This window comes from Empidonax traillii, unplaced genomic scaffold, assembly GCF_003031625.1.
Source record: "Empidonax traillii isolate 1590-97213 ecotype Southwest subspecies unplaced genomic scaffold, ASM303162v1 scaffold949:size228964, whole genome shotgun sequence".
Classification (NCBI taxonomy): domain Eukaryota; kingdom Metazoa; phylum Chordata; class Aves; order Passeriformes; family Tyrannidae; genus Empidonax; species Empidonax traillii.
The window spans coordinates 165,171-228,938 of record NW_020956142.1 but is presented as its reverse complement, the minus strand read 5'-3'; the positions used below and the strand labels follow the sequence as shown (position 1 = coordinate 228,938).

The following is a 63,768-nucleotide window of genomic DNA, read 5'->3' as shown; positions in this document are numbered from 1 at the left end:
GTATGTTATAAAAGACTAAGCCCTTTATAAAGACATGCATTTACCCCCTGCATAACTGTCACTCAGTATAATCTAGTGTAGTTGTGGGGGAAACTCATTTACCCCTTTTAAAGATTTTTATTTATTCTACTGAGTTGTTTCATTTACTGATCCATGTAAAATACAGAAATGTTCTCAGAAAGAGCTATTACTCCCTTCTTCCCATTGAAGTTTCTATTTTCTCTCCCCTCACAAGCCACTGAAGAACAGCAGGAAAAGTAGAAAAAAAGAATCTATATCTCCCCTCCTCTCCAAAGCCTCAGAAACTGAATCTCTTAATACAACCAAGAAAAAAACCCAAATTAGTACGTTATCTGGGGAAATTTAAGTTGGCATAAAATTACCATTTCATGTGCTTGAAAATTTTTTTTGTTCTAGAGGCATTTCCTATTATGACAGTAAAGACTGTGTCTGTCATACCTAGAACTGGAGGACTTCTCTAAGTCCACCTTTCTAAATCTAAGTGGAAAGACTGATCTATGTTTTTCTTCTGTCTTTTCCACTGAAATTTATAGAAAGTGCTGCTACCATGTAATTACTAAAATACCAGGCTAAGTTCTTCAACTGGTAGAATGTATCTTTGGTAGCATAGTAATGTCACTAGCACTGTGCTGAGAAACTGTGCTGATAATTCCTCAAAATAGGTCACAGTTACTTATTTCACTGTCTTCCACTGAATCTTTTTTTCTATTTTATTACTGTTTAATATTTGTGGCTTATTTAGATTTATACGGTCAGACAGTATGGTAAATGGGCCATGAGGAGATTGGCTTCTGTTGAGAGTCAGGTCTGTGAAATAACATGATTTCAGCTGAATGTTTATCTGGCTGAGATGGTAAGATACAGGGTGCCTTATTCCATTCAGAAAAAATATGAGTGGAAAGAATGTTTTTTATGATTTCCTTTCCATGTCTACATAAATGAAGTCTTCACTTTCTCACATGGCATTTCTCAAAATATGGGGTTATAGTACATACCAGGCTGACTCAGGTAGAACATCACCGCCATCCACAAATGACATTGCTTTTCCAGTAGGCCAGAGAAATATTTCTTGAGTAAAGGACAGCAAAAGAAGTCTCTGTGTAGCACTTATTTTATTAATGTTTGGATTTTTTTCCACTTCTAGGGGCTTACTTTTCTCTCCTCTCTGCCTTTTTCTCTCCATCTCCTCAACCTTTCTTTTTCTGCCTTTTTTTTTTTTTTTTTTTTTTTTTTTTTTTTTTTTTTTTTTTTTTTTTTTTTTTTTTTTTTTTTTTTTTTTTTTTTTTTTTTTTTTTTTTTTTTTTTTTTTTTTTTTTTTTTTTTTTTTTTTTTTTTTTTTTTTTTTTTTTTTTTTTTTTTTTTTTTTTTTTTTGTTTCTACTGTAGATCATCACTTCAAGGAAACATCACATGCTCTTTGTGTTGAATTCAATCTGAACAGATGATCTCATGGCTTTTGTACTGCAAGTATTACAATTATATAAAGAGAGAAGTTTCTGTAACTCACCTTCCCTTTTGGTCACCATCATCATTACTGAGGACTGCAAGTCCTAATCTTTCTGTCTGATTGGGAAGGAAACTGCTAGGTCACAACCAGCTGCATCCCAGAACTGCAGCAACCAGAACAGCTTCTTCGGGAAATCAGCAGGGAAATTTCTGTTCCCAGTGAAAAATGACCTAGTACCTTTCTCACATTTACAGTCTCCTCATAACCTGGATCCTTCCTTCTCTCCTGCATATTCGTCTCCCTCTGCAAGCTTCTGAAAACTGATACAATTCTCAGAATGTTTCTTTAACTACTCCTGAAATAACAGCCCCAGCCCATAATATTTTCCTTTGTTATGTTTGGAGAAAACAGGATTTAGGTGTAAATCATGTGAAGGGCAATGTGGTAACTACAGATAGAAGAACTAAGAGCAAATGAAGGAAGGAAAATGGAGAAAAGTATTGCTACGGTCTTTTCACTGCTGCATAGTCAGGGAAGGTACTTAAAGAGATGCTACTTTCTTAATGTACTTTCCACAGCTCTGTATAGCCTTTAAAAAATTCTATGCACAAAACTTGGATAAACAGATGGAAATACAGAGGTAACTGTATCCAGTATCACAGAAAGGACTACAGTTACCCTAGGCCCTTCACCTACAGCATGCTGGTTCCTGTTCATGTCCCAGAGGGGTCTCAATATTCACTATGAAGTGCATGCCAGCATCATGGATTCGATCTCATTTCAGTGTCCGACCCAAAAAGAAGGGAAATTAGTTTTGTACACATCTAAATCCTCAGTCTTTCGAAAGCCAGGAAACCTTTTTTTAAGTGACCAAAGTACCCCTGAATCTGGGCGTGGAATGGAGAAAATCTGCTCTCTAAAGACCATGCTTGGGGGCTAACTCTCGAAATGCACTCAGACGGATGTGTTGAATAAATATTTAGATCATCCCAAGTGGAATAGGGAGATACAATGGTGTCTTAATTCAAAGAATGTAGTGCTTTGTAAGAAAGAAATCTGAACTTTTTCTGTAATGCACATCAGGGTCATTCCTCAGTTGCAGTAAACCAACACAGCCCTGACACAGTCACCAGAGAAAAGCCAAATAAAGATGTGCTGAATGTTTTAAATGGGAAGATTCACCTTCTCCTATCTGTTTGCAAATTCAGTAAATAGAACAAAAACTGCCTGCATGCATTAAGCAAAATATAGCACTTGAATCTGCATATGACCCATTTGACGTGTAAGTTAGCGTAGACAGTCTTAGCTGAGCTCATCCAGAGAACTAATTGTGTTTTTTCGCTACAGCCTTCAGGTCATCTAGTAGATGGCAGTCACATATCTTGCATTGGCTGTATTAAGGACAGCATTTTTGTTTGCTAGATTCAGACAATACTGGTATTTGTTTGTTTTTTTTTTTTTTTCCTAATGAACTATTTTGTTTTGTTCTTGGAAAGGGTATCCAGGGTTTAAATATAATCAGCCCTCCTCAATTGACTTCAAATGTTGAGATTCAACATAACAGGAATTGAACCACTGAACTATACTTCACCCACTACAGATTTTCTTTGTAGTCCTATATTTTGTTATCCCCTAAGGCTATGGGATACAGAGATGATGCGATCCTGCACTTCTGGCACGGTAGTGTGCGCTGAAGTGAAACACGTTTTGTGGGTCATGTAAAGCGGAAGTTCTTATTTCCTCTGGAGACAGTGACATCTGGAAACCCTGCCCCTTATGTTACTGTGAGAAGGATCTCATCTGGGAAGAGCTAAAAAGCTGCAAGTGTCATTTCTGCATATTGTCATCTTCCCATCAGGGAATTCCTCTCAGCATCAAGCAATTCACTTTTCAGACTCTGAGGTGTTTAATGAGAAGTAAAATAAATGCTGCATTCCAGCTATGCAGGTCCAAAAGCATTATTTTACCTCATGGCAGGCAGATCCCTCTCAAAAATTTAATTACATCTACCACCATGACAGAGAAGAAAAGAGAATCAGGAAGAGAGAAGAAAAGGAATTAGGAGCAATAAAAAAAAATAGAACAAGTAAGAGAAGAAGTCAAGGAAATAACACACAGCCTATGAGGACTCTGTGTTGTTCTGGAAACCACAGAACCAACCTCAGATGATTTCTTTTGCTAAGTTTGAGTGCTAGAGAGAAGATTTTCTTATGACAAATCAGGTGCAAGGCAACTTGGCAACTGCAAGGAGCAATTGAAGGAGGGAACAAAAGAACAGAGAGAGTCATTACAGTCATCGCTCATGCCGAGAGAGAAGAGAAAGTGAAGGGAGTTTTATTGTTGTCATGTACAGCATCAATCACTGCATGTCAGTGAAGACTTCTTTGTGCCAAATCCAAAAAGCTAGTCAATGAAAAAAATTTGCTTGTACTATGCACTTTCTGCTTTGTTGGCCAAAGAACTCCTTATATACTGTTATATACTATGGGGAATGCTTCGCATCTTTAATTCTTTTCCCAGTCAATTTTTTTCAGATAGGTTTTTTTTTTTTTCTGTAAAGTTGTCAAGATTTTGTCCAAGATACCTGACACAAGCCAGCGAACATTTGACTAGATGAGTCTACTCCCTGGTCAACTTTTTCTCCACCACTTTCTTGGACTGGGGAAATAGTCCTAATGGAATATGTAAAAAAGTAGTTTCATATTTCTTGTCTAAAATATTCCAGAAGGCCTTTTGCAAACCATGACAGAGAAGGGAAATAGCTGATGGAGATATTTTTCAGAGTTGGCTAACCACAATATATAAACATACAGTTATGATAAATATAAATATCATTTTTTTCTCAATTAAAATATGCATTGCATAACCAGGGGAATGATGTATTCACACTATTTGCAGACTTTTAACTTTTCATGGTTCATAATTTTAAAATTACAGGGACTTGAAAGAACTATGAGAGTTCTTCAGTGACTCTCTGGCTGGTTAGAACTCAGAAACAAATGATACATTTTCTTGAAATGTCTTAGAATATCAGATTTCCTTCAAGACACTTCTAAAAAAGCTTGGAACGGGTAACGTGTTAAAATTTTATGGCCTTAACTATATTTTAATGATAATTCTCTGAACTTTGCTATGACAGAGCTTAAGACACAAAAGCTACTACTCAATGTAATACGAACTTTATGCTCTGAAAACAAGGAAATACAATTAATGTACCTACTCTCTTTCTCTTCCTCTCTTGCACGGTACATCTAAAAAAAAAAGTCTAAGAATAAAATACCTAAGAAGCATCTGGAAGAGTTATGAAGAGCTTATTCTACAGGACTTGTATGATTGATCCCTTGCCCATACTACCTAGTGACTTGTTGTGCCTTGTTTATTTGTCAGGAAGCATGCCAGTATAATCCTAGCTAGGACATCAGCATTAATTTTCTTGGAAAGCATTCCTAAAATAAATCTGGAATTTGTATATAGATCTTTAAACACTTTGAAAAAGGCTTTTGCGTCCAAACCCATTGATTTTTTATGTATTGGGTTATAGCTACACTATGACATCTTTGTATGCTCCAAGCTTTCAGCTCTGCATGCACATACCAACTGTATGAGTTTTTACAAGGAAAAATGATGGATTCTGCACCTGGGATGGGGCAACCCTGGATGTACATACAGGCTGGGGAACGAGATGCTGGAAAGCAGTGCCATGGAAAGGGACCAGGGGATCTTGGTTGATAGCAAGTTGAATATGAGTCAGCAGTGCCCTGGCAGCCAGGAGGGACAACCGTGTCCTGGGGGGCATCAGGCAAAACATCTCCAACTGGTCGAGGGAGGGGATTGTCCTGCTCTGCTCTGCTCTGAGGCAGCCTCACCTGTAATACTGTGTGCAGTTTTGGGCACAGCAATGTAAGAAAGTGATTAAATTGTTAGAGACCATCCAAAGGAGGATAACAAAGATGGTGAAGGGCCTGGAGGGGAAGCTGCATGAGGAGTAGCTGAGGTCACTTGTTCTGTTAGCCTGGAGGAGACTGAGGAGAGACCTCATTGCAGCCTACAACTTCCTCATGAAGGAAAGACAAGGGGCAGGGACTGATTTCTTCTCTGCAGTGACCAGTGACAGAACATGAGGGAATGGCCTGAAGTTGTGTCAGGGGATAAGTTAGGATATTGGAGAAATCTTCTTCGCTCAGAGGGAGGTTGGGCACTGGAACTCTTCCTTAAGGAAGTGGTCAAAGCACCAAGCCTGACAGAGTTCTAGAAGTGTTTGGGCAAGGCTCTCAGGCACATGGTGTGACTCTTGGGGTTGTCCTGTGCAGGGCCAGGGGATGGACTTCAATGATCCTTGTAGGCCAGTTCCAACTCAAAATATTCTATGATTCTACATAATTCATGTCTCAGCATCAGGATGAAATCCATGCAAATTCTAGGCCCTTGCTTATCACCTCCTGTATTCTCTTTTTCTCATTTTCTTGGAAGAGAAATCCAGCTTGCAGGCAGAACGTAAACATAACACATTTCTGTTGTTGCCCACACTGCACAACCCATGGCTCACGACACAGAGGTACACACGTTCTGTACCATCGTACATGCCCATGTGAAACTTCCCAGAAGACACCTATTAGGCAAGTGTCAGGAAACCTGTAGGTTCTCCAGAGGTGCCAAATGTGAAATTTAGCTTCCCATTTCTGTGAGCAGCCTGTCTCTTTGATTCTCTCAGCCACTGAGACAGTGCATGTGTGGAGCAACTTTGCTTCTCACCAGAGACTAAGCCTCAATGTTCCTGTGTTGTTTCTTTCACCTCATTTTCCTGGCTGGCTTTGAGTTTCTAACTTAAACCTTGAGAAAGTTTTTATACCCCTTCCCACTATCTGTTTGCCTAAAGTCCCATGGCTGTTAGGTGCTTGAAACATACCCACAAAGTCTTGGTTCATTTTGAGAAAGGTTGAGCCAAGGTTTGAGCCTTAGTTGCATATAGAAAATGGAGGATTGAGTGACTCTTTGTACTGCTGCACAGGTACGGGAGAGGAGTACTTTGGAATCAATTGCTTAAATAACCGTGAACCTGGGACACTAACTCTACCTTGCAGCCCAAGGAGACCAATGATTTTCCAGAAAGTCAGGGTCCTATGTGAATTGTGGAGTACTTGGAATAGTCATCTTTGAAACAGCAAACCATTGTCAATCCCAACTATAACACAGTCTTTATTCTGGCACTGTTCCTGTTTCATTCTGTGACATTTTTTGAGTAAAAAATGATTAAAAACTGAGTAGAGACATCAGAATTTGTTCCATATACTATAATGCTGAGGCACTGCATACTGCTATGTCAACTCCAGAAACGCACGTTTTCCTGGCATAACTTCCCAGTCTGATGTATAGTTTAGTGACCTCTTCACACTCCCTGCCAAATGCAGCTGTAATGAGGAGTTACTTATGGCCATCCATTTAAGTTGAGAGGTTCTTTTCATGCCTGTCTCTAGTATGCAATTTAGTAGTTGCCATTTGAGATTTCCCAAGTCTCATGGGTGAAAAAATCAACAACAAAAAAATCTTATATGTTTGTGGTGCAAGAACCATCACACTTTTCCCCTATAGATTTTACTTTTAGCTGAATATTTTTATGCAAACTGAATACACAGAACTGGCATGAAAATATGTCAGGCATGCAAAATTTTCATGAAAAATATAAATACACATTTATGTAATGTAAATATACATTTTGTGAGCAGTTTTTTATGACTTTGTGAGAAGTATATGCCACTTTTTTTTTTTTTTGGGAGATCTAAGTTTTCTTGCAAGCATCTTTTCTACTTCCAGAGGTTAATACAATATGGATCACTTTTTATCTTCATGTTGCCTGCTTGAAACATGAACTGTGTATTTACTGAGGATTTTCTTTCATGCTTTAAGCTTTAGAAAACTGTATTGATGCCAGTTCAGTTTGTGTGTGTTCATAAATTAAGTTCTAACTAATTTTTTAATCAGTACAGTATTTTTTTTTAACCATACTTAACTTCAACCTTTTGGACTAGGCAGAGATTTAGAGATAAGTTCCTATTAGAATAATCACTCAACAGGTGATATCTGGCTAGAAAAAGTTCCTTGATCCTCCCTTCCTAGGAACATTCCTACATAGTGAGGGTCAACTTCTATTTCCTACTGACATAAACCTCTTCTGTTTGCTTAGTATTTGGTAGTGTAGATAATCTGATACTTGTGGATTATCCCAAGGCATCCAGTAACGACTGCCGTATATGTGACAGAAATGTCACAGACAGCGCAGATAACAACATTTCTGCAGTATGGGTACTCTTTTTTAATTAGCTTTTCAGTTTTTCCGTGCTAATACTCTCAACTAAAATTTTCTGGGTTTGAGGTTGTCTCAGAGAAAAGTTTTTTGGAATTTTCAGGAAAAAATATTTGGTAACATTGTTTCTAAGGTTGGAATGAACACATCTTACATCTGATATACTCAGCTCATGTAAAAAAAAAAAAAAAGTCATTTAGAAGCATCTTTGTGATTTCATTTTGGGAATAAAATTTCAAAATTCAATTAAAAGAGAAGTAACCTAACTTGAAAATGTCAAGAAAGTAGTTTGGGAGTTACTTTGACGAGCAGATGAGGTGAACCAGGAGTGAGGGGGAGTAGAGACAGGGGTCAGGAGACAGCAGAAGGACATTAAATTTGGGAAGTAGACAAGAAAGATAAAGGCTGGAAGGGCGTCATGTGACTGGTGTCACACAGGGGACAGATAATGGCACTCCCTTAAGAGAAACAATGGAGTATAGCAGCAAGAGAATAAGAAATTGATGTCCAAGAGACATTCTGACTTGGTAGAGAATTCTTGTAGTTTTAGTACCCTCACTGCAGAATTGAACTTAAAAATCCTGAGTTTATGGCTCCCAGAAGGAATGTGTGAAACCTGCAGGAAAGGGTAGAGCCATCCTTGTCCAAAGCCTGCATCATTACTCAGGCTCTGCTTTTCCCACTCTCTAGTATCTACAATTTTTGGCAGAAGTTCATACCGATGATCCAACCTGTGGGCAAATGTGGTTTGACATGAAGGAGTTCCTGGGTGTTTTCACTGGGTCTTGTATCACTTTTTGAACCTCTAAATAATGAGGTGTGACACAAGAGCTGGAACAATCTGTACTTTTTACCCTACCAGCATGAATGTCTCATGGGATTATCTTGCTCTTACAGAGTTTAGAAGGACAGTGGGAAAAGAACTCTCTTTCAGAATCTGAGTCCAGCATTGACTTAAACATTTAGATCTATACCTGAATTTAGCACATTTACCTTCCTTTTTCTGTGTGATGGGCTCAATGCCCTCATTCATTCATTCACTCTGGGACTTTCAGTACTCATTCTTCTTTGTCTTCACTGTTAATTTTCAGTACCTGCATTTTTCATATTTGTTTTTTTAGCTACATATTGAATTGTGAGGGCAGGTAACAACTTGCCAGTCAAAGAACAATTAACTCGCAGAGACTAAGCAGGAAAAACTCAAGGGACCTTCAGAAGTTTAAATAGATGGCAACATGTAAGGGAAAAAAATGTGTTCAGGCTTATCAGAACAATGTGTGAACTCTGACAACTAAGTCATTTACTGTCACTGTAACCTTTAAAGTCATGTTTTGTTCATTTTGGTCTTTGGTAAGCTTTTAAACTTTGGATCTTTTTCATTTTAGACTTACTTTTAAGAGGGGAGGGGTCATCCTCTGGAAATGCCTGTGTCTCTCTGTTGGCCACAGAAAGGCTAGCTAAGGGTTGTACAACCATACGAGAAAAAAAAAGTATTTTTTTTATAGTTAAGACAGTTCTCAACCCATCACAATTGGAATTTTCCAAAATCTCAATTTTCTACTTGACATTTTTAGTTTCTTAGCAAGCATAATCCCATTTGTTTTAAAATTCTCCTTCTGGACCTTCTATTTTTCCTCATGGAATTAAGAGAAAAAAGAAAAATAACATTATTATTATTAGTATTATTATAACTATTTACCTAGGTACAGATGCTCTTTGACATCCTTCTGAGTTGTCATGAAGCTGTAGAATAGATCTCAACGGGGAATATCCATGAGATGACACTGTTCCATGATCCTGTGCCATGACCTGCTTACCGTTTTTACAATGCGCAAATGTACACAAAATCTGCTTTCTATCATGAAGACAGATGACTAAATGCAGTTGTGAAATAGGTTGCCTATAAAGCAATCCAGTAAAGATCAAAGAAGATCTCAGTCTGGCCTTGTGTTATGAAAGTTCTAAACCACATTTCCTTTTGGCTGTGTGTTCAACCTAACACAGACTTCAATGATGCAGAAGTCTGATGACGTTTTAATTATATCTGGGACTGAATTTCTAAGAAAATCAACATTCTGACCAGGCCAAGTCTCAGAAAAGAGCTTCCATTGTCTTTTTTCCAACAATAATTTGAGAAACTTTTCTTTTGCGTTCTTCCGCAGATCTGATTTTTGGAGGCCATATGTGTTAGGCAGTTGGAAGCTAATGATTTTCCTGGCAGAACTAATCACTGCAGATTTATAGGATAAAGTCAGACTGTGTCCTACCAGGAGCAGAAGTCACTACTATATGTTTAAAAGATGATAGACACCTCCTTAACTGAGATAGTAGCAATGGTCCATGAGCAACTTGTGTACCTATATGGCTACACTGCTTACACGATTAGCCAGATGTCTCTCAAGCTTGTTTGAACTACAGCGTGGTAAGTTTAATTGTTAAAGCTGTCAATCTACTGATCATCTCACAGCAGTCTTTTAAGGGACAACAACAGAGGCACACACGTAAACTCAAATTTACGTCCTATTCATACTAGAGTGATGACTAGATTCTCTGAGGAGAAAGCAGGGTGGAAAGACAAGTTTACACTTCAGCATAAAAAAAGCGACTCTGTAAGAGCCAATTAGGGCATGTGATGCAAAAAACCTCATCCTCTGGTATGTGTCATCCATTGGCTCCTTCAGAAGGCGGTTTAAGACACTAGGAGCAGTATTTGGCTGAATACATCCTACTCCATGGTCCATATATTCCTACAAGGAACCCTACTCTGGCTAAAGAGATTGCAGCACTTCCATTTGAAAACACTAACCTTATTATTTTGAGAATGGCTCCTCCTTACATGTAAGAATGTGGTCTCAGCGGGACTCACATGCATAAAACTTAATGAAATTTGTAGCTACAGCTCTTAGTCAAAGAGGTTGATGCAGAGAATATGCCTTCCTGCATACTTCAAGTCTCAAGAGAAATTAATCACAGTTGTTCAGGAATGTTTTTTAAAGACCAAACCTGAACAGGACTACAGACTATCTATTAACATCCTCTTAACAAGTAGTAATATTATGCAAGCCATACAGAAAACTGAAATTTTAAACTACATTTAAAGGTCTTTAAGACCTTTCAAACAACCATGCTATTTTTCACCTAGTATCCAAAATTCAGTGGCAGGAATATCACTTTTTCTCCCATGTTCTATAAGAAATCGAAAACCAACCACACACAGAAGCCTACTTCTAATGAATTATAGGATTACATGTCCATACACTTATAGTATAGTAACTAGTCACTCTGAAGATGTGCCGAGTTGCTAAAAAAATGGAGGCTCAGTTATTAATTGCTTTTGAATGTGGGAGCCACTGGTATTTTAGTATGATTTTGGATGTCTGAAAGAATAAATAAAGATATATAGCCAGCTTCATGTAAAAAGTACTTCAATACTTCTGGGACACAGAAGGTGGTATTTGGGTACCCCCCTCTGCCATCTTCAAGTATATCAAATTGCCAAAGTAGTTCTGGGGCCCAAAGGAAGGAGAAAGCGCTTACATAATTTAACAAAATAACTGATCAAAGTCACGCTATTTACTCAGGAAGAAAAATATGGTTGAATTTTTCTATCTTAGTATTGGGAGCATTTAATAAGAAATTTAGAAGGCAAGCTAGTGCAAAAATGTTCTCTTATTTTCCATATAGGCATTTCTTATTCAAGCCCATAGGCGTACTTATACAGCAAGTTCCATTTCAGTCAGAGACAAGAATATCCGTATGTACACAGAGTCATCGGTATGTCCTCCTGATAAGTGCAACAGATGTAACAGTACATAATTAAAATTGCTCAGATTTTCAGGACATCTTCCACTTCAAAATATAAAAACACCCCAGGCATGACTAATCTATGAAATAAATAGTTCAGCGAGAGAAGAACTATCACGGACTGGGAAGATTTTTAGCAAAAAATGTGTGTTTTTTCCTGATTTTCTTTCAGATCCTAAAATTCATCAATGTTGTATGTTTTAGAACTTTGTCTTTAACTCAGGGACAGAAATTTAATTTTCCTTGTGAACGGGATCAAGAAAATAATGAAAGGCTTTTCTGAGCAAAATTTTTTTTCTTTTGCTGACATGTGAGGAGTTTGTCAGTTATTGTCCCTAGACTATTTTCAATATAGATCCATCATGGATAAAAAACAGTTGTAAATAGAGCATACTAGCTGTTTTAATTGTAGTAATAGTTGTAAGTGAAAGATCTTCACTGTGGGTGGCTGAAGAATTAGTAATACAGAGAATTCCTGTAAGGGGCTCTTCTCAATGCAACTATGTTCAATAGTTCTATGTAAATGAAACAAAATACCAGAACTGCTGAGGTCTTCAGATTACATAAAAATGGGAGTTGGTCTCCCTTAAGAACACATACTTTAATTCAGTGAAATATGAGAATACAGAAACAGTGATTCTAATCAAGATTTGTAAAGGGTCATGATGTGATAATTAATTGAACAATTCGTCCAGCACTATGATAGGATTATGAAAAAGCACATAAATCTTGGACTCATGTACATAGAAGAACACTGACTAGAACAGGGAAAATATTGTTATCACTTCTATGACTGCAAAGCGTCATCCATTTCTGGTGTTTATATGTCAAGAATTATACACTGATTTTGAATACAAGCAAAAATAAAAGAAAAAAGGGAGAGGAACAGAAAGGGTGAAAAAAGCAAAAATGAATAAAGGATATTGAAAAAGAATGTACCATCTGAGGTGGAAGAAAAGCCCAGACTCAGACATGCTCAAAATTTACATCACCAAATAATTTCTGTGCAAGGACTCTGAAGGAACTGGCACAGAAGGCTCCAAACCCAGAAGCAAGTAATTTGAGTGAATCTATCTCATCTGTGACAGTCTCACAGGAAAAGTGTAAAATTAATATATATTTCATAAAGGAGAAGAGAGTAAATCAGATCTCAGTAAAGCAATGAATGAACTTAAATACCGAAACAAAGAGTAAATTAAAAAAGGGAGAAAAACTGGATAAAAGTAAGATGTATTTACCAAAGGAAGCCCCTGGTAACTTTTGTGCTTAGACCTTGCAGAGAAGACAAATGCAAAATATCTATTTCTGTAATTGTTAGCAAAACATTAAGCCCCAGTGGCAAATGGAGAATTATTAGTTAAATTTCAGGAAACAAAGACTTCTACAAGAGCTGGACTTTTGAATGAAGAATCATCCAGGTTGGTAGATAAGTAGCTAGAAAACTGCCTTGGCCAGGACTTTTTCTAAAGGTTGTAATTGAGCTGGTTTCTAGTGGTTTTTAGATGGAGTTTTATAAATATGCGAGTGGTTAGACCTGAGTGGGGGCAGGAAAATGAAGCACAATCAGTAACCACAATTCAAATTAAGTGAATAATTGGCTTGTTAGCTATTTTATTTTTAAGAAAAATGTATTAAATTCAAATTAAAGACAAATTAAAGGCATTCTGCTGTATTTGAACAAAGGGTGTCTGATGACAGGATTAACACATAGAATGTATTTAACCAAAACAAAGAGATGTAAAGCTACATATTTTTACCCAAGTTGGGTCTGAGCTTCAGCATCGTCAATCTAGCATAACACAGGTATCTTACAGGGATAATGAAGTGAAGGACACATCTTTGAGCAGTCACATACTTACTTATGCTTTCACAAGTGCAGTAGCAGAACACCATGCAAACCTCACCAACATGTTGGATTCCACTACCAGCAACATGTATACAGGTTCATCCTCACCTCTGCAAAAACATTCATACAGTTGCAAAAATGCCACAATTATCAGCTCCTTCTCTTTTCCTTAATGTTGTGAACCACGTAAATTGCCATGCAAATTTAAGATGCAGTATGTGGTTAGCTGAGAGAAAAATTAGAAGCTTTATGCACAGCAGAGCTTTTCTTGAACTAGAACCAGCTTTGTTCTTCTGTGGTTTCATAGAATTCAACATTATAGGAGCATAAAATAACTAAATAAATGCAAGACAATAATGAATACTAATGTCTCTCTTCATTTGACTATCAGTCCATTCCCATGCCCCTGTTTCCAACACATCATTCAAGCATTCATGGAAAGGAAAGTGATGTAATGTTAAGAAAGTAGCATTGCAGGAGAAATACAGTTAATTCCTGTAAGGTAAGTAAACAAGTAAAAATACTAATATCAGTAAACCACGCATAGGTTGAATTATATCAGTCTTGTTTAGCTTATCATTTTTATTGCCAGAGAACAAGTATAGAAAGAGGAACAAATGTTTTGTAGGAAGGGGACTAAATTACAGTTTTCCTATAGTCTAGTCACTGATGTGAAACCAATTACATCTTGAATAGAGAAAAACATAAAACTAATTACAAATAAATACATAAATTAAAGGCAAGAAGTCTCAAGTGTATGTGTTGAGATACACGCTCTGGTGTATGCTGTAAGAAATATTTTTCCAGCATTTCATTATATGACTATACCAAATTGAGTAGTCTGTGGTTATCATCAGAGCAAATTTCTCCCTTTTCACTTTCCAAGAGTACCAGTGGAACACAGAATGTAAGAGCAAAACTGATTTTCTTCATCTTTCAACTACGTCAAAGCAGAGGTCGAAATTACTTAGTTCTATGTGAATGATGTCTTTCAGAGCAAAATGGATGCTTACAAGCACAGGTACCATAAAAGGCCCCCTTTAATACATTTGGCCAAGTATTTGTTTGGAAGTGATGGTGTGCTGACTGTGGGGCTGAAATGATGCCATCTGAGTCCTCTGACCACTCACAGCTAAGCAAGATGATTTGGATTTCAAATATTCATCAACAATGCAATAGCTATACATCCACACCCAAATAAATAATGTGGCAGGGGAAGCTGTGGTCTGAGTGTGGATGTTCTTAAGAGGGGAAAAAGAGGCAAAACGCATCTTAGGTTAAAAAAAAAAACCTGAGAATTATTTGTTCAGCTTTAATCTTCATTATCAGGCCACAGCTCAGTGACACTCTTTCTCCCAGTTGGAGACACACAGCCAGCTTAGTAGTTTCATGAATTGCCTTCTTTCATCTCTTCACTTCGTCCTGTGGGACTCATGACTCCATCTGTGGGAGTTCTGAACATATGGAGAGATATCAAAACCCCAGACTGTTCTCTGTGGCCTTTCAAATTTTTTGCAATCAATTTCAATTCTTTTGAGCTTTTTTTTTTTTTTCTTGGCCTGTTGGAACTTTCATTCATTCAGTTTCTCTTCCCAGTTGTGACTCCCGATCTCTTCAAACTCCACAAATACTGTGTTTCAGAGACACATTACCTGGTGAGTCCATACTTTGCTGTCAGCTAGCTACCCTGCTGTACCTGTAGAAAAATGGGGGTCAAGGGGAAGGGTTCAGATGCCCTTCAGAGACAGCAGAGGCAGCACTGTTGGGCATGTCCACCAAGGAAAGGGGCTCCAGTTCTGTGTTTTCACCTCAGTCCCCTCAGAATGGGCCCCCTCAGCAGTCAACACATGCAGCAGTGGGAATAACCCACATTTCACGTGGCAGTTGTTCAGGTAAGGCAAGGACACATCACGATATTGGTGAAACAAAAATGAGGGTCTCATTGCAATAAAAAAATTCGTTTTTAGACCCAGATCATTCAAACATTTGGTATAGCTTGTTAAGCTCTCAGTAAGCATGTGTTATTTTATTTTACCTGACTAAATAAAAGCAAACTAGGTCCAAGTCTTAAAACGTAGTTTGGCTCTACTTCCTTCTGAAATAAATGGCATCTGGTCCCTTGAACAACTTCTAGAATCCAGGTGGATCACTCAAGTTATAATTTTAGTTGAATTCACTTGCACGTCTGCTAAAACTACCATCCATTTCAGTATGTTTTACTTCTAAATAAGGATTGAATCCAATTAATCTAAAAGCTTTGAGATTTGGGTTGCCTTTGAACATATACAAATACAAAAGACCAAATCCCATTTGACAGACAAAAAGCACAGTACTGCAAATAAAATAAAAATTACAGTATTACAGCCTTGATAATAAGGATAGTCTTTGTTGTTTAAAAGTCACTGCTGTAGTGATGTATCCTTTTATAAGTAAAAATGTCAATACTTCTGTAATAGACTGTGAAACTATGTAAAAATGTTGTAATAAAAGCAGGTCTTTGGGTAATAAATCAGTTCTGAATCTGGTAAAAGGGGGTTTTTTTGGAATCCAGAGCAACAACGTGGGATTTACTGAGCATTTTCAGTGCTCATTTGCATTGCAATTGGTAGGGGAATGTTCCTTTTTGGAGGCTGAAAATACTTGGCAGTGCTAATACGTTCAGCAGCTCACATGTGGGGAAAGAATACAGAAATTCTGTAAAACGGTTAAGGACAAAGTTAACTGTTTGTAGATGGATATTTGCTTTGTCATATGTACTGTAAGAACAGGGAAAAAAGTTTCCAGATTAAAGTTTCCAGCCATGAGTTGGAAGCCTTGGGTTCCACTTATGGCTCTTTCATAAGTTACTGTGTGACACCAGTTAAATCATGTAGGAACCAATTTAGCAAAACACTTAAATGTAAACTTAGCTTTAAACTCAAAGTTGTGCTACCGAAATCACTGCACAAGCTTTTGTGTACAGCACTTTGTTGAGTAAAGATGAAGTTTGTAAATGGGTGTGTAGCAAGACTTCCCTCTTTGACAAGTTTGTTGTAAAAGTACACCAACTGGTGCTTGTGCAGCCTATGGCCATTTGTTCTGACAGAGTGTGTGGGCATTTTGGATGTATTTTATACGTGGAATCTGGATATGTTTTATATCTGGAAATTACTTTAGGAAGGTTTAAAAAAAGTCAACCAACCAAAGTACTTCCGTGGGTTTTGCTCCCCATCTTATGTTCCTTGTTTATGGACTTTCTGCCAAGCCAGCAGAGTTACAGTTTTCCCCTGGTTTGAACTACCGTGAGGTAGCAACCAATCAAATTGTTTGGCGGGCTCTAGCCCAAAGCCAATCCCCAGTTAACACACTGTTCAACCTCTTCATGATTATGTATACGCTGTTATCCTATTGTTGTAAGAGGATTTGCATGCTCCTCCCTTCCTTCGCCCAAGTTCTCGTCCCTTCTATCCCGAACCCTATTTAAACCCTCCATTTTTGCAATAAAGTTAGATCGGCCCTGGCTGTTACCTGCGCTGTGCCTGCGTCTTATGTCTTTCTTACGTAGTGTGCTTACCGCACAGCCAGTTGCACTCTCTATTTAAGATCACAGGAGAGCAACCGACCCCGAGCTGGTCGGAACCCTTCCCCGACTAAAAACTGCGACATACTTCTCCCTCTGAATAAAAGAGCAGAAAACTAAATATCTGATTATGATGTCCATTTTTAACTGGCACCAGAAGTTAAACTAAAGCATTCATAAAGCTTTGTCAAAAGAACTGTCTCCTTTATCATAGATGAATTCACACTCTCTTGTGTATTCTATTTCCAGAACTTAAAATCTGCATTTAGCTGGAGTACTTAAAATATGTTGTCTGAGGAAACGCCTCGGTGTCTCTCCCTGTCCCTACAAGTTCATTCAAAAAACGGAATGACTGAGTCACATGCTCATCTCAGATCATCATTTTCAGGTTTGGATCCTCACTATAGTGAATTATGAGAATCCAATTTCACTACAGGAAGAAGAAAATGAAAAAGTCTTCAGGATTGTGAGACAGCATTTCAGAAAGAGTGTTTATCAGCATCAGGTGAACATCCAGGACTGAAGGATAAAACCTGAAGGACTCCTCATCATGTTCATGCAATTAGATCCATTTCAATTAGTGGGGATGCTTTTGTGGGAAAAGGAAAAAAAATTGTTAAGAATTTCAATCAGCAAAAGTCATTGAATTTGTCTTTTGGATTGTGCCAAAAGCATGAAGCTTCATTTTTATCAGAAAAGCAGTAAAACAAAATTTTCAGCATGTATAGCGTATTCCACTTTGTTGGGATTTCTTCTAATGTAGCAGAGATCAAGCCTTGCCTTAAGTCAAGCTAAGTCAGAATGTCAGTGATAAGTCCTAGGCAAAACCACGGAATATTTGGTGGAGGTCCATCAAATCACAGTTCTTTCTGAGACAGTGCCATACCAGAGTCAAGACACTCCCCATACTGATTTTTGGTATTGCACGTCACCTTGCATAATGCTTACATGATCCAACGTGGAAAGCCCCTAGGGCTGGTGCAAAAGGAAAACAGTAGAATGAAAGAGGCTAAGGGAGGTGCATAAAGAAATGAGAAGTTAAGGATCTCTGCTCATGCCTGATGTGCCAGTCTGAAGCAAAATACAGTGGAAGGTAAAACACTACAGAAAAACATTACTATGAAATCTACTGTTACCTCAGTTGAGTTTCTAGATGTTAGTAAATTTGACTTTATAAAGATCTCTCTAATTATCGTTGTTCACCTTCATCTTGCACTGAAAAATCAGGTAGTTTGAGAAATGTGAATGTAATTCCAATGTTTGCATGTGTACATTGGCTAGTTGAGGAAAGTAAAGTGCATATTTGTTTCCTTGAGACTTTCCATCAGGAATCTTGGAAAGAAGATTATTACCTCTCCTGAGATGGCCAGAAGAAAGTGAGCAGTGAGCATTTTCTCAGTCATGGAAAGAATACAACCAAATCTGTCATCTCAAAGGTCATTGTTCTATACATAAACAAATAAGCTTGAAACAATATGCTATCGCAATCCTTCATTCCAGTTACACCCACAGAGATGGAAACAAGAGTTTTGTTATGATGTAGCTGGTTAAAAGCAGTCACAATAAAGTGTGTCTTTATCATCATTTTACAGACTTAAATATGGAAAAAGGTTTCACATATGAATGTGCAAATAATACACCACACTATCTCAAAGATACCTTTTTGGTCTCTTAAACACTTTGCTGCACACTCTTCACCAACTATAATCCCAAAGCAGCTTCCTGATGAGAGTTGTGCCAGTGCTGTTCAAAGTCTTGTGGAAAACACACCATACAGCTACATATATAGATATAAAGACTAAGTCTTAATATAGCAGGGGCAATGAGTAAACTCAGTAGAATTTGAGGTTTTGTGAACATCATTAGCTATTTTTTAAAATTCTTGAGGTTTTACAAAACTGAAAACCAAATGTCTTGGGAAGACAAAATGCCCTCTCCCTCCTAGCTTGGCTCAGTCTCCTGGACCCTGTGAGAAAGGGGAAGGCTCCTTGGCTCCTGCTACCCTGCAGAGCCAAGGCCAGCCAAGTTGGAAGGAGCTTCCATAGCAAAAGGAAAGGGAGCAGTGCTTGCGTTGGCATTTTGTGTTCTAGTGACAGATTGAAACTTTTGAAGTCTTCTGAGTTCTGAAACATCAACAACTTTTTCTACTGGAATTTCAAATTGTGATGAACAAAGTTGGTGACTTCCTATGCTCTTTCTTCTTTCCTTTTTTTTTTTTTTTTTTGTATGTGTGTGTTAACATTGGTGAAGTTTGTTCACCTATACATTTGGCAGGGCTCCATTTCTTGGATTCTGAGGGCAAATGAGCCAAATTCATTCCTCTTTAAATTAACTGAAAAATCCTTCCATAGATATTCTGCAATCCCAGTTCAGGACTCAGCAGATGGGATCCTGGTCTTCTTGTTTGACTTCTGAAATATTTCCACATGTCAGGGCAGGTTCTGTGGACCCACCACAGGGACCCATTCTCCTGTTCCATGCAGAGCGTAGTGCTGGCAGCTGCTCCGGCCACCCCGCAGTATGGTGACCATTTAATTCAAGAGTTGTTACTGGAGTCCTTGCTTTTGGAGATACTCCCCAGTCCTCCCAGTGTGAGTGGAATCAGCCTAATAGTGAGGTTTCTTGTGTGTCACTTGCATCACCTGGAAGCAAGGCTCCCCCCAAGAGGAGCATGCTTCAGTAAACCAGAACACCTTCCTTGGGATCAAAGGCGATGGTGCTTCTTGCAGAGAACAGCAGGACCAAGGTGCTGGGCTCACTTGAGGAGCTGCTGACTGACCTCCACTGAGCACTTTATCAATGGATTGGGGGAGGTGACTGGGGCAAGTCTCACCTTTCACAGAATCATAGAATCAGCTGGGTTGGAACAGACCTCTGATATCATCTATTCCAACCCTTGATCCAACACCACCGCGGTTATTAGACCATGGCACTAAGTGCCACATCAGTCTCTTCTGAAAAACCTCCAGGGACAGAGAATCCACCACTTCCCTGGGCAGCCAGTTCCAATGCCTGATTACCCTCTCTGTAAATAATTTCTTCCTAATATTTAACCTAAACCTCCCCTGGCAATGCTTAAGACCCTGCCCTCTTGTCTTACTGGGGGAGAAGAGACAGTTTGGGAGAAGAGACCAACCCACACATAACTACAACCCCCTCTCAGGTAGCTGTAGAGAGTGATGAGGTCTCCCCTGAGCCTCCTCTTCTCCAGGCTAAAGAACCCCAGCTCCTTCAGCCTCTCCTCATAGGACTTGTGTCAAAGTTCCTTCATCAGCCTGGTTGCTCTTCTCTGGACCTGCTCCTGCACCTCAACATCTTTCCTGAACTGAGGGGCCCAGAACTGGACACAGCACTCCAGGTGTGGCCTCATCAGCACTGAGTACAGGGGAAGAATCACTTCCCTGCTCCTGCTGGCCACACTGTTCTGATATAGGCCAGGATGCCATTGGCCTTCTTGGCCACCTGGCCACACTGCTGGCTCATGTTCAGCTTCCTGTCAGTCCAGACTCCCAGGTCCTTTTCTGCCTGGCTACTCTCCAACCACTCTGTGTTCAGCCTGTAGCGCTGCAGGGGGTGGTGTTTATTTCGGCAGCTGTGCAATTTACAAATAAAAAGGATAAAAGTGAAAGCGAATTGAGCCCTCGGGAAGGACGCGTTTTGCCGCGGTGGCGGCAGGAGCACCGAGCTCTCAGCCGACCGGGTGCCGCTAAGCCCCCGGGGGAGCCAGGTCAGGTCGGAGGGAGCCCGCGGGAACCGGGCTCGGGACGCCCCGACGGCGGGTCCCGGCCGCGCTCACATCCCCGTTGCCGGGGTCCGGCGCCGCCTCCCGGGGCTGCTCCGCGCCGGGGGAGCCCGGCTCGGGCCCCCGTCACACCGACGGACGTTCGACCGCCTCTCCCGCCCCTCCGCGCCGCTCCGCTGCCCGGGGGTAGGCCACGGCAGCACTGCCGGCCTCCCGCACCGCCCCTGCACCGCCCGCCGAGGGCGGGCCCGGGCCTGCGATGGCCCCGCAGGTAGGCGAGGTGGGGAGGGGGCGGTGGGGGGTTATGTCACCGCCGCGGAGGAGCGAGCCTGGGGCGCGCCCCGGCGCCGCTGATTGACAGCGGGGCCCGGCCCGCAGCCCATAAAGGCGGCGGCGCGGGGCGCGGGGCCGCGGCGGGACTTGCGACGGCGGCAGCATCGCATCGCATCGCATCGCATCGCATCGCATCGCATCGCATCGCATCGCATCGCATCGCGCTCCACTCCCCAGCGGCCTCGCCCCGGCAGAACTGCAGCGCACCGTCGGCTCCCCCGTGCCAGGTCAGGCGCAAGGCGGGGAGGTGCCGTTCCCCGCAGCGAAGCTCCATGGGGGGCGGCTGCCGCCCAGCGGGGCCGGGGAAGGCAGCGGGGGCCGCTCCGCCGGCCGCCCGGTCGGAGTTCGACGGGGCCGCCCGCGCTGCCACCCCCGCGGGTGTGCGGGGGGCGCGGGATGAAGGGAGCGACCGCGGGGCAGGGGGCCGGGGGCAATGTGCGGCACCGCTGCCCGCAGCAGCCCTGGCCACCTCCGTGCCCCCCGTCCGGGCAGGGACCCGCGGGGAACCGCTGAGTGCGAGAGGGGAGGGAGGCGTCCTGGCGCCTGACGGTAGTTTGGTGTAGCGGTGGTACCCTGGGGGTGACAGGTAATAAGGGTTCCCCATAGGACAAAGAGTGCAGACAGTAAGAGGTGGCGGTATTCCTCGGTCCGGACAAAAATGTGAGGAGCTGGCAGTGCTGAAGTGATTTGGCTGTACCCGGAGGACTGAATGCCTGCGCGTTCCAGGGAATGCTTCTGCTCCATTCATTGTGAGTGCAGACGCATATGGAAATGCAATTATGTGGCTTATAACTGCATAGTGCAAGACGGCAAAAACGGCATCACGTTAAAAGTCACTTTATCCGGCTGTGGATGGGTATGGAGAACTGCATGAATGAATAAATTATATATACATATGTGTGTATATATATATATACACACACAGACACAAGAAAGAGAAGTTTTTATGCTGGTACTGAAAAGTACCCCTATTACTCAGAACCAACATCTAGTGAGATCCCACTATTCTACAAAAATTTTTAGCTGAATATTGTGCTTCAAAGTAAAGGTACAGCTAGGAATATGCTGTGTCTCCTGTAGTATCATCTGGTCTTTCCATTTTTTTTAGTTAAAGGCATTTAGATAAAATGGAGCTTTATCATCCATAATCCCTCTTCCCTTCACTTGATGTCATGTTTTATTTCTAGCACCAAGAATAGCCCAAAAATTACTATTACAAGAATCAGACAAGATTTTATATGTATAGTTGCTGCTTATGGCATTTCATGAGGTAAATTAAAATATTTGAAGTTGATAAATATTATTTCTCTAATTCTTACTACGTTTTGGTTTATTCATAGGAGTGATGCTGCAGAGGAGAAGGCTGTTGTGGCTTGCTGTCTTGATAACCCTGTGGGTTTCCTCAAATGCTCAGGGTAAGTTCTGAGACTTCTTAACTAGATACAGAGTAATTTTAGAAGTTAAAAGTTGGTGTAAAATGTTGGCTTACCTGAGCTACAATGGGCAAAGTAATCATAAAGAATTTTTTTAGAAGTGCCTGGATTATTTTTGGTAGATGTATCTTACAAATGCTAAATGCAGATTCCTGAATGAATATCCAAAAATTGCTGTCTTTAAAAATTATTGATCAAAATGTATATAATCTCAGAAATAATTGCTATTATACCTTTCTGTGCACTGGAAATGTATGGTGAAAGCAACATAAACAGAAGTAATGAGTAGGATAAACATTTTAAAAAGACAGAGGCAGAGAAATAGACATCTAGAGACCAAATATAAGTAGAATGCAAATTGGCACAGTGCCAGACCCTCATTTACATCTGACTTTTTGGTTGGAATCTTTAAAAAGCAAATCCCTTGCTTCCTGTTGTCATGTGGCCACATGGATTCCCATAATTTGATTTTTATTAGCTGATAGTCAAAATATAGAAATTGCCCCAGCTTTCTTCTCCATTCATATATATTAAAAATATTTAATGAATAAATTGCTGCATGCATCCATGTGTAGGCATATACATGGTATGCAGTGTATATATATATCTACAAGTAAGTACTATATAGTGCTATAAAAAAGCCACATTTGATTATATAATCAAAAGTATTTTTATCTGTGCTTAAAGAAGGAGAGAACTGTCACGTAGATGAAAATGACAGGTAGAAAATACGATTCACTTGCATGCTAGTAGAAAAAGTTCTGTTTGTGGAATTAGGAAAGTACTGGATTTACTCTGCTGGTCCTTTCATCTGTCATATGATTGTAGTTACTGTGTCTAATGTGCAGAGTTGTTTCTTGTAAAACTTTTTGTAGACACATTGTCACACACTGTTAACTTTTTTCAGATGGTGACAAGGAAGAGGAGACTACCTTTGATTTACTTCAAGTCAGTAACATAAACCGAAAGACAATTGGAGCAAAAGTGTTTCGGGGTCCAGACCCCACTGTCCCAGCGTATCGTTTCATTCGGTTTGACCATATACCTCCATGTAAACCAGAGAAATTAAAAAAGATTGTCAGACTAATACGACAGAATGAGGGCTTTATCCTTTCAGCCACCCTGAGGCAGGACAGGCAATCCAGAGGCACTATCCTTGCTTTAGAGGGTCCTGGCATCGGTGAGAGGCAGTTTGAGATAATTTCCAATGGCCGGGCCAACACCCTGGACCTTATCTATTGGGTGGATGGCTTCCAGAATGTGATTTCCCTGGAAGACGTGGACCTTGCTGACTCACAGTGGAAGAACCTCACCATGCAAATAACAGGAGAGAACTACAACCTGTATGTTGGCTGTGACCTTATTGACAGCTTCATCCTGGAGGAGCCTTTCTATGAACAACTGAAAGCAGAGAACAGCAGACTGTACGTGGCAAAAGGATCCATTCGGGAGAATCATTTCAGGGTAGGTGACCTGCAGAAGCTGAGGTCTCTGGTGGGGTAAGAAGGTAACTGCAAGTTGTTTGAGAGGATGCAATAGGTGCAGGTTTTTTTCTAGCACCTCTTGGATTTGGTGGGGTCACAGGTGTTCTCAAGGAGACTTTCTCTAGAGTGTGTTTTTATTAATTGCTGGATCTGTGCTCTGTGAATTTGGGGTTTCTGAAAGCAAAGGACCGGTAAAGCAAAGTCAAAGTCCAGGAAAAGTGTGCAAAAACAATTTTTGGTCTTTCCTATGCAACCTTCCATTTTATTTTCCAGATGTAAGACTCCTAGACATATTGCATTTATTGCATTTGTTGCATGATTTGTAGAATTCCTTGGAAATTTTTTGAAGAACTGTTTTTCCATTGAAATTTATCCCAATCATAAGAGCACATCAATATTTTTATTTCTTATTTGAAAGAAGAAGAAAAAATGAATTTTTAATAGATCTGAAGTATGTAATGTTGGTCCATTCTCTAACAGAACATCCTGGTTTGCCATTTTGAAAATTTCATTTCAATTTAAATTAAAAAACAAAAATTAAAAAAAAAAAAAGGAACAAATTTTTTTTTATTGGTCCTATAAATGTTTGGGGGTTTTGATTTTTTTTTTTTTAATAGAAAGCATTTAAAATGAAGCAATTATAAACTTACTGTTTTTTCTGTTAAATGAAAGTTACCTTCTGCCTCATACAGTGATGTGATCGGGCCCAAGTGCTTTAAGGATGACATCTTTTCACTGACAGCTGAAATCAAACTGGAACTCATGGATTCAAAAATTTCAAAAATGCTTTCTTTCTCATCATGTTGTGCCATCTAGTTTTCAACCAGAGCATGACATACTGGAGTGGTTCCTTGGGGTGACCAGTTCTGGCAAGGACATCAGAAGTTGTTGCCCACAGCTTCATTGACTAAATTTCTCCATCAGTTGTGTTCAGGGTTGTTTCTGAAGCTGTACTGTTAAGCTGGTTGCTGAAAAAAATCTGGGTTTTAGTTATTTTTTTCTTTAGTTTTTTTTTAAGTGAAATGGATACAGTCTGGTTTTATAGTTTTGTCTCAGGGTAGTGTCAGCACAACTGAGGAAGCAGTGAATGATGCCTGGGAAGAACTGGCTAAGAATGGAAGTGCAGTGGTGAAGGAAAGTTGGCTCTGACCTAATGATTAATATATTGTAGAACTACAGTCTAAAATTCACTATGAAAATGGAGATTTGAGCTCATAGCAGACTAATAACTTTTATTAGGACTTATTTACCTAGTTTTGTTGCTTATAGTACTGAAATTTTATGTAACAGAACCATAAACACTTTTTTCTCTGTGTGTCAGGTTTAAAGTCTTGTAGACTGTTTTTAATGTATTTACTTATGGCTGAATCCAGTCAGTAGCATGGGATTGAGACAGATCAGTTATTAGTTAGTCCCAAATTGATCGCACTGTTTTTAATTGTTTTTTAAATTATTATTACAGGGTCTTTTGCAAAATATTCAGTTAATCTTTGATACTTCAATAGAAGATGTTCTACGTAAAAAAGGATGCCAGAGAAGCCAGTCAAGTAAGGCTTTTTTAATCTTATTATACTGTTCAGTTGATTATGAAAATTAGAAATGTCAGTGGTGACATATTATCCTAAAACAGATCCCTTTGAAATGAAAAAGAGAATGAATTGCTTTGTGGTGGTAATAGAAGCATAATTTTAGCTATCTTGAGATACCATTTCTACTCTCTAGCCTACTATTTTGGTCCACATTGCTTAGTTTTACAACTCTGAGTCTCTTGTTTTTGAGAGAAAAGCTGTCGAGCAAGAAATTATTAGAAATAGAAGGAAAAAAAAGCACATGTATAAAAATATCTACATTCTTCAATGAGTTTTCTGTGATTCTTTGAGCACAAGATAAGTAATGCTGCTTCTGAATTCTGCTTCTGACTGGCAGTGGGTGCATGAACTAGTCTACCAGTCTTAGTGACACTGAATTCCTTGGCAATAACTTCATTGTCTGAAAGAGGCTTTGGGTTTGAATCCCAAAGTACTGTTAATCAAAACAACCTCAGGAAAGTAAGAAATAAAAGGAAGAGATATGGAAAGTATGTATATGACAGGCTGACGTGTTCTTGTTAGTCCAGTTCATGCTGACCTCACCAGGAGGGAGCACTTTGTGTGTAGGAGTGTACTGGATTCCTCTTGAAAGAATGGAGATTAATTGTCAAGTATGCGCTAAGGTTTGTACTCGAGCTCATGGGAGGTTCTGTCTCTTCTACTTCCTGATATCTGTAGCTGACAAGAATCAGAGGTAACTGAATCTATCAGAGGAATGTGGTGGGTGCACAAGCCACCTGGGACTTCAGGGTTTTGTTTGAAACTCCTGCCGTCTGAAATGCCATGATTTCTGTCACTCTGTTGAAACATGTGACATAGAGCAAATCAGCTAAGCAGACTGAGCTCAATTTTTTTCCTTTTTTATGCAAAACACAGAAATTAATCCATAGCAGGTCCTGACTCCTTCAAAGGGGGATAGAGTATTGAGATTTTGTAATAAAAAGACTCTAGAAGGAAGATAAATGTTTATATGTAGGAGTGTGTGTGCCTAGAAAAATTAACTGAGCTCTCTAGTCGTCTTTTAAATGTTGATAAAGAGTCTTGCTTATTTCGTATGTTTCAGAGGTGGGTCCTGGTGCAGGATCTTAGTCACAAGTGTGATGGTGTGTTAGAAATGAGTCAAGTGGGTTAGAATGGAAGTGGCTTTGGATGGCACAGGCAAGAAGACATGCCCTCATATCGGTGGCTGTCATCTTTCCCAGACAAGCTGCTTTCTGTACTCGCAAATTACTCAGAACTACTGATTACTAGTTTTCAACTTCATTAGTGGAAGTAAATGCTTAAGAAGCAGAACTGCTGTGGGAAAATTTAGGTCTAATTGTAATCTGAAGGACAGGATGGTTTCACGAAGGATACAGTTAAGATATCCTTTGACAGTTATCAGTGGAAACAAAAGTCCTTGAAGTCAAGGTAGAACTTTGAGGACACATTGAGCAGTCAGAGGCAGAACAGTCTCAGTCAAGTGGATGGGATCTCTAGGTGTAGGTGGATTCCAACAGGAAAGCCAATGAAAGTTCATGCCTACAAATCTTTTATATTATTATTGGTTGATTACCACAAAGGGAAATAGTGTGACCAAATGTTTTGAAATACTATTAAGTAGAAATGGGATGTTACTATACTTCTCCTAGGAAGATGGGGCCTATGGGAGCCTAAAAGAATAATTGGAGTTCTGATACACACCTTAGGAGGAATTCTTATACCATTCAACTCTTGCAGCTATAACCAACAGATAATATTTTCTTAATGTATTTTTTATCACATCTGTCAACTACTGAATTTTCAGGTCCTATAAATGGTACAGATTTGGTTTTTTTGTTTTATCCTTCCTGGAAAGTATTTAGCAAATTGTTCAATTAACAGAATTTTTATTTTTACTTTGCCACACCAAGAGAACATTACAAGATGGAAATTTCTTGTGCAGCAACAAAAGAGAGCTAAGAGCACACTGGCTTGAGGCCATCAAAATTACTTGAAAGGATTGTTATGTGCATGTCTGATTTTCTGACATTTCCTATCCAGCTTAATTACAGAATCAAGAATGAGTAAAGTTGGAAGGTGCCACATAGGTCTTCTGGTCCAATGTCCTTGCTTCATCAGGGTCATCCTAAAGCACATGGAGTATCTCCAGTGAGGGAGGCACCACAACCTCTCTGGGCAATCTGTTCCAGTTCACAGTCACCTGCAAAATGAAGAAGTTCTTCCTCATATCCCGGTGGAACTTCCTGTGCATCTGTTTCTGCCTGCTGCCTCTTGTCCTATTGCTTGGCACTACCAAGAAGAGCCTGGCTCCATCCTCTTGACACCCACCTTTTAGATACTTATAGATTGATGAGGTCCCTCTCAGCCATGTCTTCACGATACAACAGGCTCAACTCCCTCAGCCTGTCCTTGTAAGGGAGATGCTTGAGTCCCTAAATTATCTTTGTAGCCCTCTGCTGGATCTGCTCTAGGAGCTCTATGTCTCTCTTGTACTGAGGGGCCCAGAACCAGACACAGCACTCCAGATGTGGCCTCACCAGAGCTGGGTAGATGGCAGGACAGTTCTTTTCTGTCCCTCTCTCCAAAGTGTTGATGTCCCTCTGAAGGGCTGCACTGTTCTCTGGGGTATCAGCCACCCCTCCCAGCTTTTGTGTCATCAGCAGATTTGGTGAGAAGGCATCTGCCTCTTCATCCAAGCTATTGATGAATGAGTTAAACGATACTGGGCCCAGTTTTGAACCTTGGGGGACACTGCTTGTGACAGTTACCACAGGTGAAAAACCACGAGTGCTCTGTTACTGACCACAAGGTACATATTTCCCCTTTTGATGGCCCACTCGTTGAGCTGAGGTACGGGCACAAAGATACCATGTTTGTGTGTGAATGTCCCATAACAGCAAGGCAGCGGTTACCAATGAGGTGCACTCAGCTTTGAGGACAAAAAATGGACAGGACTGTGTTTTTCCAATGTATCTTTAATCCTAATATGAGAATGTGAGGTATGGTGAAATGGTAGCTTGGGATTGCTGTTGGGTTGAGGGTAGGAAAGTATGTCTATAATGTGGTGGCTGCAAATCCTTTAGGCAGGATGTATATGCAGCGCTGGATAGGAGAGATGACAAAAACATGCCTAAAAACATCAATAAAATCCCTTCTTGGGCTGTATCGACAGAATGTCATTTGCATATGTGAAAGGATTCAAATTTTGCTCTTCTGGTTTCTCATTTTAAAGATAATCATGTGGTCCTTAGGAAATTAGCAGGAAGCCAGCAGCAGAGAACTGATTTCCCAGTGATCCTCAGGCATCTTATTTCAGTCACTGCCAAGTACCAGTAGGAAGTGTGGATTTAGTTCTTCTAACATAGTTTTGGTTTATGTTTCCTGCTGAGATTGCAGCTTTATTAATGTCCTCAGAATGTTCCGGTCAAGGCACACTCCATGTTGGCTTGAAAAATATGAAACTAATGACCTGAGAAGTGCTATGGGAGGATCTGAGAAATCTAGTGTTTCAGTGTGGTAGGAAAATTGCATTCTTTCCAGGGAATCAAAAAGCAGCTGAAGTAAACTGTTATGACACAGAATTCTGGTCTGCTATGTGGTTTTCTCTCATCCTGTAAATGAAGCTGGACAATTATTTCAACTTTGGAAAACTGTGAATAGTTTTTTGTAGACCTTGGCTAATGGTAGATGTTTCATAGCTAGTTTAAAAGCACATCAAGCCAATAATTTTAACTATGGTTGAGAAGTAATAATTTAATGTCATATTATGGGTTAGTCCTTTGTTCTTTTATTTCTAGCCTTCTAAATGAATGAAGAGTACTTTGCTCCCATTTGCATTCCTTCTGTATTTAAATCTACACTTTACATTGCATGGTAGAGCACCAAATCAAACCCTTAATATTTTTGAAGCATTACCTCCTTCTGTGACTTGTCAACACAGAATGGTATTAGGGTGTTTCGAATCATGTGTTTTATGGCACACATTCCTGGCCTGATTCTTTCTTTTTAAATTGCTGTATCCTTTGCTTGCCTTTTCTTTTTGGTAACCTTGAGCCATTCCAACATTACTAAATTGGGTAAATAAGTTTTTACTGAGAGACAGGGCAATGTGAATTTCTGTATAGCAAAAACCAAATTTGAGTGTACAACACAACACAACACAGACTGTTTTATTTAGTTATCTATGTGCTTTTGTTATTAATTAAAAATTATGCTTTTGTGATACTGTTTTTCAGATATTTGCTGTAGACAGGGATGTCTTTTAAAATAGTATTAGAACATGTCCAGTTCTCCCTATATAGTGCATGCAAAGTCCTACTTTAATTACAGTTTGCCTGCTGGAGGAGTGTTTGGAGTGACAAATCAAATATTCTGTCTGATCTTAGCTTGACCTCCATTTCACTTCAGAATTAAGCTGTTATTGTAAGAGCTCCTTTGAGCTTAACACCAGGTAGTGCAATATAGGGCAGCCCAAATTGCATAATGGCCCAAATTTGATCCAAGTCACCATGAAGTTTATGGATGGAACAAGGGCAATAACTTTCTGCAAGAAAACTCTTTCTCTTGCCTTTTTCTTTGCATCAAGAAAATGTGATAGGTCATGAAAAAATCCAGAACCTTTCGTGTCTCTTGAGTGGATAAAATGGGTTTGCTTTTTTGATACTGTGTTCTTTTGTTGGCCTTCTTCATAAATGAATGTGTTGCAGTGCCAACAGTTCTAAAGTGAGTGCCATGTGAGACACAGCTTGGCTCTTAATTTTGAAAAGAGAAAGCCTATAATTGGAACCAGCTGACATCTAACCCCTCTCTTTTATTCATGGGTATAATAAGCATGAAGCTGTGCCAAAATAGATGTGTTTAAATCCTACCCACGGGTGCCAATCTGTGATTTCAGCAGGGATCTATAATCTGTGGAAGAACTTTGTATATGTTGTTCTTCTCTTTCCTTCTCTTGCTACCAGCTGAAGTGAACACCATCAATGAGAGCACTGAAATCCTTCACTTGAGCCCTGCGGTCACAACCGAGTATGTGGGTGAGAAACCAGGAAAGGCAGAGTTCTGTGACCGCTCCTGTGAGGAGCTGGGATCAATGTTCACGGAGCTCACTGGCCTGCGCATTGTGGTGAACAACTTGGCTGATAACCTCCAAAAAGTGGTAGGTACCTGTAAGTCTGAAAAACTGAAAGAGGCCTGCTGTGCAGTGCTCTTTCCTTCTTGCTTTTACACCAGAGGCAGTTAATAGAGATCACTGTATTACCTTTGTGTATACCTGTTGGTATGCCTACATGATGTAGAGGAGTCCTGTTTCCATTGTGACTAGTATAGCACTTTAATGAAGGCTTGGTTTTCACAGACTGGATTTAAAAGAGCACACACACATGAACTCGTACACACGTGAAGTCAGTCCTCTTAGAGGTTACTGCAGGTTTGGAAATTGAGAGCTAGCAATCTCAACCTTGCCTGTGTACTCTTAAAGCATTGTTACCATGCTTATACCATTTATGATTACGTCAGTAAGTGGCTACACAATTTACTTACCTAAATTGTAAGTAAATGCATGGGATTTTCATAGTTGAAGTGTGATGGCAACATTTTACAGAAGTCCTCCCCTCTTTTTATTTTGAATCAGTTAATTATTTCTGAAAGAATTTTATTACCATGCCATATGTCTCAGGACTAAAATCTTCTCACCTAAAAATGAGATATACTAGAGGAAAGCAAAACTTCTAAGAAAAGATTTCCCTTAATATTGTGTGACTGTGTTTGTACCATTTATAGAAAAATTGCTGTGCAGTTTTGTGGTACTTGAGATCCTCTTCTTTATGTACCAGAAATATGTGAAAATATACATTTTTAATGGAAGAATTAAATCCAGTAGTGTCTCAATTTTGTTCACTTGTAACAATTTGCTTACAAAGTACACAATTTGTTTTCACTTACTTCATCTTCTAGTCTGAAGAGAACCAAATTATGTGGGAATTGATTGGGCCTAACAAAACACTGAAGAACCAGTCGGTTTGCTGGCAAGATGGTCGTGTCTTTGCAGATAATGAAAGCTGGATTGTAGATAGCTGCACCAAGTGCACCTGCCAGGTAAGGTTTTGGAAACAGTCTTCTTCTCTGTGGAAATGCATAGCAGATTTAATCCAGCTCAGCTCTGCAGGTCAGGTCATACTTACTCAGATCTTGTCCTGGACCTACTGATATTTATAAAAAGTAGTCTCCATGTCCATGATAGTTAGAACAAATCAAAGAATTTCCACACATGAAACTTTCCCAGATGCCCACTTTCATTTGCCTCTGTATGTGCGCATAGGTCAGTAAGCTGATTTTCTTTGCCTGTAGGATTCTAAAATTGTGTGCCATCAAATCACCTGCCCAGCAGTCTCCTGTGCTGATCCATCTTTTGTTGAAGGTGAATGCTGCCCAGTCTGCTCTCACTGTGAGTATTTCACCAAAGAGAAAAATAGTCTTTGGCAATACTTAAAATCATTAGTAGTGTTTTGGAAAAGGCAGAACAATTAAGAGGTCAAGACAGGTAAGATCAAATATAAAACATTTATGTAAACAAAGATCAGATGAAGAAACTTGGCTTCTTGAAGTTACCTTCTGGAAGAGTTGCTCTCTCTTCAGTGATTCTGTTGGTTGCTTAGAATTAAGCTGATATCTTGCTTAGCTGTGTTGGACACAAAATATTAAAAACATCCTTCTCCCCAGTCATGTTTTCCAAGGCTGGACATTCTGTTTTTTGTTGGTTTGTAATAGCACTGTCCCCTATTGCTTCTTTTCTGTACTACCAGTTAAAACAGACTAACGTAAGTTAGGATGTCTTCTTAACTCTTTATGGAGGATGTTTAAGTTTCAGACCAAAAGTTTTATGCAGTTTTATGCAATATTTATTAAGAGTGCAAATTATTTTTCCTCTCTACTGTCATTCTGTTACTCTGTTTTATTTCTTCTCTGTCATATGTTCTCTGTTTGGTGTATTGCTTTATGTATAAACCTGGACTTCCTGGACAGTGTGGTCCACATTTGTGACAGCATCATAGACCATGAACTGGTCTTTGGAGTGACAGTAGTTTTAAGAACTTCACTGATTATTTGACTTCAGTGTGGGATCACTGTGTTTCACTTTGTGCCAGACAGGTCTGTTACAGAAGAAAATGGTTGCTTAGACGTTCTAAATAAAAATGCATTGTAATAAACTTAGAAGGTTTTTTGCCCATTCAGAGCTTAGGGCATATTCTTACAATGTGCTCTTAACCATGTTCACTCTTATCTAGTGTTCAAAGATGGGGCCACATCTCATCATACTGACCTATCTTCTGAAGTCAAAGGCAGCTAGGACTCGAGTTTTTGGCTTAGTACATTCTAGAGATAAGATATTCTTCCTCTAGAGATCAGTGCTTTGTGCAAACACACTGCACACAAGTTCATAAAGATTCAGGATTCTTATCTGGACTAACCTCTCATTATATTAAATCATAATTCCCTAACTTCAGTGGCAGTGCAGGAAAGCAAAAGTAGAAAAGGAGAGATCTAAATGATAAAGTCCATATTCTACAGAAAAAGAGAAGTGAAAATCTTCTGGATAGGATAACAGAACAACTTTCGAAACTAAGCACTTTTTCTTACCTTTTACTCTGCAGCGGATGACAGTGAGGAAGGCTGGTCACCGTGGTCAGACTGGACAAAGTGCTCGGTTACCTGTGGCTCTGGGACTCAGATGCGAGGAAGGTCATGTGATGTCACCAGGAGCGCATGTACAGGTCCACACATCCAGACAAGGATGTGCAGCTTTAAGAAATGTGACCATCGCAGTAAGTAATAAAATTTCTCCCCTTTTAAAAACTTCTTTGGACAGGCAAAACCAAGCTTAGCCAGGACAATACGTACTTAAACACTCATATATGAACAGTTAAAGTAGCTGTGATTAGATTCTGTGTCATCTTCCCCCTTTCAAATAATCATCCTTTTTCCTGACAATTTAATAGATATATTCATTTTGGGCTCAGCTCTGTTGAACAGAAAGATAGTGAATGATCCTTTCTTCAACATTATGAACTGGAGTCTCTTGCTGGAATTCAGTTTGGAGACAACATCCATAATCATGACATACAGGGCCATGTTTAGATCTGCCATTCATTCATGGTTATTGGCCCATTCCATTAGCTGAGTTGTGTTTAGGAATGCAGTAATCATGGAAGACTTTTGCAAAATATCAAACTGGTTTTATATTTAAGGCACTTAGAGGGATCATATTCCAAAAGTGTAGTTAATGTTATTGCTGGTGCTTACTGTATTGAGGTTAATATAGCACCATGACATTATCTATCAGCTGAAGCTGCTAGACGTCCAAATGTGCATTTTAAACAAGTGGGGTTTTTTATTGGAATTTTTTATTGGAATTTTTTATTTTAAATACCTAAAATCAGTTTTAGTCATATGTTGGCCACTGAAATTCCTAAGAAAGCTTTACTTGAATGCGTGAGCTGGCATGCTGGGCTTTGTAAATGACAGTGACAGGAAAGGGACTGGACATACATCAAATGTAGTGAGAGGCTCATCAGAAGGTTAACTTCACAAGTGAGTTTCTATTAGTGCTGCAAGTGGGCTGTTTCCTTGACTTTTGCACTTTTCTCTGACAGTACGACAAGATGGTGGCTGGAGTCACTGGTCTCCCTGGTCTTCCTGTTCAGTTACCTGTGGAGTAGGAAATATCACCCGCATCCGCCTCTGCAACTCTCCTATTCCACAGATGGGTGGGAAAAACTGTGTAGGAAATGGGCGTGAAACAGAAAAGTGTGAGAAGGTTCCATGTCCAGGTATGTCTGTGGTCTTGAATCAAAAGTGACACAATAATATTCCAGTTGAATTTCTTCTTTATTTCGATCTATTTACAGTGATTTCTGTGATGGCAAATATAATTCTGGATTATGAGTTAAATAGTACAAAAAGGTGCTTTGAAAATGAAGACAACAATGCAGAGATTTTGTAAACATTCCAAGCTATAATTTGGTGTCAGTCTTCTAACCCAATAGTACTTAAATATCTAAAAACACTTCATCTATTTTTTGATCTATCTATGCATGTGAAGTTAGTGAAAGTTTATTTAGTTAAGGATGCATACCATTGTCTTTATCTTTGGCTTTTTTTTTTTCAGTACAAAGCACAGACAATTTGATTCAAAGGTGTTTGTATCTCAAGAAAATTCAGAATTAATGACAACAGGATGAGTAGAATTTTACCACTATTAAACATGCAGAAGCATCATTGAAATAAATTATTTGTACTGAATGAAGAAGTACTATTGAAGATACACTGATAAATGTATTACAAAACAAGAATAGCTGCAACCTTACTGAGCATAAACCTTACTGTTGTCATAAAAAAAAGACATTATCTCATATTTGGCTTGGCAGAAGTTTTATCCTGTGGTCCCACCTTGCTTTCTGTACAATGTGAAAACTTAGCAGGGAGCTTTGAAGGCATCATAATGGTTCTAATCAGCTTAAATAGAAATACACCATGGCAGTTGGCATGGCGTGCTGTCTTTATTTATTGGCCAAAAAATACCTATAAAGCAGTTGGGTATTTTTCATTTGTTTGTTTGTTTCTGAAATAATGTTATCTCGGTGCAAAGCTCTGCCAGCATCTTTCTATGTACATAGTGAGAAACTGTCTCCAGTCAGGGATCTGAAGAAAGGGCTGTTGTCATTGGCACCAAATGTTGTCCCCAGTATATTGCCTGTTATGCTCTTCTCTTCTGCATCTCTCAGTGAATGGCCAGTGGGGTCCTTGGTCTCCGTGGTCTGCCTGCACTGTTACCTGTGGAGGAGGAATTCGGGAGAGGTCTCGTCTCTGTAACAGTCCAGAGCCGCAGTATGGAGGAAAGCCATGTGTGGGAGATACCAAGCAGCATGATATGTGCAATAAGAAGGATTGCCCAATTGGTTGGTATATAGTCATTCGTTAGTCAGTCTGAATAGTTATTGATGCTGTTATTTCTTTAATGGGTAATTATGAATTGACACTACAGAAATCCACTAATTATACCTTTGTTTCAGTAAGGGACATTTAACTATTTTGGGTGCTGTTTAGTGGAATTTTATATATATTCTTGATACTGACGTTTCCTGAACAAGTATTCATTTGTGAAATAGGGATTCAGTATGCTGTAATGTGTTCAGCTGGATGTACCAATCTGTAGTCTTTCTATATTAAATCAATAGTATATTAAATGCACTTAATAACCCTAATTCTAAGTGTTTTTATACGAGTCTATTGCATCAGGTGTTATTTAAGCTAGTGAACAGAGAACACCTGTTTCTTAAATGAAATTTTAAATGCCTTTTACCCTCCTTACTTAATTTACACTTCTGTGTGTCTTTGCCAGATGGGTGTTTGTCAAATCCTTGCTTTCCTGGAGCAGAATGCAACAGTTACCCAGATGGGTCTTGGTCATGTGGGCCATGCCCAGCAGGATACCTTGGCAATGGCACTGTCTGTGAGGATCTTGATGAGGTATGGACTTGTTTCCATTAACATTAGGAAATCACCATGAAATTTTCATTATCTAGGAATTATGCAGCCATCTAATTGTTTTCGTCTTTCTTTCCGTACCTGCAGTGTATAGCTGTGTCAGATGTCTGCTTTAAAGTGAATCAAGTCCATCGCTGTGTTAACACAAATCCAGGTTTCCACTGCTTGCCTTGTCCTCCACGCTATAAAGGAAGTCAGCCCTATGGAGTAGGGCTGGAAGTTGCCAAGACAGAGAAGCAAGTAAGTGATGTTGAAGAGAATTTAATGGCTTTGAAACTGAGTAATTCTCAACTGAAAATATCTGTTAATGACAGCATATGATAAACTTGGGTACCAGACAAAAATAACTTGAAATAGATAACTGCTGTTCAGACTATTTTTGATTTGAGTAGCAAAACACTGAATTTGGGGTTGGACATTTTAAGGGTTTTATTTTCCCTAGACATCTGCTCAGTTGCACCAAATGAGTCTAAAATTCCAGGAGCAAACATTTCCCTGCTTTGCATTTCTTTCCCTGAGGTGTGTATATCTGTTCTGGAGGTTGGAAAGTAAAGCATTACGATTGTCTTCTTCAAAAGTGTACCAATTTAATGCCAGTGTCATCGGACATATATGTCTGATGTTCTCACTCCCTCAATTCCATGGGGCCAGAGCCTGTCAGTGGTGAAAGACGGCAGGAAGTGGAAGACTACAGTTAGATAGATGAAACAGAAACATTAAAATGGATATGATGGGATGCCTTCTCTTTTTTGCTATTGAATCAATCTGTGGTTTGCTCAACGTGTGAAGTCTACATGTGAAATTTCTGGGGATTAATTACATCTGGAAGAAGGCAGATAGAGTTCTGAAAGTGTTAATCGCTTTAATTGCTTTTTTAATAATGTCCAAATTTTCCTTTTTTTTTTTTTTTCATTGAACACATTTGCTGGAGTTGTAAACTGACAGAGCAGTGCGATTCACAATTAAAGCAAAATTCCTGTCTTCAGGCCTCCAAACAACTGGCCTGATTTTGACAAAGGTGAGGCCCACACAGCTGGCTGTGAATATCAAGCTTCAGTGAATATGCTCTATCTTTTACAGGTCTGTGAACCTGAGAATCCATGCAAGGACAAGACACACAGCTGCCACAAGTCTGCTGAGTGCATCTATCTGGGCCATTTCAGTGATCCAATGTACAAATGTGAATGCAGGACAGGTTATGCTGGCGATGGACGCATCTGTGGGGAGGATTCGGATTTGGATGGCTGGCCTAATAATAACTTGGTCTGTGCTGCTAATGCAACATACCACTGTGTGAAGGTAAGTGAAAAAGGTTGATAAAATGCCATGTGATAACAAAATTTTCTCTCTTTTTCTTAAACAGTTGTGAGTAATGTTTTTAATTCATGAAGCTGGTGGTTGCTTCATTGACTTTTGACTGTTACAGCATTCTCATTTTCTAAGAGATGCTGTGAAATATGTATTCACTCAATCCAGTAAGATCTAGTAAAGGATTCTCAAAATTAAATCCAGAGTCCTCTGCTTTGGATTTCTTCCTACTCAGAATACATGGAAGACTGGGATGCTTGTGAAGAGAGTTAGCACACTGAGCAGGAGCTGCCTAAAGCATGGGTGTGGAGCATACAGCTAGTGAAAACTAAACAGGAATCTGTGGCCCAGGTTGGTGTGAAATACCACGTGAAAAGCTTTTAACAAGACACAGCCATGTAAGGGCTACACTTCTAAATCCTTTCTTGAACTACCCCTTCCTTTTAAAAGAGTTAAACAGACCACACTCTGTGAAAACTGGATTCAGAGTGTGAGATAATTTTTGACAATAGGACCCTAAGAGAGGAATAAACATGAATAATTGGACAGAAGAGTTTTCTCCTTATTGCAAAAGCTTAGAGGGAGAGGATAGGAGATTCAGCCTCCTTCACCCTTCAGAGATGTGAAGTCCCAGCTCTGACCCTCCCTGAGGGAATGACCTGCCTGCCACCATTGGCTTCTAGATCTAGTGAGGGACTTGTCCAGTCTTGTTGTGCAGCTGTGCCATTGTAGAGAAAAATGAAATATTACTACACCAAGGAGAAAATAAGCATCAGGGAACCTAAAAGTGGTGGCATGTAGGTTTAGCAATGTGTGCCCACCGTGGTGTGTTCCCTGGGTCCTCCTCCTTCATGTTAAAGTGATCTACCTCTAAACCCTCATGAAGTTCTAGCACAATAACTTTTGCTTTAAAAATGAGGAAAGGAATGCAAAAATGACTGAGTCCTAAACCACTACAGTGATTAAAACAAATACAGATCAAGAGACTAGGAAAATTTGAAACTGGGCTGTTTGAGAGAATAAGTTACTTGTGTAATCCACTTGAAGCTCTGAATCTGGACTCTATCAGCCAAAGAGTTTCAGATATGGATGGAAATTTGAGCCCCAAATGTTGATCTTCCTCACTGTAGCTGATGTCTGTTCATTGTGGATTCGGCCAATTTGGCTATTGCAGTTCATATATCCTTTTTTTCAGTTCCTGTCATCATAATCTGCAACATGTTGACCCATGATGTAACACAAAGGATTAGTTTTTATTAAATCCAACATGCTGAACCCATTCAGAAAAAAAACTGTTTCCAAAGATTGATTCGTGTTTTCTATATTATATATGTTGATCTCATAGACACAAGTACTTAATTTAAGGGGACCCCTCCAACCTCCCCGAAAAAAAAAACCCCAAATACCACATATTTTCAGGTCCTTATATATCCTTCGATATTAAAAAAGCTTCTTTCTTTGAGCTGATAATGGTTGAAAATTAACTTAGTGTCTTGATTAATTTCTTTCATAATTTCAAATTTTTCATGTATCACTGGTAACCAGTGTTAAGCTGGACAATCAAGACTGTTCACAGGTATTTGGTAAAAATTTCTGTGTTTTGGTTTTTATCACAAATTTTCCAGTTCTGTTTTTCTTAAATTATCTATTCTGTTAGAACCACTGAGATTGAAAACCAACCTAGGAATCTTACTAAAATATTATCTTTTGAAGTATGTGTTACAAAGAAGATATTTCTGCAATTTATTGACAGATTCAATGTTGGGCTGAGGTAGATGTGAAATGTGAATAAAAATGAGAATAATGGTGTGTTTTTATAGATGTATTTATTCACAGCAAGTGGTAGAATTGCAATCTGTTTTAACTGATTTCATTATCTTAAAAAGAAATGCAATTTAAAAGTTGGGCAAGCTAGTTCTTAGTTTTTTCATTATATCCTAAGACTTGCTCATTTAAAATAGTCATTCTTTACAAAGCTGATACAAATAGATACATTTGCCTGTTAGTTTCAAAGCCATGGGAGTGCAAAGTTACTGTTTCGCAGAACGTATAAAGACACTTTTTTCAAGACCCTTTCTTACAGTGTTCCCCTTCATTGCTGTGTACCACTCCATTTCAGTAACTTTCCATATGAACAACTATTTCTGAAGACCTTCTTCTGGCTTGTATCTTTATTTTTCTGGCAACCAAACCTGCACATTTTTTATGTAAACTTCAAACATATTCCATGAATTATCTATAAAAAGTTGATGTAAGAGTGCACGTCTGTGTGTGTGGTATGTTTGCTCTCTGCTAGTTTCTTTTAAAATTAACTGGAAACATCATTTTAATAGGAGCTGAGAAATAGAATGATTTGCAGATGCATTTCAATTACTTTACAATATGAAAACAGCAAATGAACTACTATCTCTGGCAGCAAACAAACAGGCACTTTAAAAAGTGTTTGTGACTGATTGCTTTTGTTTTATAGTCTCTGGTGTACCATATCTACTCTTCTGCCCAGGCAAGTTTTTCTGACGTAATGTAAACATAATGTATTGTTTGTTTATTTTGGCCAGGATAACTGCCCTCTTCTGCCTAACTCTGGCCAAGAAGACTTTGATAAAGATGGCAGAGGAGATGCCTGTGATGAGGATGATGACAATGATGGTGTTGAAGATGACAAAGTAAGATATGTGTCTGTCTGCAATACATTTGACCTAAACATCTGGTTTTAAGGAAAACCATTACAATAGATGTGAACCTTATTGTTCAGAGCTTCAGCTGAGTTCTTCTGTACTGAAAGATATGTAGTGCAGAGTAAAGCTGTGTTCAATCAAAAGAGAGGAGCACTGTGCAGAGCAAAGCAGCCTGGGGAACCTGGGGATGAATTATGTTCTCTGTATAAGATATGAGTTCAGTTATGTACATGAAAAGAGTTTAATGGAAAATGATATTGGATTTTTTATGTTGTAATGGGAGAATGACAGGTCTATTGTATTTGAAAAGCTGGTAAATATTATATATGAGATCTGTTAGAAACATGTTATGATGAATAAAAATAAACACAGCCAGCATCAAGGGGAAATGATGGAAGGAAATACCTAGCCTGGTTCCTACTTTCCTTCATATTTTCCCAAAAGACTAAAATTAAATTACTTGCAAAACCTAAAAGATAGCCAGTTAATCTAAAACTGTTGTCCTTGTATATCCAGTAAAAAGACAGAAGCACTTGCAGAGTGGGCTTCCCTCTGACTTTTGAGTGAAAATGACTCATCCTCTGAGTAAGGATGAGCGAATTGGTTTTAGAATTTTACTGTTGCTCTTTGTTCCCTTCAGAGGGAGCCTAGATGCTCTAGAGTTTCAAATGGTTAAAACTGGTGTAGAGTTATGCTCATGGGTTCTCTATTTGGAATAATAATTAAAAAAAAAAATTCCAAAGAATAATTTGATAAAGTAATATGATTTAGTATGCGTATTTTTAAAATTGTAGCCAGAACTTGTTTTGTGAGCAGTATAAAATTTTGATTTGCCTCTATATCTTGATTGTATAAAATGTGTTCCCGGGGAATTCAAAATATTGTACTAAAAAAATTATTTCCTAGTAAATTTTTGTGTGTGTTAGCAGAGAAGAGGTCATTTAAAGACTTATTCTTTATGACCTTCCTCAGATTCAATGATGCTTATGTAGCCCTCATTCCCACAGCTTTAGTTTGATTTTGTTCTTTGCATTCCACACTGAGTACTTTCTCGGCCTGTGCAAAAGAGCATCTCTAATTAGGGGATATGTTAAACATAAGCATTCTTCTTCTGGTAGTCTTTGAAATTATAGACTAAACTGAAAGAAAATTTTCCAAAGTCCATTAAAAGGAATGGTCTCAGGAAAAAAAATATTTTTGGTAAATGGGAGTATTTAATTTTAATTTTTATAAAACTTTTTGTTATCATGTGCAGAAGAACACAACCAACAAAAAAAGTCAATCTTTGTTTGAATTGAAAAATCTAAATATGTGATATGAAATTGAAAATAATGACACTAGTTTGTTCCAAAAAAAGTCAGAGTAACAGTTCTAGTTGTCTTTTTTTGTTATCCAAAAATTATAAAATGCAGCTACCTTTGGCCTAATTTTGCAACATGTTCTGATTTTTTTTTTTTTAAAAATACATCTACCAGTGATGCGCCTTTATTTAAGTATCTGAATACAGATCCAGTTTAAAATCCCTGTTGCTCTTGTGATATATGGCGCACAATTCACGTGCTTTGTACAAAACCACAAAACCAGACAGTGAACCAGGCTGTCCAGATGCCTTTCTGTTACCACCAAGATCTTCAGTGTAGGTACAGCTTGTCCACTGAAAAAATAATGAATTAATGTTTTGATTTTTGACCTCTGTCCAAGATGAACAGGAGGAATTACCACTTCATAGTATGCTCTCATGAGTTGTGATTTATATTGTGGAATCTTCTTTCTTCTTACTAGGACAATTGCCCTCTTCTCTTCAACCCTCGTCAGTTTGATTATGACAAGGATGAAGTTGGTGACCGCTGTGATAATTGCCCCTATGTGCACAACCCTGCTCAGATTGACACAGATAATAATGGGGAGGGTGACTCATGTGCTGTGGATATTGACGGAGATGGTATGATTTCAGTTTTGAGAACTGAGTGCTGTTCCAAAAGTGCACTTTGCTTTATGTCCAGTAAGATGGGCTACCTGGTTTTATACATAGAATAAAATTGTGTCTAGCCACTCAAAAACACAGGGGAAAAAAGAGAAGACTGAGGTTCATCTGTCCTGTGTAGTATATTTTCCCGTATGGTCCCTAAATGACTATAAAGGATATTGTTGAAAAATACATCGTAGCAAGTCTTTTATCAGTGTAATCTTAAAAAAAAAAAAAAAAATCTTTCATTCATCTGTGTTCCAAAGTAATCAGGGTCTAATATAACACTTCTGTTGGCTTTTTTGATTTTCCTTTGAGGGAGGGAAAAGAACATCAGAACATTGGTGTGGTTAAGACAATATCCATAGGAAAGTAATCTGCTTTTCTATGAATGTATGCAAAAGCTCACAGTAATCCAAATACACATTTTGTATGTCTTAAAATATTATTAAAGGTGTTTATTTCATCTACCAGTACATACCTATAAGACTCCAATTTGATGTGAATTAAAAAGGGGGAAAACCACTTAAATATCTCTCAAAAATCATATCCCTGCAGCATTTAATGTGTATAAGAATCCAGAAATACTAAAAGTTGAAGAAATCTAGTTTTGAGTTTCCTTCAGTAATGTTTTAAATTTTTGGATGCTTATCTGACTTCAGCTTCTGAACATTTTCTTCTTCCGATCATTAGGTTCATAATGGCACTCATGGTAGTTCTGCATTTGAATAAAATGTAATCATATTGTTATTGGTTGAAAAGTTACACAAATATGCAGGGACGATATAAAATAGGAAAGGGTCCTTGTATCTTTTCCAGACAGATATACCCATGTGTGTTTGTTTCTTTTGATCTTATTATAATTCTGAAGGAGATTGTTGGTTTTATAATGAAGTTGCCTGAGGAAGAGCAGTTTCTTTTGAAATTTGGCATGCTATACAATAAATGATGAACACGTTCTGGTAAAATTAAATTATTTAATGCTGGGGCAGCTCAACATTAATACAGTTGTTTCTCTACAAAACTTTAGAAATTGAAACCTGATATAGCTGTTCATTCTATGCCATTTCTTAGGGTGTGGGAAGAAAATCCAGAACAAATTATTTAAAAAGAAAAATACTCCACCCCTTTATTTGTCATTATGTGAAAAAGGAGTGGATTCTTAAGATATAATGAGCCCTTACTCTGGCAAAATTCAGTAGAAAAATACTTATAAAAGACTTTATCATAGCAATAAAAGTGGAATTGATACCATAATTTTTCTTTCTAATATTAGTCCTAACTGTTTCTTGTTGTAGTAATGATGTTGTAGCAATCAGAAAGCCTATGATCCCTTAAAAGCCTTACTTCTTTACTGATGAGTCCTACAGTCTATGGCTGTCTGTGTTGGATGCTACATCATTCTAATATCTTCAATTTTTTGTTGTTTTTTTTTTCCCTCATAGACATTTTCAATGAACGAGATAATTGTCCTTATGTCTATAACACTGACCAGAGTGATACAGATGGTGATGGAGTTGGTGATCAGTGTGATAATTGCCCATTGATGCATAATCCAGACCAGGTAAATGATGAAAACAGTTTCCTTAATGCTAACTTTAGAAAAAGGGCAAAAAAAAAAAAAGAGCACAGAAATTGCTACCAGTCCCTGTTGACTGGACAGCTGAAGAGGTGGATCTATATTGCTCACTTTCACATCTCAGGTTGTGAGATCTCTTAGTATCAGATGAAAAGGAAGTAGAGTGATGATGCCTTCATTCCATCTGCAATGCTTTGGTGAACTATTTTCTTCCGCTATGGGAAGTGAGTAGAGCTTCAGGGCTGCATTTGTCATGCCTGAGTGTTTTGGTCCATGTGTAGATAAGTAACATGGCATACACAGAAGCAATCAGAAAATGTGCTGCCCATACTGACACTACCCTGTCATCTCTAGAATGACAGCAATGAAAACTCTCAAAGCCCTGCCCTGGAAGTATTTGAGGACCAGATCTCGTCCACTGATAGAAGAATTAAGTAGCCTTACTAGTTTGAAGTTATGTTCGTGCTTTAAGCACAGTTGTCATTGTGGAAATATTTGTCTCTACAGAAGTCCTTGAAGAGATGCATTGAGCAGTTAAGTACGAGGCTGTACTTTTGTGTTTAATAAAAATAATAAAATTACTCTTTACAATTTTTTTGGGGTAGACTGATGCAGACAATGACCTTGTTGGCGACCAGTGTGACAATAATGAGGACATAGATGAAGACGGTCACCAGAACAACCAGGATAACTGCCCTTACATTCCCAATGCTAACCAGGCTGACCATGATCAAGATGGTAAAGGTGATGCCTGTGATCCTGATGATGACAATGATGGTGTCCCAGATGACAGGGACAACTGTCGCCTCAGATACAACCCTGAGCAGGAGGACTCAGATGGTAAGAACAAGATCATGTGAATTTCATTTAATTCTTAGTGTCCAGTTTTGATCTTGGAATATCAATGTCTGGTGAAGATAAAGACTTCAGATCAAACTGAGCTGCTTTTGCTATTTTAGACACCACAGACTTCAATGGAACTGAACTGGCTGGCTTGGTCTGGGGTTAGGGCATTAGGAATCGTCTTAGACAGGAGATCAAATATGCACAAATTATAGAAGAACACCTATAACAAAGTAGTGTTAATTTTTATCTATTTTTGTAAAAAAGACTCCTGAGCAGCTTTTCTCAAATTTCCCTCATAGGTTGCTTTAAGTTGCTTGATGGATGGACATGTCTGAGTTAAAAAAATGGATACATAATTGTTCTTTTCTCCAGTTCTGTGGTAAAATGTTGGTTACTCTCAAACAGTCCTTCTCTATGCTTGGCATTATTTAAATAAGGAAACAGTTTCACTAACATGAATTTAATTTAGAAAACAGTTATTATCCTTTGAAAACTACAAAATATGTTTACAAGTAAGACCCTTGCAATAAATACAGGTGAGCAATTTCTGTTCCAAGTCATACAACTTGCTGGAGTCTTTCCATGGTTACACTGTTGTAAGTGAAAGCAGAATTTAGTATCTGCACAATACGGTTTTACATACATTTAGAAAGATAACATACTGAGCCCTGACTGATTTCCTGGTAAGACAACTGCTGGCAATAGGTATTTTCTCATTGGCAGTCAGTAATAGTTCTTAAATTATTTAACGTTTCTGTCTTGTAATACATATCCAGAATATCTTTGTACTTGCCATAAACTCAGAATAAGGGTTACCCCAAGCTGAGATAGTTTGGTATAGTCATCTGTCATCTGGATCTTGTAAGGAACACTACATTTGTCTATGGATTAATGATTCACAAAAAGTATATATTTAATTGGTTTAGCCAGCTCATTGCTGTCATTAGTGGCAGGTCCAACAAATCTTGGAAAAGGGGTAAATAAAGCCAAAAATTGCTCCCACACTCTTGAAGATGTGAACTGCAGCATATGACGATAGAGAGAGAGCTGTTGGATGTGGCTGGGTAAACAAACACTTTATTAACTTTCCTTGACAGGGAATCAATGTTGTCAGCAGCAGCTCACTACCAAATGAGCATCAGCTGGACTTTCAGTGAATAGATTCTACTGTGAATTATCTGTGTAATTTGGCAAAGGAAACAAAATAGGAAATTTGTTCCCTTTTCTCCAATAAGTGCTAAGACAAACAGGTGGAGGAGCACACAGCTGGTCAGGATTTGGAGTTCTCCATGGCAGATATCCAGGGTGGAAAGTGGGACCATTTTATCACGTACCGGAACTGCAGAAAGTCTTTGAGATATTAGATGCTTCAGCTGTCTCTAGCTGCTCTTTTCATGTTGGCTCTTGCTTAAAACTCATTCTGCTTTCTCTCTGAAAGCTCCATACTTGGGTAATGCTGTGTTTGTTAGTCACAGTAATGGAGCTTTCCATTTTTCTGTGAAACATCTAGTAGTAGGCCAATATGGAATGAGCTGGATCATCGCTGTTTCCCATTGTGTTAATGCCCATGTTCTTAGAGCAATAATAAATGCTCAGCTACATGAGGATAGAAACAAAATTAGCTGGCACTACCAGTTTTACCTTAATACTCAGTGCAATATTTAGTAGTTTCTGTTGTAAAAGTTGGAGTCATTTGTGAATTTGTTTCCATCCTTGTCTAGCCAAGTTTTTCTGCCTTTTTTTTCAAGTCTTTGTACTATTGTATGCCTTGAAATAACAGTGGCAGTGGCATTGAGATTTTTTTTATAGATGCCTCCTTTCACTGCCTGCTGTTTGAGGCAAGTCACATCTCCTGGTTTCCATCCCAATAGTATGGGTAAATTAAGAAAGGAAATAATTTGTAGGTTTTTATAAATATTGATTGTAGTAAAAGTGTTGAGCAGAAGCACAACTGTAGAATAGCTGTATGGATGTATTTTTTGGTTCTCTAAAAAACTTGTTGCAATTCATGGAACAAAACTTAATTTTTTCATTCCTTCAAAGTTATTCCTGCTGGATATAGTGCTGTGTTCTTTTCTCATACAATTTTCTGTAGCATTACATTTTTTATAAGTCAAATTGTTTTACCTTCGAGTGAAAGAGCAACTAAGCATGTATGCATATTTTATTGCAACATTCTCCCCACTTTCTTTTGAAATAAAGGTGACATTGGCAATCCAAAGCATCTTAGAAGGTTTGTTGCAGAAAGAATCTTGAGACAGTGATAAAGGATTCTGAAAAAAATTTAATATGATCAGCAATATATAAAGATGTAGTAATGTGTGGGAAGATAAAGATTTTAATGCTATTGTTTGAATTAATTTGCACAGCATGTATTAAAATGTGGTTTTGTAGCCACATCTGGGACAAATCAAACTGAAAATGTAATGCAAGCATTAGTGAACTACACTGACATAGCAAATTTCCAACTTTTCCCACCCTAATTCCAAAGTGGTGTACAGATAAGGGCTGGATAAACTGCTAAAACTTGTATTTCTTTATTCACATTGCTTACAGGTGATGGCAGAGGTGATATTTGCAAAGATGACTTTGACAATGACAATGTTCCAGATATTTATGATGTATGCCCTGAAAACAATGCCATCAGTGAAACTGATTTCAGAAAGTTCCAGATGGTCCCTCTGGACCCCAAGGGAACAGCTCAGATTGATCCCAACTGGGTTATTCGCCACCAAGGCAAAGAACTGGTGCAGACTGCCAACTCTGATCCTGGAATAGCTGTAGGTGAGTATCAGATGTCAGTCATCATCTTTGGAAAAGTAACCAGTGATCCTGTGAAAGGGAAAAAAAAAAAAGTAGATAAATGCAATTTTTTGGTGTTGCAAACTTTGGTCTAAGTGCAAGTACAGTGTATGTGCCCAAAGTAAAATCAGCTCAATGCTGTTTGCGTTTGTTCTTTCCTCTCATCACTGACTGTAACATTCATAAAATACACAGCTGAAAAAAGTTTTTCTCTCCAGAAGTCTCCCTATGATAGTAAGCAAGTGTAATTACCTTGTCTTCTATAGATAGGTAGGGAAACTGAGAAAGGCTGTTTACAACTCCTGCCAAAGTTCAGGATGTAGCTGGGACTCTTGGGTGTGGACAACTGGATCCAGCATTGTAACTTTGTGGTTTGTCTCTTTTCTACTCTCCCAGGCTATGATGAGTTCAGCTCTGTTGACTTCAGTGGGACATTCTATGTTAACACAGACCGTGATGATGACTATGCTGGCTTTGTGTTTGGTTACCAGTCCAGCAGTCGATTTTATGTTCTGATGTGGAAGCAGGTCACTCAGACCTACTGGGAGGACAAACCCACCAGGGCTTATGGCTATTCTGGTGTGTCACTCAAAGTAGTGAATTCAACAACTGGTACTGGTGAACACTTACGAAATGCTCTCTGGCACACAGGAAACACCCCTGGACAGGTGAGAGATTTAATACCTCAGGCCAACAGTGCATGACTAAAATTTTAAAAATAAGGGCGTTGTCTCCAAAAGAATTTCGTTTCACACCCCATTTTTGGAGATATTTATCAGCTTTTCTTCAATTCCCATATTAGTAGTGTCAGTAAAAACAAAGTATACTACATGTGCAAAAGGAAGATGAAGTGATCAAAAGGAAAGGAGTGAGAGGTCTCAGTTATCCACAAATCCTTTGTTACTTCTGTATTGGCCCTTGCTTCTTTGGTGTTCCAGCCTGTTTGAATTATATGTGGCTTAGAGTACAGTAACCAGTGACAGAAAAAGAGAAAAGGCAAAGAAAAAGAAAAAAACTGCTGCTGTTCCAAATAGCATCTAACCATGGAAGAAACTCATGTCGTTTGGAAATTAAATTAGTGGGGATTCACATATGGATAGGAAGTGATTGTGGACCATGACTGAGTGTGAGTCGCAGGCAGTAACATCTGTGCAAGCTGCAGTCCCTCTCCCTCACTAAAGACGCTTGTACAGATAGAAAAAATAGAATCAAGTCTGTCAGCATGGGTGTGTATTTGCAAACCTGAAGGACTTCATAAAGGGAAGTCATGTTCAATGATTTAGTGGTCTTCAGTGACTCTTAGCTGTGGAACTGCAGATGAGTAACTGACCAGCAGTTTAAGACAGAACTTTCCATTCCTCTCACTCTATAAAAGAAGTCTTCTGATCATACCATCAAATGTTAAACTCTATTTTCAATTTCACGCTCTGCAGAAAATAAGCTTTGGCTTCATGTATGGTTACTATAGTGGGTGTGTACAGTTACTGGAACACAGTCTGTTTCTAATAAGGCATTTTTATTCCTACTTTAGGTGCGTACTTTGTGGCATGATCCCAAGAACATTGGCTGGAAAGATTATACGGCTTACAGGTGGCATTTGATTCATAGGCCTAAAACAGGATTAATAAAGTAAGAAATATTTCTGCACCTCTTTATTTTCTAGTAGCAAAACTTTTGTCTCTGTTGATATAAAAGCTATGTTATCAGTTTCTTTGTTAGTTCTGATAATTATGATACTTGTGAGAGTTTGGGGGACATTTTGTTATCTTCAGAATAAGTTATTTTACTTTTCAGATATATTTAATTTAGTCTGGATTGTTCAATATTTACGTCAGATAAATACTCTTAAATTAAAAAGCTTTCTCAATAGCTTTTCTGTAAAGATACCAAAAATTCCCGAGCAAAACTCAAAGCAAGATTAGCACATGAGATTGCTCTCCAGCCTCTGGAATTTCAGTGAATGAAATTAATTAGAAACATCAGCATCGCCACAGGGAAGAAGGCCAACAGCCTGTCTACTTCAGCATCCTGTCTCCTGTAGTGTCTTATACAAGACACTGCAGAAGTGTCCATGAGCACATCTGTAATGCACACAGCAAGGAGCTATGGCATATGACTTTCCTTAGAGCCCATCTGTTTATCTGATGTTCCAAAGATTAAGCATTAACTGTTCATGTCAATTTTATCTTCTACTGACTACTGGAATTGTAAAGAACATTTTTCATGGGCCAGAGTCAGACCTTGCTTCTAAAGGTCCCTTCTGTGCTTATGAGCAGGGGATTTTCATTTGTCTGTGAAAGACAGATTTGGATAGACTGCTACCTGTTTACTGGAAAGAGTTTCTTTATGCATCAAATTATTGCAGTGCAAAGCATTGATTGATACAGGTCAAAAGGAAACTGGATTTTTCATTCATGTTACTGTTACCTGTATCTTCCCTTGCAGAATTTATGTAGTGTCAGACAAAGCATGATTCAGGTGGTATCTCATTAGATTAATCTAGCATGACAAATTCTGTGGTCCAGAGCATTAAATTCCTTTATTCTTCAGGGTGTTTTTATAGAAAATAAATGAATTATTTCCTAATGTGGTCATGAAACAATTTTATTTGTACAGAAATATCAATTTCATATGAACATGATTAGAGCTATGTAATTTTTTTGGTGGGATGAATATTAAACTCTTTCCATTAAACTCTTTGGGTTCTTGATATTTTGAGAAGTATATTAAATAGGCTTACATGAACGTGAAAAGCTGTCATTCATTTTACTGTTCTTTTTACTGTCCTTTAAATACTGATTTCAGGAAGCAGTTTCATACTTGTCTTTGTGCACCTTTCAGGAAATAAAATACTTCAAGACAGAGCAAGTGCTGGAAATACATTTCTGCCTAATCAGAAATCTGTCCCTAACCCCTGAGTTATAAGAAGCTGCTCAAGGGTTTTCATCCTCATGTGAAGGCATTTTGCTGTGTATAACTAATGTACTGTCAATTGAAGCAGGACCATAATCCTTCCCTCCAGAGACTGCTCTAATTAACAAACTACAGAGTAATTTCTCATTTGGCCCAAGAGGCTGAGAGCCTAAAAACCTTTACGGTTTCAAGGTCTCCCATGAGAAGTGGAGGATCCAAGTTCAAGGCAGTCTCTCTAATAGAGAAGGAAGTGAAGAGATGTCTTGAGAGGTCTTTTGTCTCTAGGGAGGATGCCTGAAATGCTAAAATAAAAAATTTTTAAAAAATAATAAAAAAAATCAAGTTCTCCTTCTCCAATTTATTATTAGTCTAGCTATTTGTGTCCAAATCCTTCCAGCTTTTATTAAGCTCTTAAAATGTCTGAAATTGAGATTCAGCATGTCTCCAATTAATGTTTTGTTTAACTCTGAAGGAATGGTTCTTCCAATTTCTGATGTTGGCCCTTGCACTAAAGATAAATAAATCACGCATTCACACAGCTGTAATGACAGCTTTGTTCAGTGATGTGACAAGGCCGTGTGCTAACGTCTGAGTTCACAGGGACAGGGGCTTATCAGTGAATTCTAGTACATGATATAGTTCATTCCAGGAGACGTGACTGTTCTAAATAAAGAACTGGGAAATATTTTGCAGATGGTGGGCATAAAATTACTTATTGAACAGCCCCAGTCTTCCTGATAAATGTGTTATGGCTGCCAGCCACGTGGGTGTGAGAGAGAGATAAGAAGTGATCTCTGCAATGAAGTTGGGTTTTCTGGTGCCTTGTTAAAATAAATTCTGTTTCAGTTCTTAGGAAGTGTTACCAGTTCTTACACTGGACGCTGCATTATCCTCCTTGTCTAATTTAAATTATGTTCTTCTTTACAGAGTTTTAGTGTATGAAGGGAAACAAGTCATGGTGGATTCTGGACCGATCTATGACACAACTTTTGCTGGTGGACGATTAGGTCTTTTTGTCTTCTCTCAAGAGATGGTCTATTTCTCTGACCTCAAGTATGAATGCAGAGGTTAGTTACAGAATATGTCTGGAAAATGCTGAAGCCTTTAATAACTTGAGGAGCAAATGCAAAGTGTGGGAATGAAAAGTATCCTCCAGTTACTGAAAGCAATCTGTAACATCACAGCAATGTGTAAACCTTGATTCATTGAAATGGCATGAATGCCCCTTGCCCTTATAGTAAACTCAATTTGAATAGTAATGGTAATGGTAATGGCCAGTCTCTTCGCGAACGAAGAACCGGGGAAGGTCTTTACACCTTCCAGCCTGCGCATTGGATTTTTTAGGTGAGACACAGTGTGCGCGGAACTGAGCCCACCCTTTAATCCTGAGGTTCATCTGCCGGGGCCAAGCACGCTTGGACGGTGGCAGCGAGGTCCTCAGGACGTAGATGGATTGCCTTACGGGCTAACGAGCTCCATCTGCCCGGGGAGGGGCCCCGACCGGGAATCGAACCCGGGTAACACACACACTGCATTTGAATAGTAAAATCCAGATGTTTAACAGTATCCACCTGGAAAAAATGAGGTAGAAATCTCTTGAGAGAGAAAGGTGCTTAGAATTCTCTCTGCATATCCACTCTCTTCTGTAGGCTATTTCAGTGTGTTCTGCAGGCAGAGAGCTTCTTCTGCATCACCCCTCTTTCAAGAGGCATAAAGGAGAAAGCAGATATCTTTAATGAGCGTGTCTGTCTCTAGTGCCTCATCTGAAATGTTCTGAAATTCAAAAAATGCTATCCCAGATTTTCTTATATATTATTTTTATATACATTTAGATATATAGCTGCACATACATGTATGTGTGTGTCTCTTTCTATATATATAGGCATGTATGCATTTTTAAATAAATATCCTCCCATTTGTAGGAAAATTCAGAACAGAAAGTGCTGTGCTGCATTTCTGTAGCTTACTATGGTGGAGCTCTGTTCTTGTGTGATTGACTTCCAAACCAAAAAAAAACCCAACCCCAAATAATATCTTTTTTTTTCCCCATTTCTTTCAGATGCTTGAGCAATGGTTGCTGCATTACCAGCAAAGTACTGTAGATGCTATGCAACCTAGACACCTCAGTACATCCTCGTACTCCCAGTTTCTATTTTGTGTACCTTCTGCCCTCTGTCCTCATGCTCCACTCACCAGGTACCTCCCTGCTGCCAGGAAAGCTTCAGCCATCCCTCCACCCAAGTGCCTTCTCACAGCCAGGACTAATGAAACCTAAACGTGAACGTCCAACCCACCACTGAAGCAAAAGCAGATTGATACATTAGAACACTTTTGTAGAGTGAAAACTTAGCAAAACTTGTTTGTTTGTTTATGTGTCTTTTTTAAAGAATGACGTTTACATATAAAAATGTAATTACTTAATGTATTTATGTATATGGAGAATAAGAAGGGGGGAGTGATGATTATCAGTCATTGTATTTAAGTGAGGAAAAATGTGTTCAAATTTTTTGGGTGTATGGTTGAAACTTCCTTGCTCTGGTCTGGACTGGACTTCAGTAACACAAAGCCTCTGGGTCTAATTTTAGCAAAGTAATGGAGGGCCCCACCAACAGTGAAAATTGCTTTGGATACTAAAGTAAAGATCCATTTTAAACATTTCTTGATTCAAAAAAGGGTTTAGCTGATGAGGATGCTCTTAGTAACATCCATTAAAATTGCAGTTGGTAGAATTGTCAAATTTGTAACTCAGAGCATTCTTTAGCAGAGGCTTAATTCAGGCCAAATGGTATTGAACTAGGAACTCTCATGTGAAAAGGAAGAGCGATTCATTTAAACATCCAAAGCTATCACTATTGTCTGACTTTCAAAAAATTACTTCCAGTTTCTCTGTTTTCATCATATTCTGCATTGCCTTGTAATAAAGAACATACCATGACTATGTGGAGCAAAATGAACCCAAACCACTTTTCCACCTCTGCTGCAAAAAGCACTTTGACATCCTGAATCCTGATGTGGGTTTTTGAAAAGGTGGCAACGCCACTATTACTTAATTTGGTAACATATGAATTTAAGGTTCCATTTATAAATATTTTGTTAGTATTTATTATGATTATCACACGGAGCTACCTTCTCTGATAATTTATTTTAAAGCATGTCATATAATGAATCAATAATACATTCACAAATAATGATATTTTAAAGATATTTTTGAAAGCATATCACAATATGTAGATATTGTCAAAGCATAGCCTACACTTAAGTATAGTTTCATGGTTTATAGTCATGTATACTTTAAAGTTAAATGAATAATAAGGAATTTACAAATGGAACCTTAATATATATCCAGTTACCCTAATTTTAATATTTTGTATTGTTACCTATGTCTGCTGTATATAGAACTTCTTAAATAATGCTGAAGGGATACCAGTGTTTATTCTAAACAGATACAACAGTTACTCAGATATACAATAGTATAGACATGCTTAACATTTTTGTTTTGTTTTAGTTGTATGAGCTTTGTTCACAAAAGGAACACACGCTGGTGTAATTTTATTCATAGATGGGTTAAGTAACGGAAGAATACAGTACCTCTGCCTTCTTCTAGGGCACAGTGAGCTAAATGTTGAATCAACTTTTTCTCCCTTGAAATAGGTTTTGTTGCTACATTCATTAGAAAGGAATCAACAGTTGCTGGCTTTATTGCACATTTTGTAGTATTCATATTATCAATTTTTTTTTTAATTTTCTTTTTGGTTTTGGTTGAGTTGGGCTTTTTTTCCCCCAATCTTCTTCATGAGGTTTTTAAATATTTCAGTTTCTTTTGGTGTTTCAAGAGACATCCCCAAGTTCCAAGCAGAAGGTAGGGTAACTTCATTAAATGTAATAAGTAATAGCTGTGTAGGGTTTTTTGTTTTGTCAGAGAGAGACATCAGTGTGGGGATGAAGATGTTAATATTTGGACTGTATCATAATTTTCCTATTCTATGTAAATTATTTATGATTCTTTTTTTATTTCTTTTTTTTTTTTCCTTGCGAGTGTGTAAGAGAGTGAGAGTGATGAAATTTCCTTTTGTTTTTGCCAAAGATTGTAAATAATTATTTATTTGTTTACACGGACGGAACTTTATCAATTAACGTCCTGATTCATTTAGTCAGATCCTCATTTTTATATATATATATATTAAGAAATTAATAATAGGAAATAAACTGTAAAAAGGTTTTATAAACCAAAATCTCTTTACCTTTTTTATAGTAAAAATGTTTTGTTAAAGAAAGTATACCATTCTCCAAAGCCCTCAGTTAAGCCTCTTGCCTTGCTGTAAGCCAGTTCATTTCAAGCAAACCACTAAGTCTGTTGCTTTGTTACAAATCACCAGTCTTCTAAGGTTGTAAACAGCAGGTTTCTCAGTATCTCTGACAAGACATCATTCCCCATGAAGTCTTTATCTGGCAAACTATCACAAATTTTATTTATAGCATTGTTACTGAGAAATTTTGGTCCTGCTTCTCTGTACTGTGTCTTGACCAATGTGTTTGAACAAATATATCTCATTCTGTAATTGCTGCTTCTGAGGGTCCCATCTGAGTCACTGGGATTCACTGGTGTGAGTGGGGATCGCCTTCCTGCTGGAGATTTTCAGGAACGAGTGAGTCGTAATGAACCAAACAGAATAAAATACAAGAAAAAATTATTAGCATGAGAGATCTTTCCTATAAATATAAACTACTAGCAGGGAGGGGAATTTGAATGTGATTAGGAAAAGTAAGGATGCCTGGCATGTCAAAATGCAAATTTTGAGGTATGGACACAAGTTCTAACCTTTCTTGGCCTTACAAATATCCCAGCTACTTGGTTTCCTTGGCTTTTGGTTCCTAAGTGAGTACTTGGAACATTATACAATAAAGCCATGTACAATTATTTATGAATCCATTAAACAAAAACAAATGTTCATTCCTGTAAAGAGGTGCAAGATCATCAATGATTGACATTATTCACATAATAGAGTGATCAAGAACCTGTTATTCAGTTTCTCAACAGTTTTTTTAAAACCCTGGTATGGATCTGCAAGAGAGTTATGAGCATGAACACTTAGTTATGATTCTAAGGGAAAAAAAATCTCTTGATGCCAACCAAACAAAATGCCACAGAAATAAACACAGGGACATAAAATGACTGGAAATGTGTGGAAATATAACAGCAGCACTTCAGTACTAGTACAGGGTCTCTCAGAAAAACAGGGAGGGAAGGACAAAAAAAAAAAAAGCTGTGAATGAGCAAGTTCACTATAACAGTGGCATCCTCTAAACTAACAACTATGTCAGTTGTTCTAACTACTTTTTTTAAGTCTTTGGAAGATATTTAAGAGTATTTGCATAATCTGGGAAAAATACGTATTTAAACATTTTGCGGCCTCTGCACTTCTGGTTCCCAGAGAAATATGGATATGGAAGAAGAAGGCCTGACATCCCTGAGGAGGGGCTGTTTTTTCTCACAAGGGGAAACTGAGTAGAGCAGGTAGGAATTCTGCCAATCACAGGTGATACTAGGCAAAATTTTTTTCATTTCCCTGGGCATCAGGCTCCCATCTACTAAAGGTCAGTGATAAATTTCTTCCCCTTTAAAATGCTTTTGATATGTTCTATGTATCTTACTATTTCTGAGATAGCCATAAAACCAGGAAATACTGAAATTCTGAAATCCCCCTGAAATTAAGTTCTCATGAGACTTTTTCACAACTTTTAAGACATAGGTATTTTGGATAAACTTTGGATAAATCACTGACTTCTGAAAAGTTAAGCTGAACTCACCGCATTTAAGGATTTGTCCATTAGAAGAGAAATGCATCTGCCATAATTTCTTCAAGAAAGGAAGGAAAAAAATCTACCCAAGTTATTATACCTGTGATTTCGCACATCAGGCAGCCCAAATATTAGCATCATGAATGCTAACATCTGTGTCTGCTCCTTGCTAGGAGGAGACAATTGGGGCAGGAGCTGAACAGACCATCACAATCAGTGGCCAAACCTTCATCCTGGTCAGCTCAGTGGGAGTTTTGCTATGGAGTTGAGTGATAGCTGGATGAGATTCAGGGTTCGGCTTGTGCTGCAAACTTCCATAGAGGAAGAGTTATAATGCTTGTATGGGAACATCTGCTCTCTAAAGCCATTGAAGAAAATATGTAACTATGTAATAACTTGGCACAGTATTGTTTCCATTGTGGAGAAGACCACCCTTGTAGATCAGGAAGGCAGACTTTGAAGAAAAAGAAACCTGGAGCTGATGAAAACAAAGGTTCTTCTAATCCATTATACTGCTTCTTGAAATCTGCAAGTACTAAATTCACAAGAGGAAGGTGTCAAATATTTATCATTAAAAATCATACATTAGCACTCCTGGAAGGGAAGCATCATTCTTAGCCCCAGCAGTTAATGGGTGGGTTCTGCCTTTGTGCCTGCGTGGCCTATTTTACACTAATAAAACAGCAAATATTATTGTTATTCATATAAATATATCTGATATTTAATCCCACTTCTCCACCTATTGAGAACTCTGGAGATATACTATACACAGCACAAATTTTCCTTTACCAGCTTCAGATCTGTTACTGTTTAATTTCATTGACAGGCTTTATTTCTCACAGACTTTGGAAGGGAATGAACAGTATATATTTCATTATAAAACTGCATGTTAGAAAAATAATATTCTACTTTGCTTTTTACTGCTCGTGTGCATATGTCTATAATGGGTTCATGCAGCACATCAAAGGTAGAAGAATTTCCTCTGCTTGGTAAAAAGATCAGCTGCTATGTTGTTGCAATTCCGTTCTGGTACAGGCCATGTTTATGGCCTTCTCCAAATCTCAGTCTAGCTCTTGTGCAGATGAGTTTGATAGATCTTTCACAACCTTTTCCCCTGTCAATTGTTGTTGATCATTACCTGTTCTTCTTGGTATTTTTGGAGCTAAATGTGAATATGTTTGGTGTTGCTTCTATAGAAGCAAGTAAATCATCACAGTCTACAACTTCCTTGTGAGGGGAAGAGGAGTGCCATGCACTGATCTCTCCTCTATGGTGACCAGTGACAGAACCCAAGGGACACAGCCCACAGTTGCACCAGAAGATGTTTAGGTTGGATATTAGAAAGAGGTTCTTCACCCAGAGGGTGGCTGAGGGCTGAAACAGGCTCTCCAGGGAAGTGGTCACAGCATCAAGCCTGACAGAGTTCAAGAAGCATTTAGATGATACTCTCAGGCACATGATGTGACTCTTAGGGATGGTTCTTTGCAGGGCTAAGGGTTGGACTCAATCCTTGTGGGTCCCTTTCAATTTGGCATATTCTTTGATTCTGTGAATTTCTTTTCAGACACTTGTTGACATTCGTGGACTCTTTCCAGCACTGCTAAATGCACCAGTCTATGGAAGCTGGAGGGCTGCATTGCAAATCACACTTCAAATCTCAAGAACAGCTGTAACAAGGTATATTATAATTTACAGATTGGTTTTAGTCATTGAGATTACATAGTCATTTGGTAACTTCTAGCAGATATAGTTTTGACACTCGCTTTGTAAGCTGACTTTCTCTCTTTAAATAACATTGACAGAAAAAAGAAGGGAGAGGATGGCGAGCTGCAGACCCTGTCAGCAGCTGCAGTGGATATTTTTTGACCAAGGCTTTTTTATATATGTGAAGAAAATGAAACAATGTTTTCAGTTTCATGGAAGGCAGATTTTTCTCAGATACTCCTCTGATTGATCATTCAGTCTAGTTTTCTTCCTGGAGTTGCTCTGCTGCCTTCTTGTAAGTAGCAACAACCTCTAGTAGTAAGACCTTGTTAAGACATTTCTTGGTGGTGAAACTGGAGTACTTCAGAGCTGGAGCATGAATCCCAAGCAAATTAGTCTGTCCTGATTTATAAAGATTCGGCTGTAGTGTCTAGAATTTTGCAGTCAGAATTGAAGGACCACCCAACTTGTTGTGGATGTAATCCAATGGGTTTTACTGTATGCAGTAGCTCAGCCTGAAGAAATGGCAACAGTGTCTCAAGCTGAAACCAGTGACACTTGGAAGATCACTTGCTTTCTCAAGTGAGATTAAGTTCAAAGATACTGGCATTCACTGTTCTAGAGAACAGCAGTTCTCCATTTAAAGAGAAAAGTTCCAATATTTGTAAAGGAGCAGGAAGAAAGCTAGAACATTTTTAAATGCTCAGGTTAAGATTTTCATAATTTTCAGTGAAACAGAGCATACACAAGCAGTAAAATGGCAAGAGACCTCATTCTTTTTTTTTTTTCCATTCTTTGAAATTCTTCTTTTTAAGTCATTAAAAGAAAGACGGAAATAAAAAGTCACTTTTCTTTCAGATTTTTCATTAACACGTCAGTATAAAGCTCCTATGTATTTAAGAAGGAAGCACACTCAGTTGTACCTGGAGGGGACTGAAATTATTATTATTTATATAGTTCCAAATCAGTCCATAGGATCTAATTAATTGCTTTTGTTTGAAGACTTTATAGTTTTCTTGGTTTAATCAACAATATTAAAATGGTCAGCAATGATAAATTACTTTATTGGATCAGCTTACTTGATGTCTCCACCAAAGACTGGTATCTGAGCTTGAAATAGACTTTAAATCAGTATTATTCATTAAATGGAAAGAAATTAAGCCATTCATGGTTATAGATAGGAAGATTGCCCAACCCTGCATAGAAAATGCATTGTCATCGCTAGGCAATCAAGAAACCTATTGTTCTTCATGTCTAGCATCAACCATCCCTGCAGTGTGAGAAGATAATGTGCTCCCACTTTTAAACATGAGGGAAAGGGAAGCTGTGGCTGAAAAAAAATGAAGCACAGGGATTCTGAACACTTGGTCAATGTCTTTATCACAAGACCATCCATTTTAAAACAGGTGCAAGTCATGGCAGCAATATGATAAAAAATCAGCTTTTGTTATTTTCTGTTTGGAATTTCCTCTAATAGTCTCCGTTTAAGAGTAATTAAGACAGAAAATCTGATTTTAATGCTTCCACATTCCCTTGTTTACCTCTGGAAGTTCTAATTATTTATCCAACCATGGGGCACTGTGCTGGAGAGGTAGATCAAGAGAATGCTCTTCTGCTAATTTGAATGAGACCTATACACTGGAAGGCCCAGAATTTCAAACGTATCTTCTTTTGAGTACAGAAAAATTTTTCAGAACTAATGCCTACTTTAACAAATGAGCCTGGTATTTAATGTATTATCTGAGTTTATTAATAAGAAAAATAATATTTATGGAGTATTTTCAAAGGGGGAAAATATTTACTATATTACATTTGAATATGTGTGAATAATATCCACCTTTTTGCAGTAATTGAAAGCTCTTTCACGTAAAATCTTTTCACTTATTAGGATTGGTTTTTTTCTGTTTCAATCTATGGTAACCTTTTGTGAATAAAAATGAGAAGCTGATTTTTGTTATTAGGAATCATTCTTAATTGCATGGAAGACCTAAAGTCTGGTTAAGTTTTCATGGAAATCACATGTCCTGGGAAGGAAGGTTCTATCCAGAACCATTTCACTTTTCTGCAGAGAGGAAGAACTGTTTTCTTCCACTTCTCTTCCAGAAGGCATTGACTGCCTTCTGGTGAGAGAGATAGTACAACTGAGTTATTGAAACAGAACCTGGCACCTGTGACATAAATCCACTCAATATATTGTGACAACCAAAGAAATAGCCAAGGTATGCAGCTACCTTGGGTGCAGTCACCTACAGAGAGGAGGGGGAATATATGCTAAGCCCATGAGCACTGGCGTTTGGAAATCGGCTCCATGGCTGCTGTGTTGTCTGTACTAAAAATACTTTCCCCTATCCTAATGCCAATGTCAATGTGTACAATCTAGTTCCAGATTTAAAACCTGAATACTGCACTTAAGATTCATTTTTTTTCTTAATGATGCATATATACTGAAAATAAACAGTCTTATTTGCTTATTTCTGCAATATTCTTGAAAAAGCCAGTGTGGCTTTTTTCTTCTAGGAACTGGGGTTTAAAAATGCTCCCAAATGTCCCAGAGCATGAAATAATGATTAGAAAGCATTCCTAAAAAAACTCCAGTGCAAAACATTGTAGTATTGTAGCACTGCAAGGATAGTTGGCTTTGCATTTTCATTCCTGCACATACCGAGTTCCTAGTGTGGTGGCTACTATTCCTTAAAAAGTGTGCATTATTTAGCTCCACAGTTACATACATAGTTTTTTCCCTGTATTGTTTCTTCCAAGAGAGCACGAAATATTGCAATTTAACACTGCATTTGGTAAATCACAACCTATTTCATATCAGCTGTTACTTCATATTGACTTCTTAGGTCATGCTCAATTCCAAAACAGAGTGGAGCCACTGTAGTTTTTGTACTACTTTCAGAAATAAAAGATTACTTGAAAAACTATTGCAGTAATTTCTATAGTTTCAAAAGAAACGAGTGCTGTGTTTTACATTATTGAAAAGTTTTAATACTGAAAAGTGGCTTAGAAAACCTTATGACTGTGATGTCAAAACAATTCAAGAGACAGAACTGGTATTTCTCAAGAATTAAATTAATTTTTGCAAGGAACTGTAAACATTTAATTGTGATTAAAAAGTAAGAAATGGAAGTATCTGAGACATCTTTACCTTTTCTACTGCTCATTAAACACTGATAGATATGTCCATGTGGAATAAGCTAATGTTGTCAATTTGCCTTATTAGGACTACTAGTTTTTCATACACAAGTTCATAATTTAGAGGTACGTAAATCATGCAAAAAGCCTGACACTTCTTATGTTGCAAGTGTTTCGCATTTGAAATGTCAAATAAAACTCAAGTTGTGGAAAGAGTTATTAATTCAAAAGGAAACACTCTCAGAGCATTTTAATTTCCTGACATAACCATAATTTTCTATCTCATCATCTGGGGCTTTGACACATGTTTATGCTGTGCACTGTGGTGTCCCTCTCACAGGAGTTGTTCCATTTCTTACAGGGATAACCTATAGGAAAAGTAGAAAATCCTCCCCATTTTACCTACCACAGCACTCAGAAGAACATAACAATGCCAAGATTGTGGAAATCGGTCTTCTACCATCACAGTCCAGCAGGTACTAAGAATGAAACCAGAGAAAAATGAAGACAAAAAGGCTGATGGGAGGAATCTGTACAGCTATTTGCCAGGTCCGGCAAAATCAAATAGCAGTTACTGATGGGGGCTCTTAGGGATTTCTAAATTTTCTTCAGGTTAAATATTAATTTCCTGAAGTGTATTAAGCCAAAGGGATTGTTTTTAAAAACTTGTGTTGTACATATCTGAATGCCAAATGTATCTGTCACTCAATTTACCTAAAGTTTGTTTTCATTCTCTTCCATGATGATACTTCACTTTAGGGCACACATTGCAAAAAATAATTCTCCTTCTTTTCATACTAAATGAAGCACATTTTATATACTATAAAGAGAACCATTCAACTGTCAAAGAGACAGTTCCTTATTCAGAAAGTGTTAGGGAACCTCATGTGTGCCAGACATACTGTCAGGGGAAGAAGGGAAAAATCTGACCCTTATGATGAGACAGAGATATTGTGTAGTGAGGAGGAAGGGGAGTGCATCTGAATTTGTGTGGTTCAACTGTGAGGCACAAAACCTTTGGAGACTCTATTAACAAAGTTTATTAATAGAGGCTTTTTGATAGTTACTGGGTCAAGGATATTAATTTTGCTCACCCTGGGTCAGTTGAAAAGCACCTGGGCCTGTATCAGTTTGTAAGTACACTTTCATATAGACAAACGTGTATATAGACAAAGTAAATGCTTGTGTGCACAGGGCTTTGCACACAAATCACAGTGAAAAATTCAGTTCTTTCACAATTCCTGTTAACAAAAGCATAGCTGCTAACTCAAAATAGTCATGAACAAAAATATCAACACTAAACTTAAAGGCTCAGGGGCAGATGGAGACATATTGTGATGATTTGTGCTGCAAAGGGGCCTCCACTTTTTTACAGTATCCATGCCAACATCACTTTACCAAAACTATTGAAAAGCCAGCAGAAATCTGTCAGAGGAAGACGGAACATTCCAGATGTGGCTTAGAGAAATGAGTACAGGGAAAGCAGCAACAATAAAATCACACAAAATTTTGTAGGGACTGACAAACCATACAAAAGAGGTGGGCAGGAGAAGAAAAATACTCTGCTCAGGTCATAATCAGTACTTGCAGAAATGTAGAGTTTAGTCTGCACAGATCATCAGCCTCTATCTGAACCACCTAAGATGCCTGGCAGGAAACCCTGGGGAACTGCAGTACTGTGAGCATCAGAAGCCAGCTGTTAGGCTTTCTTCATAGCTGTTTATTTTTTATTAAATAATTGTAAAACCAGAGAGCCAAATTCTTGCTTCACTTGTGCAAAGGCAGGCTGAAGAGTTTGATGTATGCATAAAATACAGATCTTTCTCAGACTGAGTTTACAGAGGTGGCATTTTTCAGTTACATTCCTTTTGCTTAGGAGATTTTTCTCTTTTTCTGTTTTCTTAATATTTTCAGAAGAGATTGAAGGCCACTGATCCATGTTCATACCTAAGAAATGCCAAATGTTTTTAAAGATGGAAACAGAAATTTTTTGATTTTGTTAAAGGTGAGCCAAGGGTAACTGTTAAATTATATTTCCCAAAGGAATACTGGCCATAAGGGATTGACCATTGCGTTTGGTCTGTGTGTCACAATGTCCCATTTGCAGATATAACTGTAAGAAAAGGTCCGTTTCCACATGTGTGAAACAGAGGATATTATAGTAAATAAATGAGAGGAGGAAAAAAAAGAATACCAGCCACCAAACCCAACCAGAAATGGTGTTTAACCATCTGAGTAGATATCTACACTTGGCTTAACAGGTGTCAACAGGCTTAACAGGATATCTACACCTATGTTTCCCTTTCAGTTAGTAAAGAAAAACAGGCTTTCTTAGAACAAAATTTTTATTTTAATTTAGATGTATAAATTAAAACAAGTAAAGCTAAAAAGTTCAAGTCCAAGACAAAAGAGGTATGCATTTATAAAACCTGTTCTTCAGGATGCAGAAGGACATCATCGTTCCTGTCTCATTCTTAAGTGAATATAACACTATACATATTCTATATTTTTCTGGTATGACCTTTAAGTGAGAACATTTCTCTTACTTTTTGTGGGTTATAACAAAAATCATTCCATAAAGGTTTTTAGAGGTGCACTTAATTTTGTCCAGGCAAATGGGAGCAAGTGATTGATTGAACATCTTGATTCAGAAGCATTCATTACCTGTGTTCACTGTACTGACTTCATCCAAGGTAACCTTTGCTTTACTCACATCCCTACACTGGGACATTTAAATAGAATGACTCAATAATGAGCTATTTCTGAACTGAAGCAAAAAGACTCTGACCAGACAGAAGGACCCAAATGACTGTGATTCTGGATCATAGCAGCTGCATTCACTTGACATTGCTACTTTTAGAGATATTAACAATATTGGAATAGATACAAGTCCTCTCCTAAACATTAAGTAATGCTGCTGTGATATATAGATCATTGCTTGGATATGAGAAAC

General features: G+C 38.4%; 1 protein-coding gene across 2 annotated transcripts; it reads left to right on the top strand.

The window, feature by feature from the left end:
- The first annotated feature begins 21,199 nt into the window (after window positions 1-21,199).
- On the top strand, window positions 21,200-54,738 carry THBS2 (thrombospondin 2). Of its 2 annotated transcripts, none has more exons than XM_027903251.1 (22): window positions 21,200-21,279; window positions 22,393-22,467; window positions 23,393-23,949; window positions 25,432-25,516; window positions 30,502-30,695; window positions 31,493-31,633; window positions 31,886-31,982; window positions 33,190-33,360; window positions 34,189-34,365; window positions 35,320-35,493; window positions 35,937-36,064; window positions 36,170-36,322; window positions 37,163-37,381; window positions 39,949-40,056; window positions 41,851-42,010; window positions 43,480-43,598; window positions 44,219-44,453; window positions 47,016-47,243; window positions 47,658-47,929; window positions 48,793-48,890; window positions 51,102-51,241; window positions 52,234-54,738. In XM_027903251.1, exons 2-22 carry the CDS (start codon window positions 22,398-22,400, stop codon window positions 52,239-52,241), a joined length of 3,534 nt encoding a protein of 1,177 aa, XP_027759052.1. In that variant the 5' UTR covers window positions 21,200-21,279; window positions 22,393-22,397; the 3' UTR covers window positions 52,242-54,738. The 2 variants fall into 2 exon arrangements, with proteins under 2 accessions (XP_027759052.1, XP_027759053.1); XM_027903252.1 differs by lacking the exon at window positions 21,200-21,279 and adding an exon at window positions 21,588-21,638.
- The last annotated feature ends 9,030 nt before the right edge of the window (window positions 54,739-63,768 follow it).

What these genes read in the sequence shown, in the direction of transcription:
- THBS2 (XM_027903251.1), top strand. Translation starts at nt 22,398, where the DNA reads ATGCTGCAGAGGAGAAGGCTGTTGTGGCTTGCTGTCTTGATAACCCTG. An exon ending in CTGCCCAGTCTGCTCTCACT is followed by an intron (nt 31,983 to 33,189) that starts GTGAGTATTTCA and finishes TTTACTCTGCAG; the next exon opens with CGGATGACAGTGAGGAAGGC. An exon ending in TGATCCTGGAATAGCTGTAG is followed by an intron (nt 47,244 to 47,657) that starts GTGAGTATCAGA and finishes CTACTCTCCCAG; the next exon opens with GCTATGATGAGTTCAGCTCT.